The following is a 71,743-nucleotide window of genomic DNA, read 5'->3' on the forward strand; positions in this document are numbered from 1 at the left end:
ACATAACTAAAAAAAACACAATCATTTCCAACAGCTGTGATGAAGAAGCGTAATATCTCAGTCAACCAACAGGAGCCTCTGTGCTCCACTTAACTCAGGTGTGTTCACCTACCTGGCTGTCAGATAATGATTTGTCAGTGAAAAGGGGAGGCTCCTTTTGCAGCAAAGTGAGCATGAGGGATAAAAGAAAGGCTGCTTATGATTGCTATGATAGTTTCAAGATAGGTGCCCTGAGGCCCTATGAGACCAGAGTGTTGTAGTGTGTCTGATTGAGTTTCCTGTTGAATCTCAGTGAAATAGTCACACAAAAGTACAAATGTCCTGTGCCTCTGACACACTGTAATTCAGTTTAAAGTTGTGCATGGCCTACATTGCAACATGCAAATATTGTAAGCAGGCTCCTGCTACACTAATCCATATGTCTTGGACCTTCTCTGTACTAAACCTATGTGACACAACAACAGACTGTTGTTGCTGTCATTCTTACTGTATGCTTTCTGTTACCATATTTGAAAAAAAACAAAAAAGACTCTGATTAAAAAACAGTGCCAATGTCCCGTGAAAGTTGTTGCTTTTTTTAACTCAAGCACCAAGCCACATCATCAGGTTGTGCGCTTTGTTCCTAAATTTGCAAATGAAGGGAGGGTGAAGGATGAGAAGAAGATGGACCGGTTCAAAGGAATGCCTGGTATGGGGACATGGACAGGCAGACAGAAGCAATGAAGGAAGACGTGAGAGGACTCCGGTTTGATTCTTCACCCTCCAGACAAACTCTTTCATTCTTTTAAAGATTGATTTAAAGTCAAGGAAGAAAGTGACAGAGCTGAACATCAAGAGAAGAAGAGGAGACGGATCAGAGATTACTCGGGTCATCCTGGCGAGTCAATTATGGGGAATGGTGGTAAGAGTCTTTCAGCACACAGTGTTTTGATTGAGTTTACTGTAACAGCGATGCGCACAACTGGAAAATTTCTCTGTGTAGTTATTTATAGTCATTTATTTACCCACTTGTACTTGTTATTTTACAACTTTACTGCTCTTTGCTGCTTTGAATCTAGAGACTGTAAGTGTTTTGTGTTTTTATTTGTTGTACAGGTCGTACAGACATGTCCTAGTGTCTATAAATAGTTATTTTTCTTTGGAAGCTGGTAACCTAGAACACAAAAATCCATATCCATTTTTTGATTAATGTATCAACGTAGGACTCAGTAAAACGTAGAGGTTTAGCAGAAAAGTGTTTTCTATCTGCTGCTGATTCATACAGAGATAAAAGAAAAAAATGAAAGGACAATCTGATATGAATCTCGGCTGTTTGCATCATTCGTTGGCTGTGTTTCCATCCCTTGAACTACACACTTATCAGTCCAGTGTCTCTGTGAAGACTGTTAATAGAAGCAAAGCCAGAATCTCTCAGGAAGATTGATTTCCAAATCGCATTTCATCAGAGTGAATATTCATTCATAATGAAGAGATAGAGTACATATTGATCCAATTAGGCCCAGGCAGACCAGACAGATGACTTTTTCAGTCAGCAATCATTTCTCTCAGGGTAACATGCACTGAAATATTCACGGAGAATCAGTCTGTCTTTCAGTACGTTTCTTTGTTGTAATTCAGATGTTTCTAGGGTGCTTTAAACTGTGAAGCTGGAGCTACAGTCTAATTTTCTCTGTGTGTTTGTATTTTTGCAGAGAGCAGGGTAAACTCAACAGCAGTCGGGATCGCTGTCGGTTTTGGGATCCTGGCAATCCTCTTCACCATTGCTATTGTGCAATTCTGCTTCAAGTACAAATGCAAAAACTGCAAGAAGTGCTGCAAGAAGAAAAGTAAGTGTTGCTCACATGAGTCACATCAGCCAAATTTCAAAGAAGATAACTTCTTTTTGACCTTGTCCATTGAGTCAGATCAAAAGGTTTAATTTTACCTGCCCAGGTTTCATATATACATATCTCTACCTCCCAAATACACGAGATCAATGGTATTAGTCTTGATATGGCTATGAAAATATTACATAAAAGTCAACCAGCAAATAGTGTGTTTAATACAGTAGGAACAAGTTGTTCCCACGAGGGTAGAGTTGCTGTTACTGAATTTGTTAAATGTTATTTTTCAAGCCATGTGCACTACAACTGTGTTAATCTTCTTCCCAAATAAATCTAGCCTGCACGAATAAATCAAAGCTATCTGAATGCTTTTGTTATTTTTGGCTAGACAACCCTATAAAAAAAAATGGGTGCACACTTGTAAACATGCTTGTTGGCCATCATTTATAGTTATACATCATAAACCTGTCTTGATATTGACATATAAATATCTCTTATTCCTCTGTAGAGCCTTCAATGAAAGACAAAGTGCTCACGTAAGTAGATATTCCCTTAAAGACTTTAAAATATAAAGTTTTAGTTCCCTGTGAAATAATGCTTCATGTGGTGTTTGATTCTCTTTCCACAGCAAAGTCGGCTTTAAGAAGTCTCCTCCTCCCTTCTCTATTAGCAACACCGTAAAATGATGGATGTCACATGGCAGCTCATTCTTGCAAACTACCAAACAGAAAACACTACCTTCGTCTGTCACTTCCAACGCACTGTATCTTGTTTTCGGCATGTGTTGTTTCTGTTTCTGTTCTTGCCGCAATAGGTCATGATGGAGTATTAACCTGGTCACTGGGCAGGGAATTCACTGTGTTATTTTCACATAACTTTCTGTGATGTCTTTGATTTAAATCACTGGCTCTTGGACCATCAATCTTTTTAATATTTATCTTTAAAACAATCAGTAGAACCCAAGTGGTACTTTTGTTTATTTACTTTTTATTGTACAATTGCATTCAAATTTTTGAGTATACTCCAAAATATATATTCTACTTGCAATTTTACCTTGTCAGTTCTTGCTTTCTGTAATGTTCACTTTGATCGTTTTGGGACTCTTGTAGTACTAACTTGAGATTTCACACCACAAATAAATTCTCATGTTCTGCTGCAGATTAGAAGCAATGTGAAGGTTGAGGCAGAATATCAACACCTTAACCACAGAAACCTAGCAGATCATTTTTCTTGTAAACTGCACAAGACTTCCTCCCAAACTCTCATATCCCCACACTTTCAATGGTTGATGTCTCATTGTTTTTTCTTTTATGAAACTGAAAAAACACATTTCTCCGTATATGATGTTTTTCTGATATAACCTACTCACAAAATGGTCTATAAAGGTCACGCTCTCGATTCAGTCAGAAACTTGATAGTACATTTGATAGGCATGAGACTAAAACATTATTAGACAGGATTCTACAGAATTTTGGACTACTTCTTTTTCCCCTCTGTGTGTTGATACTATTCACTACAGAATGATAAGTGTAGCAGTAAATGGTGATACGTTGTCCCCAATTCCAAGAAGTTAAGTAAATTGCTAAGAAAAAAATGAATTTTAGGGTTTGCAAATCGGCAAGACTAGGGATGTTCCAAAGCAACTAATTTGCTAGTAGTTTAAACAGAAATGAAACCTGTAGTACAGCATTAACGGTTATTTTAAAGATGTGTAAGCTACCCTTGCCATGGCTACTTGTGCACCCCCATATTATCACAAATACTGGCTTTCAAACTGTGCGCTGACAACAAGCAGGGTGGTCCCTCTTCTCTTTAGAGCAGAGGGTCCATGATTTCCAAAAAGTATCTCAAATTTTAGTTGTTAGCCCAGAGAAGTTGCAGATGCCCCTGGATCGTGATTCTACATGCTATTTGCATGTTGCAGTTTTAACATACATTTTGAGCCCATGCAATGATTTCCATTACAGAGTCATGTCTATTCTGAATGCAGTGCCACCTGAGGGCCACAAGATTACAGCCATCCAGTATTGGTTTTGGGCCTTGTCCCTTTTGTACAGAGATTGTTCCAGATTCTCTGAAGTAATTAGTAATATTATGTACTGTAGATGATTAAATCTCCAAATTATTTGCAATTTTCCACCTTGGAGCATTATTCTGATATTGATTAACTATTTGCTCTCATGGTCTCACAGTGTGTGTGAGCCTTGTCTCATCTTTTCTCCTGAACAGCTCAGCCTCTCTGTGATGTCCTTTTTATACCCAGTCATGTTGCTAGCCTGTTTCAAATTAACCTAAATAGTGGGTAGATGTTCCTTCAAGGTTTTTAACACAACTTTTTCAGTGTTTTGCTGTTCCTTTCCCATTTTTTTTTTAAATGTGTTGCTGGCATAACATTTGAAATGAGCATATATTTATCACAATATTTTTTTTCTTTTTCAACATTAAATCTGCATCTTTGCAGTGTTTCGTATTAAATATAGGGTTTAAATGATTGTCTAATCATCAAAATCTGTTTATAGAGATTGAACACAGTGGTCCTACCTTTTTGGACTTTGGGCTGTAATACTCATAGAGGTTGTGAAGATTACAAAAGTCTCACTGTAAATCTTTATGTAGTTCTACCAACTTAAACTTACACTTAGAATGCCACTGAAAATTACAGTTGTAGTGACAGACTCTTTGTCATATGAAGGTAAGTTCAAGCAGCCAGTCAAAGGTAAGTATAAAATCTTCTAAATTCATGTGAACAAGGTAAACGTTACTATTTAGGTGTTTTGTGCAGTAAAGCTACACAAAACTTTTATCAACTTTTCTTCATCAGTTCGATACGCTTCTGTCTTTATTCTAAAATAAGTGCAGTAAGCTCTTAGTTCTCTGGTAGAATATTGATGGAATGTTTACTATGCTAGATAAACATTTACTAAACTGTCTACAGTTGTGCTGAATTGCGCTTCCAAACATACACCTGTGCTTAATCTGCATGGACACTGAGAAACTGTCTGTTACAGACCATTGGATATGCATGAATTACAGCAGTGTGCCATAGACCAGATTATAGACATAGCTTCACAGTTTTAAACTAAAGAAATAAGCACAGATGTCAGGTGAAAAAGAAAAAAAACAACTCCATGCTTTACGTATTATTTAGTATGGCGCAATGGACAGACTCATCTATGGTCAGTTAGTGTAGTTTTTAACCAAGTAGTCCTGTTCAAAGACAAACTGTGACAGACTTTTATTGTTGAGGGTAACCAGAAGACCCCTATGAGTCCTGTTCCTACCATTTTCTGTTACATTTGTGAACCCTGTAAGCTTCAATATCCAGGCTGTACCCTGCTACTTCCTGCATTCAGTAGTGTCCCTGAAATTACCTGCCCAGTGGGTCTACTGGAGTCCTTTTTTGCTAACCTACTGTGTACCATTATATTTATAGTTCATGCTTTTACACTTATGCGGGCTGAGAACATTGCCATGTAGTCATTATTTTATCTATTTATCTATTTTTAAAGCTATAATTTGGGACATTTTTTCCTTTAATGGATAGAACAGTTGAAGAGAGACAGGAAGTGAGGGGAGTGGAGAGTGGGGGAAGACGTAGCAAATGGTCAAGGCCGGGAGTCAAATACGTGACTGCTATGACGAGGACCATAGCCTCCTCTCATGGGGCATACGCTTAGCTCACTTGGCCGATGATGCCCCCATTATTCTTTTTTTAATGAACTTATGATTTTTGTATAACAGCATTTTTATTATTTTATTTTTATGAATCAAGCATTGTTATCTCAAAATGCTGAGCGATGCAAAAAAATGTTTACATGACAGAACAAAAGGTAATTTCTTCCTATCACTGTTGATGTTGCTGGCTAAAGCAGAGGTGCTATAACCTCAGCAGCTATTAAACTACTTCTACTGAAGCTACTGCAAAGAAATCTGCGGATTGATTCCATGATTTACGGTTTGGTTGGAAATCCTCTATGACAGTCACAATGGTGATCTTGAAGGCTGAAATAGTGTTTTTAAATTCACTTAAGGGACCAATTTTTCAGTTGTTGAGCGAAGGATTTAGGTCATGTTCTGGTGATAATTTATTAACTATCCTGTGTTGACAAGAAAAGCAGGCTGATATATCAATATAACAATGAATTAAGCGTAATATTAAGTTTAACTCCTTCAACTACAACATCCCTTTTTTTTTTTTTTTGTTTTGTTCATACTATTACTTCTCTGATTTAATCTTTCATGCTCTCCTATCTGCTTTCCATCCCCTCTCTTCATCTTTAGGACATAACCGCACCCCATCACCTTCATCATTAAAACATAAATATACAAACACACAGACACACAGACACACAAACACACAAACACACAAACACACATACATACACAAACATAAAAGGACTCACTGATCACTGCATAAAACTGGGACCTCCTCTGCCACCCTACCCGTCTTAAATAACAGCTGTGTCATCACCCTCAATCAGTGCATCATCATTGCGTGCATCACATGAGGGGGGGCTTCCTCCCTTGGGTCTGGTGGCCCCCCTAAAATGTATGCACCTGAAACTGGCCTGGCTCTGCAATTCGCAAGTCCCCTCCCAAGGGTCTGGGGGCTGCCTTTGCAGAGCCGGGCCTGGCCGATACCAGTATGCTGGTACCTACAGCTCCTCCCTCCACCATGCCCTCTCATCATCCGCAGTGGCACACTACAAGCTTTCTAGAGTCCACTTATAAATACCCTGTAAATACCCATCAAACTACAACATGCACATAAACATCAACACCCATATAACTGCACACACACATTCATAATCCCCCTTCTAAAACCTCTCTTGTCCTTCTCAAAAGCAAGCATTTTTTCTCTTCTAGTCTTTATCTTCTCTTTCTATTGTGTTTTTTCTCTTTTCTCTTTCTTGACAATCCCCTCCATACCAGTCTACTCTCGTCTTGTTTGTTCTGTTTTGTTTTTTTGTTTTTTTTTGTTGTTTTTTTTCTCTGTGTGTGTTTTGTTTTGTGATCGTCACCTATAGTCCAACTCTTCTTTTCTAACTGTTTTTTTTATTTTATTTTTTTATTTTTTATTTTTTTGTTTGTTTGTTTTTTGTTTGTTTTGTTTTGTTTTTCTTCTAGTCTCTTTGTTTGTTTTGTTTTTTTTTGTACTTTGTTCTATACTTGATGGCTTTGTTTGGTTGTTGCTCTCAAGTTCTATGGTTTGTTTTTCTTTTGTGTTCTGTTTGATGTCTAGCACTTTTGTGTCTGTTGCATATATTATATAAAAAAAAAAAAAAAAAAAAAAAAAAAGCGTAATATTAAGTTAAAGATGTTTAAAAAATTATTTTAAGCGTGGGTGATCTTAAAGGTTCTCCGCAAATGGTGGAAATAAAACAGAACAAAATATCTTCAAGCCAAACATGGAGTTTAAATAAGATTATCTTTGGTGTACACGTCTTAATGACCAATGGACACACACTACTAAACCAGTGACATGTGATTCAACATCTAGTGTCAGCCAAATGTTTTCTCACTTCCCCTGAACGTTGAGCTACACACAGTAAAGAGAGTCGCATGATTATCCGATCTACTTCACCCTCTTAAAGGATGTTTGTTACACAACAATTGAGGGGAAGATATTTCACTAAGTTTATAATTAAGTGTCTGACGATTCTGTTTACAATTTGCTCTCGGTGCTCTCGGTGCTCTCGGTCTGAAGCGGGGCTTTTTTGAACCAAGATAGCACCTAAAAAAGGAAGTGTTTGTTGTCTTAGATTAGAAGCCTCGAATAGAACGCTGTTTCCTGTACAGAATTTGCATATGGGGATCCCAAAGTGCAAAATGACCTTGACTGATTATTTTCCATGGTGTGTATCGCTTTGTTTTCTCAGGGTTTTCCACTTGCTTGTTTCATTGAGTCATGGTTTCTACATCATGTCAAATGTTTGTTTTTTTGTAAATCAGTACAACTTCCAGAACATTCCAGTGACACAGTTTCTTTTAATCACATGTAGAGAAGCAGTCACATAAATGTACAGCTATACATGATAATTACTTTTTTTCACCTTATATGTAATAAATAACCTTTATATGACAGTAGTTAAAAGACATGTCTGACATCAGACATGAGTGTGTCAGAGAGCTTTAAAAAAATATGTGTGTAAATGTTCTGAATGTAATTGAAATTTTGGGAAAGAAACCTACTCCATAAGTCTGCCAGTTTATGACACTGGGAAACATTTGAAATGATGACATATTTTGAAGTGTTAAGACAATATTGACAAATGACAATTTAGAAATCATCCACTTTAAAGTTGCTCAGCACTATTTCACTTTGGCTACTATGTTAACTGGGGCAAAAACCAAAAAACTTTCCTGAAACTTATTTCAGAAACTACTGTAGGTGTGATTATTGACATTGGATATCATTGTTAACAAAGACAAGGAAGTATTGCAAAATGTCCAAAAGTATGTAACCGTCAAACTGTTTCTCTGCAGTGCTCCCGAGGCCAGTTTCACTTCCGGCATGCTATACTTCAGTCAGATGTAAATATACCCAGAGAGACAGGGTTGAATGAGATCTCTGGTGTTAAATTCATCATCTCTTAAAGCTCCCGAGACTTCAGCCAACCAACATCTGCTGCTCAGCAGCTGTGCAGTCTAACCTCTTTTTCCTTCCTTTGCAACATCTTGCTGCTTGCTCACAGTTTTCCCCATTTCCTGTCAGGTTTTTGAACTATTTCTTCAAATAATGCATCTACTTTTGACATGGTGTGTCATGGGAAAAGAGCTGTGTATTGCTCCAGTCTTTCACTCACACATGTATAAACAGTATTGTTTCACTCCACAGCGTACTAGTAAGTTATCAGCTGTAAATCAGAGAGAGAGAGCGACACATTGTTCATATTGAAGTCCTGTCTACTCTCCACAAGGGGCAGCGGTGTCAGAGCTTTAAGCAGAGGGAAGGTGTCTGTCAGTTGTGTAAAAGTTGGTTCTAAGTCATCAATTATGACTGTGTCTATTTGTGATTCATTTGGATAACTTAAAAATGTTATGCCTTTTTTGTAAGAGTCCACAAAATCACATTTGCTGCTCGGAAGTCCATTTTCAATACACACAGGTCTGTATTGTTTGATAACTTCATGTCCAAAATGGCCTTGTTGGTGGCACCAAGTGCACTGACCTGCTCCTGAGCAGAAACAAGACTGAGGCGCAGCTCTGTAGCCTGTGACCACTTCAGCCAGGTCAGGAAGTGTCTGTTTAAACTCTTCTGTATCGTCACAGACTTGTATTTGAACACGAGAATGGCTCTGGCTGCGGTAACCACCTCCAGATACTACCTCCTGTAGAGATCCACTGTCCTGCCCATCCAGATCCAAAGAAGAGGAATCAAGCTGGCAGCCAAGACCAACCCCACTGTCCTCCCTTTTTGTCTCAGTGTCTGTGTTAGTCCTTTCCTCCTTCAGGGAGAAATCTGACTGACTGCTACTGGAGCTCTCTGATCCCCCCATGCTCCCACAGCCACTGTCCTCTTGTCTTAATGGAGGACTTCCCTCGCTGTTTGAGGCAGAGTTGGACTCCATGCTGACCCCACTGTCCATGCTTGTCCTTCTGTCCTCCTCTTCACTGTCCTCTGTTAAATTCACATGTGTCTCTGGAACTTTGCCACAGATTTTTGTTTCAGTTCTGTAATTAGACAGGAACCATCCTTTGTCTGTAACAACCTCCATCGTTCCTTCCCCAGCAGAGAGTGGAAGCCACCCACTAACAGGGGATTTCTATGATGAGAAAAAAGATGACAGTTTTAAGTCATTTTCATTGTTCTATAACATCTCAATCAGAGACAGAGTAAGTCTCTGCAGCTCATCCAATCTCAGCAGCTGTGATAAAGTACCAGTGTTCTGTTATTGAACAAACTTACCAATGCAACAGGTGTTTTCTCTGGACGTCTAAGGTAACAGTGGAGTATGGCGGCCATAATGGCAACAACCACCAGCCCGCCCATTATAGAAAGGGATGACGCAGCAATAATGAACCATTCTGGAGGAAATAAAAACAAGAAAAGAAGTTAGCATTGGCAAGGCAACTTCAGGCAAAAAGGCTAGAATTAAACCTTATTATACTAGTCTACATCTTTTCTTATTAACTTAGAATTAGAGGAATAGTTTTCTCAGTTCAGAAAAACATGCAAAGCTTTTGGGTTATGAGCTGAAAGTAAGCTAGGGGGACTGAGCTACTGCAGCTAGCTAGCTTCATAACATATTAAATAAAAAACAGTATTGTAATTTTACTAGCATACTAGCAAGCAGTTGTTGCTAGCTGTTAGCAGACCAGGCTAACTGTTGCCAAAACTTTTCTGTCTTTATGCTTAGCTAAACTAATTAGCTGCTGGCTGTAGCCTAATAGCTAGCTTGAAAACATGACAGAAATATCAGTCTTCTCAAACACTGTTGGTCTGAGAACAACAGAAGAACATGCCAACAGAAAGAAACTAAGAGACAAAAGGAGCAAATTTGCTTAACAATATAACATTTGTGAGCTTTAGAGGTTTTAGCTGGCATGTTTTCCAGCCCTTGGTATGTAGGGCTACATCTTTTGAACTGTTTCCAGTGCTTGTCCAGCTAAGACAACCAGCTGCCTTACATTTAGCTGACAGACATGATGGTAGATTTTTTTTTCATTTAATTGGAAAAGTCTTGATTTTATTTTAAACCTGAAATGTAAACTACTTGAATATTTAAGTTGTGATGGAACTTTCTGTCTGTACTTTCCAGACTAATTTCAGTGGCTTCTGTTTTAGACTTATTAACCTGCTTGTTTATAAAAGCTCATTTGAATTTGACAGTCTGTAATTGCTGTTCTGTGCTATGTGTCCATCATTTCATTGGCTTTCTTACCTTGTTCTGGTAGCTGCAGACACTGTTTACGGGACACAGTGCTGGTGGACTCAGCTCCCCTAGCCTCAACCTTGATGCTGACACAGTACTCCTTCCCCCAGTGCAGAGAGGTAAAAGTTGTACTCCTCTCTTCCTCATCCACATCATCTTGCAGGTATGCTGTTGTAGTCTGTGGGATAAAAATCAAAATGCAAGTTAAATTCAGTTTCAACCATTTGACAGAATAGATTACAATATAAAATATAAACTTAAATGATTAGGGTTTAGGTGTTAATTCTGGCAGGTAAGAATGACATTATCTTGAAATCTGTTTAATTGGGTCATTCACCTAACTTGAGTCAAAACAGTGTTTGGTTAAAATACATATCAAAGTTACTACCACACATATACAGAGTTTGACTTATAAATGACACATAAGCTATGTTCCTGTTCCTTTGGTGGATGTAATTTGTTGTTAGGCATGTTGGTATCCTTTTAAAAAGTCCTGCCAATTATTGAAGAGTTCTCCAATAAGTCCCAATCTGTGTTTACCCTTAGTCTGATGCCCACCTTATTATCTCTGGTGTCCTCCAGGTATATGGTGTAGATGACGCCATAAGGGAAGAGCTTTCTCAGAATGGGTTTCGGGTGAATATTGAGTTTTAGAGTGCTAGAGGTAGCTGTCATTGTGAAGGAGGGAGAACTCAGATTACCTATGGGAGAAAAAAAAAAGATAAGAAAAAAATGCTATGATGAACCTTAATTCGTACCAGATTAGCCAAAGTCAAACATTTGTTTCTAAGTGATAACAACTGAACTTACTTTTGTTTGGGAGAAATTTGGTCTTGGCCGTCCAAGTGGACACTCCATCTCCAGTGGCTAGCTCAACTCGGACCTTATAGCCAGCGGTGTAATCTTTTACAAGGCTACTGAGGTCACAGTAGTTTCTTGTGATCCCTCTGCAGCTTTCCACCATGACCCAATTAAGACCATATCTGAGGACAGAAAACACACTTGTCACCAACTAGAAGACACACAATGGTTTCATGATAAAAATGTAACTAAATTAAGCATGTCAGCAAAATTTAGGCCTCTCCAGTGAGGTTTTTTTTTTTCATATGCAGAAATGTAGAGATTTAATCTAATACAGGATGCTGGAAAAGCAAAGTGAAAGATGCCAACAGGGTACTACTATATTGTTATCACTGATATTTTGAAGTTAAACGTACTTGAGCATTTCAACATTGTACTTGGTGTTTGAGGGCCGGTCCACAGGTTCATTCCAAAAGACTATAACCTCCCCATCCATAATATTCACCACCGGCTTGTGAGGGATTTCCAGTCCTGCCACACACACAAAAAAGGAAAAATGATTCACATTTTCAAAAAAATAAGTTGATGAAAAGACAGAGAAATCTCTCTTATCATCCCTGATCTTAATGACATAGTGGGTTTTTCAAAGACATGTAAATTCACCTCTTTCCACTTAAATGTCTGGAACTGATTTACTTTGTGATAAACACTTAGGAAAATAGTGTTTTTACGCTCCTGCCTCCACGACAGAAACCATATTTTGGTTAAAAAAAAACATGTTTCTTCATAATGGAACCATCTTTCCCAGAATTGTATGACCATCGTTTTCTCATAAGTAGGTGAGCGTATCAAATCCTAAGTGATTTACATAGTCACTTCCTGGGTAACTATTCATATTGATTTTACTTCAAAACAAGATAAACTCAGTCAATCACAAATTATAAAGTGTGTTAGAATCTATCATTACCTGACACATAGCTTATGTAGATCACCAGGAAGACAAGAGGTGGTATCTTCTTGCTTATATCCATTTATGGAGTCTGGAGGGATGTGATCAGGTTGTCATAATCCACTCTGCCGCTGTCCAAAAAGTCCCCAGTTACGACCATCAGTGAGGCAAAATCAGACTCTAAAAAACATATTTTTTTCTAAACACCCCTGTGTAAGGCTTCAAACCAACAAGGAAGTATTGATAAATGTTTGCAGGTGTTAAGCGGCTGTTCTCTCGCTGATGTGCTGACTCTTCATCTGTGGGAGAAGAAATAAGAAGAGGCAGCTTGTTATTCCCCTTATGATTGAATTTACACAGCTCTCCCTTACCGCTCTCTTCACTCACTCAGCCGCCCTCCCTCCCTCACATGACGCGCTTCCTGTTATAACCAAATGTGTGACGTGCTGGTGGTTTTGTGTTGCTCACCAAAACGTTTTCTTCCTCTTTTGCCTTTTCTTTTCCTCTTTCAACACTCCACTGTCCAGGGTCCTTATGATCTGTGAACTGCTGCTGCAAAAGGAAAGAGGAAGCCTTCAGGGATTCCCCAGTGTTTTTACTTTCATTGTCAGCTGCAGGAAGATAAAAAAGGGACTTAAGAGGAAAGCCGTGTCTTTGCATCAGATTTTGATGCAAGATTTTGTGCCAGAAAAACCTCATTTGGGGTTGACTGCCAGTAGTTAATGCAAAGATCACATGTCAAGATGGCAACGTGAGGGATACAGGCAGGAGGTTGAGAGTTTAAATAGCAAAAAAAAACAGAAATCAACGGTGAAAAGAAAGATAACTTGTTTGATAACACACGGGAACTTCTGGTTTGTGTTGAATTTGGTGCCCCCTGTGGGCAAAATGATGCTTTTAATCTCTTTGCTGATTTGTCCTATGCATGGCAAGTCATGTTTTCTGACAAAAAGACTCATCCTGCCATCTTTTATTACTCAAATGTATCTTTGATGGTTCATTTTGCTGTGGTAATGATAAAAAAAGGCTATTTCAGTAGTTTTCAGTGTGTTTCAGAACCAGGTAAAAGCTCCCCAGAGGATCTTGAGCTGCATCAGAGACAAAAGATTGTATGACTATGTATGAGTAATACAGAATTAAGATATATTTTTGTGCATTAAAATGTCTAACAAATATGTTGTACTCTTATGTTGACTTAGGTTGCGTTACCATAGCAGTGACCTTTTCAAAAAGTCAGTTGGGGGGATCATCAGTCTCTATCTGTGGCCTTTTGAAACCACAGTGACCATGGAGCCATATCAAACCACTTCATCTCAGTCATGTACACACCACATCATCACTTGCTAACCTATCGCTTTCCTGATGAAGTTTCAAAAGAAATGTGTTTTTTTTTTTATTTGGATGGCAACATAAGACAAAAGTCGTTTTGTTATGTGGGTTTGAATTAGTTGGTAAATCAGTCAAAATAGAATAAAAAAACAAACAAAGAATATTTAGATGGAAATAGAAAACTAGAAATAAATATAAGAATAATGATAATAATAGTATTAAATAAAATGAATATATATATATATATATATATATATATATATATATATATATATATATTTAAATGAATTAAAAAATAAAGATATGTTTTTTTGGGATGGCAACTTAAGACAAAAGAAGTTAAGTCTTTAGTTTGAAGTAGCTGGTAAAATCAGTCAAAAAATAAAATAATAGATACATCAGATTTAAAATATATGGAAATTAATATAATAATGTTAATACATATACATAGATAAAATAAATATCTTATTTTTGAGGGATGTTTAGATGGCAACCTAAGACGAAAAAGGTCAATTTCTTAAGTTTGAAGTAGTTGATAGATCAGTCAAAAAATTAGTTAATACAATTTTAAATATATAATTTAATGTAATCATTATAATAATAATTAATAACAATTAATAAATACACATAAATGAATATTAAATTAAATATGTTATTTTTTGGGATGTTTGGATGGTAACATAAGACTGTTTTTCTATTAGTTTGAAGTAGTGTGTGAATCAGTCAAAATAATTTCTAGTAGAGAGACATTAATATACAGAGAAGTGTTCTCCTAGAAAGGCTCTTTTCCTTTACATTCTGTAAATGTCATGTGCAAACCTTTAAACCTTGCCAATTTAAAGCTCCACACATAATGTCCATCCGTATCTTCCATCTGTCTTCACTGGATGTAGCTGTACAATAAAAAAGAAGATGGATTTGAAACTGATTGTCTTAAAACTGAAGGGATATATATTGTTCCATCACCAGACTAACTCACTATCTCTCCTATTTACAGGAAACCTGTACCAGCTTCCATTCAGGTTGCTCTCATACCCCTGTTTGGTCACTGAATACAATGTTTAAATCCTTCAGGATATTTGTCTCATTATCTGAAGCCAAAACTCTGACTGTTTGCTTGCTAACCTGATGTTTGTAGCTCTTACATCTGAAACCGTTTTAGGTTAGTCTACTCATGACACAGCCTAAAATGCCACCAGAGTAGGCCTACCGTAAAAGACTATGTTCAGTTCATTATGTTTTATTAATTTAAACTCTCAAAAAAGAGCTCCCTGCTTGAATGATTAAAATGTAACTCTCATTTCTTAGAAACACTTTTCTCCTCATTCATCTCTACAAAATTGTGACCTCTGTGACCTGATCAGTTTCTCACCTCCTCTTCACATGTGACTGTTCAAGTTTTGGTTCCTGGTAAATGAAAACAAAGTAAACCACCGAACTATGTGTCAGTGATACCTTTTTGATGTTAGTCTTTATGGCGGATAGCTGATTAAGTCAGAGCTGTTGTGTCATCTGCTGTTGTATCGGAAAGGGGACTTTTCCTCTTTGAATATCTTGGGCAGCTTCTTAGAAATAAAGTATCGCTTAATATTGATGTATTCAAGATAAACTTACAGAGTTTGTCTAAACCCCGAAAGCCTTGTAATCTAGACCCTGAAAACCACCATGTCAGACTATATGTTTTGGTGTTTCTTGTGCTTTTTTATTGAGCTGTATCACATTGTGAAAAAGAGGAAACATGCAGAAAGAGTGGAGTGCTAACATGCCACATGAGATCCTCAACCGCTTTACATCTGGGGCACTGCGGTTATGTGGTGTGCAGCTCAGACCTCAGGGCCAATACGTTGCCCTATATTTGCTATACTTCTTGTTCAATCTGCTGCTAATGGACAAGACGTACAGGGACAACCGCTCAGACATCATTCCAGCTCTGAAATAAACATCTTACCTTAGAAAGGGACACACAGATAAGGGATCAGCCGTTTTGGATCCCCCCACCCAGACAAACAGCAGTCATTATGCAAATGGACTGTTAGCAGAAGGCGACCAAGGATGTGATGGGTTTCTGTAAAATAAAAGTAAAAAAAATATGGGGGAGGGTTGTGCAAATTTGGAGAAGCATTGCTTGCTGTGAAAGGAGCTGGGGAACGTGGGAAGAAAACTTTAAACCGATGTGTGACAAGAAGAAAAGCAGGTCATCAGCTCCAAAAGTTTCCTTCAAATTCCCCTACAGATGTTGATTAACAATTAAGCAGCAACACCCTGAGTGAGTGACAAAGAGTTTAAAAATAGTACCCACGAATGAGCACACTGGTTGATAATTAGCTTTCCTGCAACCAGCGACAGAGCTATTTTTTTTAACTGTTTTTCCTTGTACTGTCTACATCCTTACCTCAAGATGATGAATCTTTTATTAAACTGTAGAAACATAGCATTTAAGTTCATGCTTTAGTTTTTAATGTGTGCTTTATTTTGGCAGGGAGGGCCCATAGAGGCGCCAATCTGTTTTCCTGGCATGCTCTGCAACAACACAAGTTAATACAGGGTAACATACAACTATCAACACAGTTAAAATCAATCACCAGTACTTAAACATACTTTTAAACACATACCTCTGCTTTTATGTATATACTGGAAACACTTGAATGGATAATCCTTAATCAGTGCAGCCACTAGCTCTTTAAAAATGGCATCTTTCCAGGGAGAGAAGCTGAGCATTTGAAATTTAAAATGTTACACCATTCTTCTACAGCTTTATACAAACTGTTGTTTTTGTGAAGAAGGGGACATTTTAATTCATGTCCCTGTTATCCTAGCTGGTGTCATATGAACCTCCAAGGAGCTTCTTTCCCCCTAGAAACAAGCTCTGGCTTCCACCAAACCTGTCCAGCAGGTGGGAAAGTAGTGCACTGGGCGCGTCCGTCTCTGTGAGAAGAATAAAGGATTGAGAGAGTGATTGAGGCTGGAGGCTGGAGGTGGGAGGTGTTACACAGGGAGGTGGAAGGCAGACTTACCTGTGACTGTTTAGATGAAGGTCAGTGATAAACACACAGTAGAGTAGAAAGGATCAGAGAAGGAAAGAGAGAAGAGAGAGAGTGTTAATTGTGGCAACATCATGCCCATGACCATTGCTCCATGACTGCGTGAAGAAGTTGGATGTGAAAAATCTCCACCCACCTGCTCTGACTTCTACCTGCAACTCTCTGCTGACCTGACTCCAATGGCTAAGACTGACTCGGTAGGTTCTCCTTTTGTCCTCCTCTTCCCTGTAACATAAACTCATTTTTCTACTCTCCCCTCTAACTTCAGCCTCCCTCCTGCATATGTTCTCTGCAGACAATGCTTACCTGTCACTCAGGCTCCGAATGGTGGTCTTTGTTATTTATCTGTGTCTCTGTTTGAGTTTCAGTATCTTGATTTGCTCTTAAAGCTGCTTGGCCTCAATTAACTCATAGAGTACTGATCGTGGCAGAGATTACTAGGTGATATCAGATGTTGCATTTGTTTATCAGTTTACCTGACAAACATCAGGAAAGAAAGAGTGTGTTTCTGTTGTTACTTTCTACAAGGCAACACATTAACTTAAAGTAACACTTTTATTTACTTTACATTCTTACTCAGACATTTTAAACCTTGTTTTTAGCTTTTCAACAATCCTTTTTTCAGGTTAAACTAATTGATTTTGAAATTCTTACATTTGGTTACAATGTTGGATAATTTAAGGAACTCATGATTCTTCAGGTTTGTTTCTAAAATAATGACTTTTGGTTGTCCTCTGAAAATTACAGATTTTGGGAAGCAAACTCACACGAGAAAACGCTCCCAGGACATGTATCTTATTTGTGTCCTATAATCTGAACAACCAAATAGAAAAGGACTCTTACATTTACAATGTTCTTTGTTATAGACTATTCATTGTTTATAAATACTGACCTTTTAAATGTCATGTGAACTCATCATCTGAAAAATGTTCAGTAATTTTCCACGATAATTGCCAACAGGCAAACAATGCAAGGTGATCCAAGTGTATGCTGCTGGGAAACACAATGAACCGGCTCCTCCCATTATTTCAGCTTGGCCTTTTTCCTTCAATTAAGAGAATTGTATGTTGCCTGTAGGCATATTCTGAAACTTAATCCACGTGCAGTAGGAAAGGTCTTATGAAACACCTTTGGTCCATCTCTACCATCGTCAATAAATAGATACATTTTTGGGGGGCTTTTTTGCCTTTTTTTGACAGGACAGCTGAAGAGAGACAGGAAATGTGGGGAGTAGAGAAGGGGGGTAGTAGACATGCAGCAAATGGTTGCTGCCCAGAGTCAAACCGGCTACCTCTGCAACGAGGACTGTAACCTCTGTATGCTTAGACCGCTAGGCCACCAGCGCCCCACTGTAAAATTGATTCATGATTGGTTGTTTCTAACAAAATCTTGACTGCTGCATTTCAAGGGTCATACACTGAGATGAGCTGTGATCAGGACCAATTTGAGATAAATATCACTAAGTCAGCATAAATGCTTTGAATGTGTAAAGTTCTGAACATTTTGATAAGCTTGGTAATTCATATTCATTATTTTATAACCTTGTTCCATTTCTCTTCACACATGTAACAACAACAAAGAGACGTGAACAACGTGACCTAACGCGTTTGCTCACGTTGATTTCCGTAAACGCTCAGGTGACAGCAGGAACAAGCGAACTGCGCACAAACACGTTTAGTCACATTCTCTGAACTTTGATTTCCCTGAATGAGCAACACCAAACTTTACACGAATCACAACATGGCACAGTGGAAAGTACATGTTGCAACTCTACATGAAGGTTGCATGTTCATGAAACAGAAAATTCAAGAAAGTAACAGTTCCAGCTATTTGGAGATGGATGCTAATGTGCTGTCTTGCCAAGAGCTAAATAAAAGGAAAAACTTCATCTGTATGGAGTATAACACCTCAGCAGATGATTAGTTCAACATAACAAAGTGGAAACAGGAAACAGCCTCCCTGGTTTTGTTTTTACGAAACAAAACAGCATTATCTCTCAAAACAGCATGTTATTGGAGGTAGCTCATAGTGGTTAGAATGGTATCAGTCAGAGTAACGCACTGATGCGTCTCTACGCCTTTTTGCTTTTCAACTTGAACTTATTCCTGAAAAAAATAAACTCTGATTAAACCTTTGTTTGAAAAACTTGACATGACTACTGAGAACAGCAACTACTGTGAGTCAATAAGGGCTGAAATGAAAGCATCACCAGACAAACAAGGAAACTCTAAACACCTGAGGTTTAGTCACTGTTGCCAGGAAATGTGTGTTTTTGTATGGAGAGTGGTAACCCAATTGTGGACTTTGGCATTGGCCTGATAATAGTGCCAGGATTGTACTGAGGACAATGGGCTAAGTGCTTGGCCATGGCAACCACAAACATGCAAGAGAGTGGCCTCCCAATTTATTTTTTGTTTCTAATTTTATATTTTTCTTCCTTAAAAAATCTAATGTGGTGACTGTCCATCATATTATGTGTTATAGAACAATAACTGAATTTATCGTTATGATGATTGATTACTTACTTTCTCTGTGGATTTCTTTCTGTCTCATCCTCACAGAACGATCCCCCTCCTCCCTACTACCCCACCTCCATGCATACCCTGCCTCCCCTCAAGTCCTATGAGGAGGTGGTGTACGGCGTGGGTCCAGGCCTGACACCCCTCAGCCACCCGCGCTACATCCCCCGATATTCAACACAAGTGGTTGTTCCCCAAGTCACAGTGCAAAGTACACGTGAGTGTTGTACCAGCTCCCTCATTTTCCTGCATTTAATTGTATGAGCTCAACAAACAGAGATGCATGCAGGAATACTAATGTGTATTTTTGTGTGTATGTTTGTGTGCTTTTGATTTCCAGCCCCCTGTAAAAAGAGGAGGGGGTGCTGCAACAATAAGTGTTACGGAGGGTCAGGGGGAACCTTGCTGCTGCTCGGCCTGCTGGCTCTGGCCATCTGGCTTGGAGGTAAACTATGTTTATTCACACAGATCACTGGTCATTTATATTCATTTGCTGCCATCATGTATTCAAGGATATTGTTTCTGCACCCAAAGTTTATAACATCCCTGTGGTTCAAATGACAGCTACTTTTTTTTAATCTGAGATGGTTAAAAGCATTATTTTCAAAAGGGCTGTATGTTGGAACATCATGAATTCATACATTATAATATAACGCTTTTGTTTTTCCTGCATGTTGCCAGAATTCACTCTAGGTTAGCTAACTAAATTAAGTATAGGGATTTAAATCACCACATTTCTGATGATAAAATATCATATCCATTCTCTGGACAATGATACAATATTTACCAAAATCACAAAGTATGCCACGATTTCAGTTTCCTTTCAGGGGCCTGCGATTGATTTCACATATTATTTATTACCCATTTAACACAGTCAGTTACATTGCTCTCAAAGAAATAAAAAGCATTTTGATGACATAATTAATCTGTGGTGAAAGCAACTCGTTCTGCATTTATCAGCTCATGCTTATCTCACTACCATCCTTATAGTACAGCCCCAGTCTTTTACTGCTATGCTAACCTGATGGGATTAAATATTTCAGCTCTTTAGTATAGAGTAGCCCCATATTTTGTAAGACCTCATGTCGTAACAGATGAAATATCAAATGCCAGAGGTTATTCTCATCGCTTGTTTGGAGTTGTGGTTCAGCTTGTGTTGAACAAAAATTGGTCAGAGGTGTTGAATGAGCAGTAATGCTGACATTAGCATGGGGGTCCCCTCTGCATTCTTTTTTCAGGTGCCAAGCTAGGTATGTTGTGTTTCCTGTGTGTTTTATCTCGTAACAACGTTGTTTGCCTACAACATGTGTTTTGTCTGTTCATTAATTTTTTTTATTCGAAATTCAAAGAATTTCCACACGTCTGATTTATGACTGAGGAGGGAGTGAATATCTCCTTTATCCTCTTTACTTCTGCTACTTGTCATTGCTTGCTTTTTGCTACCACTGTTTGACAACTCAGGATGACACGCAGGCACACCTAAGTGGAAACTGTGAAATAGGGGGGTGGTGAGAATTCCAAAAATAAAAGCGTATCCTAGAGATGAGGATGTAGATCGATGTTTAGACTTTCCATCAATTTCATTTTCAAATCAATCGATGAATCAATCGATGGATTGTTACACCTCTAATTAAGATTTTTGTTTTCTCTTAATTTGTCATGGTTAGTTTGTTATATATGTTCAGTGACAGGATACATGACACCCCATTCCAATTTCCACCTTCTAGTCTCACCTTCTATTGGTATTTGTTTGAAAACATTGACGCTGGAGTAAAATCAGGTGCTAAAAAGTCAAGTTTTGTTTTTAAAACTAAATTAGTGAGTAGACATACATACGTAGAAAGGAAGACAAGAAGTTAAAGGAAAGTAAAGTATTGAGATTGTATGATTTATATTTATAAACCAAGACATGATTGACAGAGAGTGCTTCCTAAATTTGACTGGAATTTAGCTGAGGTAAACTTTGACAGTAATGCTCCTTCTCTGCTTACCCACTCTCACTGCTATCCACTCTACCCCACAGTACGTTACGGCACCCGTTTGGCTACACTTGCAATCCTCCACAACAATATCAAAAACTCCACCTTTGTGCAACAATTCCAGTCAAGTATCGACTCCTGTCCAAATACTACAGTGAAATGTGACGGGATAAGAGACTGTGAATTGGGCTCTGATGAAGCAAACTGTGGTGAGCGGCACACACACACACACACACACACACACACACACACACACACACACACACACACACACACACACAAATGTCTCCAAAACTTAGTCCAAGACTTAGTTTTCACACAGAGGAACCATAAGAAATAGGGATAATATTCTATAGCATTTAAGCTTTCACATTAGATCAAATGTAAATGCGCATCAGTATTCATATCAATTAAATCCTGACCCAAGTAGTACAACTTGCATTTTAGGAGGCACATCAGCTTCTTTGAAATGTGAAAATTTTAGACTGCAGTATGTCATGTAATATAAAAAAGAGAGCATAAAACTGCATACAGCAGAATAATCACATTGCTCAAGTCTAGCCGAGCAAAGCTAGTTTCTGTTTTGCCTTCACTGTGGTCACTACAGCAGCAGCACACAGGTTAAAGACTCCACATTACTGTCACATTGTGTCAAGCATAAACTGCTGAAGAGCCATCATCTAAGTTGTCTGCTCTCCTCTGTCTCCCTCTCCATCTTCCCCTAGTGAGGTTTGACCGTGATGGAAGTCTGCAGGTCAAGACGTCTATGGATAACCGCTTCCTACCCGTGTGCTACAAAGGCTGGAACCAGAGCCATGCTAACCAGACCTGCACCCAGCTAGGGTTCAGAAAGTAAAGAACCCTGACTTTCAGTGATAACCATTTCACATCAAAATATTCAGAAGCATCCTCTATTATCATTCAGAGCTAGCGAGGAGCGATTTAGCGAGCCATTTTGTCAGACCCTATTTCAACAGCAGCTACTAACGTGCAGGTTTTCATCTCCAACCTGTAATTTACCCATTGAGCTCTATCTCAATTTCTCCCCACCTGCTGCTGTGTGTTTAGGGTTGAATTGATTCTCCACAGTTCTCTCGGGGGGTGTCTCAGTGTGGCAGACCAAGAATGAGTTTTCAGACCCAATCAGGCCTTGTTTCGACAAAACTGCCTCTATATGTGCAGGTCTATTTTGTTCATTCTTCTGACTGGCATTTCTCTCCATTTCCAGCTCCTTTTCCACCAAAGCAGCAACAGCCCCTGAGTCCACCAGTCTAACAGTGACCAACAATTCATCTGTGCCTATCCAGGGTCGGGTAAATGTCAGGTACGCAATCAGGTTTCATTCATAGTTCACACTTCATCTCTGATCCTGACAATTTTATTTTATTAAAATCTTTCAAGATCTCTAAAGGAAGTATAAAAATAAGACATCAGGGGCTTGTTTTCTTATTTTTTGGGTGTTATTACACACAAAACTCTGCAGTTCATTGCACATTGGTTTCCTGTATGTACCCATGTTAATTGACCTGTTTTTCTCATTGTGGCATTACGCAGTCCTTCCTGTCCAAACCAGGAGATTGTCTCCCTGCAGTGCATTGGTAAGCAGCCTCCATCTGTTCATCGAGTCATATTTTTAACGCAGAGACACACTTTCTCCCTCTCTCTTTCTCTGTCTTTATTTAATGCAGAACAACAGTCTCTTCTATCTAGCAATATCACTCTATTTTTGTAAAACACAACCTTAAATCTTTACTCTTGACATAGTCAAAAGTCCATTTCCTCCGATTGTATGAGTCGATGGCTGGAGCTAATCCATTTCCATAACTGAAATGAAGAACGTTTTTTACTCATGCAATGAATACATCATTTATTTATTGTGTGATTTCCTATAGCAATAGCACAAACTGGTCTTTCACGCTTAAAAAAAAACACATTTTAGAGCAGTATATTTTTATTTTCTTATTCAGCCTTTAACAACTGAATTTCCCCCCTGGGATAAATAAAGTATTTCTGCATCTGATTCTGATTATCTAAGTAAGGATAATGTGTAGTGAACGGGTGGTTATGCAGAATAGAATCACGACAAGGTGAAGCAGAGGGGTCTTGTTTCACACTGAAGGGACCAGCAACTTACGACATAAATGAATTGGCACAAATATTGATTGAAAGATGATTTTATTGATTTAACAATGATTAATTTACACAGTTAAAAAAGTAGTCCCTCTGATTCCACAGTTTGCATTGCTGTTTAAAGATGATTTTAGTACCTCACATTGACTTTTGTTCCCAGAATGCGGAAAGCAGCAGTCCACAGCCCGGATCATTGGTGGCAGTGCTGCTAAGTCTGGTCAGTGGCCCTGGCAGTTGTCACTTCACTACAGAGGATCTCACATCTGTGGAGCAGTCCTGATCTCTAATGACTTTGCTCTAACAGCCGCTCACTGCTTCCCGAGGTAACTGACACAGAAAAAGAAGCCTGGTTATTTTTTGAAATGCACAGAAATCCTGTTTAATTATACACTACATATGTGTAAAATCAAACATTTTCCAGTGTATGGACCTGTGAACTGAAAACATAAAAGCTCATGTGGGTTAGAAAACGATTTCTTACCACTGAACCATCTTTCCGCGTAACAGAGACAGTAACACAACAGAGAAGTGGGAGCTCTACGGTGGAGTGGTGAATCTAGACTCCCTGCCTCAGCCGTACCAGGTGGAGAAGATCATCCTCAACGAGAACTACAACAGCAAGACTAATGACCAAGACATTGCTCTGCTCAAACTCTCATCACCTGTTGCTTTTAATGGTCAGTCACATCTTTATGTATCTAAAGTAATATTCATCTACATCATACATGAGGCTAGGGTCAGAATTTAGTTGTTACATACATAGATGCTTTTATAAATATTTAAACATTTGTTTATGAGTCACAATCTAAAAACTCATCAAAGTGTCAAAATACAAAATTAATACACAGGATATCTTCTTCTCTTGTTGTTCATTCTGAGCTTTTAGAGTTTGTGCTGACTTCACAGTCATGCTGGTAATCTGATTTGACCCTCCCCTGTGCCATCTAGTGTGTGTATGTATGTGTATCTGCATCCCGTCTTCAGCTGTCTATAATTTTATCATCATTCATCTCTTGTGTTGTCCAGATAAAGTACAGCCTGCTTGCCTCCCAACATATGACATGACATTACCCCATGGAACCAAGTGCTGGACCTCAGGTTTTGGCACAACTGATGAGGAAGCAGGTGAGCTGTGATGTAGATCTGTATTCAAAATGTAGTCAAAAATGTAACAAAAGACACAAAGTAGTCGGGTTTCTAGTTTAATATTGTATTTTTAATTAGCTCACACTAAAGCAGGGAGATGTGCATACTTATTCCTATGCTCTGCTTTCTGTATATGTGCCTTTATTCTATTAAACTCTTGTTTCCTATGTTACGATATGATTTTTTTCCCCCATGCACTTTTATTTAATGAGACACCAACTGTTAAATCTAAAGTTATGAAGTTTATGCCTCAATAAACCTAAAAATTATCATACTAAACCTTGTGACATGCATGCATTTACAATAAGGAAGAGTACAGTTACGCCTATTGGGTGCACACATTCATGTTCAGTGCTCTGGCCTGTCTGCGTACACAAGGACATTGTTCATTAGGCATCCCCAGTCTAACTTGTTGGACAACATGATATAATTATGCTTAAAAACCTGCTTAAATTTTGGGTCACAGATATCACGCCCAATTCTTCCCTTGGTCAAAAAGCAGGCAACAGAAAATCAAGAATGCAGCCTGACCAGGCTGACAACTCCTGAGAGCAAGGGCAGTCAGGGAGTAGTTAAAAAAAAGGCAGCTAGTCATCACATAGGCCGGACACAGCTGAATACCGTCAATGTCTCAACAATCAGAGAGAAACAAAACTAAAGGAGAATAAGAAGTATTATGAACTTGAACTCAATAGCAGAAGGGCATGTGCAGAATGAATGTGTCTTTAAGTCCTGTATTAGTTCAGTCATTATTTAGAGCCTTGTTTGCAAAAATTAACAAGAATATTGTTTTTATCCCAATATAGTCGGTGTCTCCAAGGATCTTATGGAGGTCGCTGTGGGCATCATTAGTCCATCAGTGTGTAAACTCCCCCATGTGTATGGTAATGCTTTGACCAGGAACATGATCTGTGCTGGGAACCTGCAGGGAGGAAAAGACTCCTGTCAGGTGAGCAGCTTTCCACACATGTACCCCTGACATTTTTAAGATCATTTTAGGACTTCCAGGCCTTCAGGAAGTTGCTGTTCACTCGTGTAACTCCTCTCAACAGGAGTGTCATCACTCTATATCAACTCACTCACGCTATTATTTCCCCCCCTTCTGCATTCACACATCGGCTCAGCCTTACTTCTTGCAGAAATTTTAACAGTAGGGTAGGAAAAAGAAGTCTGGATAATGTGTAGGTGAAAAATGTGGGCGTTTTCGTCACACGTGCTGCCCACACAGATTAAGTCAGAGTAGACTTTTTCAGGATTTTGGTGCATGTGTGAAAGGGGCTAAAGACATGTGGTTATTTTAATAAGGTATTTATACATGTGATTTTAATGTATTAAAAACTATAGAATAAGTTTAAAGTTGGATATTTTTTCCAGGGTGACAGTGGTGGACCTCTTGTGTGTAAACATGGGAATCAATGGTACCTGCTTGGGATCACCAGCTGGGGACATGGCTGTGGTAGAGAAAACAAGCCGGGAGTTTACACCAAAGTCAGCAGTCTTGTGCCCTGGGTCTACAGCACGATGCACGTAAGAATCCAGAAAAAAATACACATTGTTGAAGAGCAGGAGATTGTTGGAATTGTTAACCTCTAGTACACGTCAATTAGGAATTTTTTCTACACAAGATAACTCGCAGTTAAACAAAGACAATAAAAAAAAATCACAAGCAAAAACACAATAGATCAATGAGTACAAAGATGTATTTATACAATTTGAAAAACATGGATAAGATAACTTTGCAAGAGTCCATATATCACACACACACACACACACACACACACACACACACACACACACACACACACACACACACACACACACACACACACACACACACACACACACACACACACACACACACACAGTTTAAATACAGGTACACAGAGCAAACTTCAAAGATTACTTTTCAAAGAATGCAAAGTTCAAGCAGATCTCAGGTCAGTTGGATGTTTGTTCCACAGAGGATCACCTCAGTGGCTTCATACACCTTTACCTGATTCAGTTTGGACTCTAATCTTAACTCTCCCTGTGCCTCCTACAGCAAGAGAAACCGTGACGGCTCAGGCTGCTGGTGGTCTAACTCCTGTCTTCATGAATGAACCTGCACTATGAAGCTGCCTCAGAGAGGCAGGTGGATTTACACTTACAGAGTAAAGGGATGCGTAAAAGTAGCTTAATAGTTTAGGGGAGCAAAAGCATGACAAGTGCACAACTTTAACACAACCTCTGTCTCTATGTTCTACATCATATAATATATTCATCCTCTTTTATGTGGCTGTTAAATGTATTACCTGAAACACATTAATCAATGCACTAACTTCACTTAGTGACATACTTCTTCTGTCCCTTTATATCTCACTCACAGTTTACTCATGTTTACCTATTACCCCTTAAAGATGGCTGGCCCTTCTCCCATGTCTTCTGTGCCAATGAAATAGTCAACTCTGTCGTGATCTTCCAATGCTTAGATAATGATTGTGGATGTGTTTTATCACAGGTACACATCTCAGGTTTTTTTAAATACACTGTTGTTTACCATATTCATGTAAAAGGACACTTTATGCATTCACTTTGCGATGAAGGAAAGCAGTGGCACTATGTGCACCTAAACCTCTTTTATGCACACTGTGAATTTTTCTTACATTGTATATCAATGTGTGTGTGTGTGTGTGTGTGTGTGTGTGTGTGTGTGTGTGTGTGTCTGTGTCTGTGTGTGAGTGTGTGTGCGTGTGTGTCTGTGTGTGTGTGTGTGTGTGTGTGTGTGTGTGTGAGAGAAAGAGAGAGAGAGAGAGAGAGAGAGAGAGAGAGAGAGAGAGAGAGAGAGAGAGAGTTATGTCTGTGGGTCATGTGTAGTGGCCATGTTGTCTAATCGAATGTTATATCTATGTAATGTGTGGGATCACTGAGCATACATGAAATAAAGATGAAGGAAACCCTTAATGTGGAGTTGATCAGTAAAAGAATAGAAGATCACAAGCTGTCAGTCATGCACGATGCTGGCACACTGCTTGGGGGTCTATGATGTGAGTGTGTGCATGTGTGACTGAGAGTGAGAAAGAGAGAGAGGGAGCAACATAGGGTGTTGAACACACTGAAGAAGCAGTCACTCCAGGAGTCACATTGTTACCCATCACATCTATTTTTCCAGGACAAGTGGATGTGAGAGCAGTGAGCAAATATTGACAAATGAGAATATTTGGATCCAAAGCCTTGTGAGACCAGCTGATTGATTTTTTTCAGGAAGGAGATCCGTTTGTTGGCCGATAGTCCGCTGAGGAAACAAGAGGTAAGTTGATATTTCATGAATTGGTTTATGTTTCTGTTGTTTTTCTAGAAAATGAGAATCAAAAAGGGTCATGAATGGCATTGGAGGTGTATTTGAACGTCTCAGGATATTAACATTTCGTATTTCCAGAGGCTTATTTGAGTGAATAGCTCGTTGATGATGAACCGTTAAATTAGGAGGATTATAATTGAATAGAAAAAAAAAACATACAATGATTTAATATGAACGTGGGTGGTGTTAGAGATACTCACACACGGATGGAAATGCTGTCATTAATTTGCAGGGAATATATTTACAGCGCTACTTGTTTATCATCGCTATACCATGAGGGTGTGTCTACTGGCACTGATCCCTGTAACCTTCACCGGCTGCGCGGCAAAAACATGTAAATAGCTCCTGGATCAGAGCCCTAACACGCGCGTGACTAGATTACTGACCATAATGGAAGAGATAAGGGGAAAACCAGACGTCAGATCTCGTGTGTGATGGAAAGAAAATACAAAGCGGGTGATGTCTCGTTCCTTTGCTCAGCATCAGACGATCCACAGGTTGATGAACACAACTGATGGACGCGCATACGTCACGTGTTTGATGTTGAAATATATGCTCCATTGTTTATTTTGAGTAGGCTGTGTGTCATTGAAACATGGCAGTACCAACCTTTTTCTGAAACGCAAGAGAGGCGTTATTTGTGCGTAATTGCGCGCAACTTTCATGTGACGCTGAAATTACCACCAACTGACCCCTGATGTTGTCTTGTTTTCTGGTCGTGCGGATTTACCAGAGAAACGGCATTCATCTCGAACGAGTCACGATGACTTCTAGGCTGCCTGCCGCGCCCTCCTCCCTGTTTATACAAGCACTAATGCTGTCCTTGTTTTTCATGTGATTTACCATCTTAACCCATTTTACTTCGGCGCCAGAATTTCAGTCGGATACTGTTGCTATGGAGATATCTGGACACTGAACGACGCAAATAGTTGTCATGGCGATATAACATCATTATGATGGCAGATATAAGTGTGTAGTTCACCGTTTAAGCTGCCCTACATCTCTAAATGTATTTTGAAATAATAGGAAACAAATCAAATGCCACTTGGCCTTTTTGAGGAGCTCCTCTGGGTCACCTATTTACCAAACAGGATGCTCCTTTATAAACTTGCACATTTATAATAACAGAGAAACTGAGGGCTGGTTAGTGGGGCTGGTTAGGTGTCCCTGTCATGTGAAACTCCACAACGCACTGTGGACACACTACATCTTTGGAATACTTTGTGTCCCATGACCACAAATGTATTTTTCTAAAAGTTTTGGAGATGATTGTGTAGCAAAATGTTGTGTCACACTGATCTCAAACTAGCCTAAAACTCAAACCTTTGCTACAACTTTAGTAAGAGGTTAAAAAGGTTTCTTGAATTCTTCATTTAATAGGCCTAACTAGGTGCACTGGTTCAGCCTCGTGGTGAAATCGCATGCCCCATGTGCAGCAGTTGGTGATTCAGTTTTGAGTCCAACCTGTGGCCATGCCCTAAGTGACTAATCAGGAGAACCAGGAAACTTCCCAGAGGGCCAGGTTGGTTGTACAAATGTGTGGCGTTATGTAGCCTAATGTGCCCGATACACAAATAAGTTATTTGCAGGTAGTAAGTCACAACAAGACCTAAATACTGAACACTGCTGTGTAGCCCCTTGGCAGCAGCTGCAGCCCCTCTACCAGTCTGCTGTTGACAGTGAGAGTGAGGAAGAGCAACAGTGTATATATTTTGATTATTATTTTAAAACTTATGTGATGTTAAGGAGAACAGTGCAATGCTAATTATGTTTGATTGTTGGACATGTGCACTTATATCTGATTCTCATAATGCAGAAAAATTGTGATGTCCTCATTTTTGTTAAAATAGATGATAGTTGTGAACTTTGCATCACAAAAGAAGTTATATTTTAATAAAATACACATAAATAACAGGTTTGTAGAGACTGGTGCTCTTTCTCAGACTTGTGTGTATGGCTAAGATTATGTTTCTGCAGTAAAAGGTTGTGAATCAAAGTGGGCTGGTTGGTGCCATGAAACTCCCGGTCTGAGAATGAATCACACTCCAACCCTGCCTGCAGCCTTTTACCACATGTCATTACCCACTCTCACCCAGTTTCCTGCTCTATCCACTGTCCTATCCTCTTAGTAAAGGCACACAAAGCTAAAAAAATGAATGAAAAAATACAGCTTATTCTTGACTACTCTCTGAGCTTTGGGTTATGTTGTACCTTTGATCACTCTCTTCCTCATCATTGTTTCCTCTGCCACACCGCTTTCCCTGACCTTTCTTTTCAACGCCCTTTGTCTTTCACACTAGAAATGCCCTTCGCCTGTTGCGCCCTGCCAAATCCTGTCTGTCTCTTACTGCTTATCTCCCATTCTCCCTGTGTTTCAGCCCACCCTTCCTTTGTCTTCACATTACAGAAAACTGCCTCTGTCTCCTGTTATTTCCTTGTCCTCGCCATGCAGATAGAGTCATCCTGTCTGTCCTTTTTCTTGTCCTCTCTTGTCAGACAAAGGGGAACCTGGCACTGGAACTAGATATTGTTCAACAATAGTACAGATACGTGTTAAGGACAGATGGAGAGACAGCCCCTCAGGTGCTGTGTTTCATACCCTGAGAGAGAAAGGCTGGCTAAACAGGACAAAAAGCAACATGATTTATCACACAGGACAATGCAGGTCTGCAAAACTCTTGAGGATTCTGTCTGGATAAACATGTGACACTGACCAAGTAAAAGTTAAAAATACTCTCTTTTTTATAAGATTTTGATGACATTGAACATAACTAGAAGGATAAATTGGGCTTTATAGTTCAGCATTGTCAAAGACATGTCTTAATGTCAGTATTATCTACCAGAGACCACCAAAAACATTTTTCTTCCACTGTGAATCGCCCAAAAATGGTTACATTCCTCAGAAAATAAGTTATCTCACCATTTTCTCATCAGGAAAATTAGGTATGTTCTACGCAAAATCATTTCTACCACCTTACTCAAGAGGACCAGACTGGTAAAGGACAAATACCATTTCATGAGTGGGCTTACAAATCTGACATTTCTCTTGGTATTGCATAATTTCCAGGTAGCCAGACAGCAAGTTTAGGAATGCAACTTGTTGATGTATTTTGTTGTGAAGAAGGATGAAAGTCTAAAATTTAATATGTTTTAATTGCTGTAAATATCATACACATGCAGTCATATATTGTACTTAATGAACAGCAGGTCTGCTTTATTTTCCTTCAAAGTAGGAAAGGTGTTGTGGTGTGAATGGACTTGTAGTATTTTTTAATGGCACTGATTGCTCAACCTTTGACATCAGGCTGTCTTTGTTATCTCCAGAGTCAGTGGAAGTTGTCCAACGGACCACTTAACCCTGAGCACTTACTGTCATATCTGCACCATTAACAGGTCTCTCAGTGAGGAAAATCACAATCAGCCTTTGCATTATTCTCAGGCAGACCTTTCTCTGCTTTCACTGCTGAACACGCACAGGAGGGCTGGAAAATGCTTCGCTAATAGCAATGTAGCCACCTTACGCACAGTTTATTTATGATTGATCTCAAATTTTGGATCTTCTGTGATTAGAACTTTTTTTTTCTTTTGCTGGGAGCCTGATGTTTTTCATTTCAACCAGGGTTAGATAACAGAATGAGATAGCGGTACACAGTTTACATTTTGAACTGTCTATTCACATTTCCCTGTTATTTAATAGCTTCTTAGATATATAGCAGTTTTCACATCAGTGCAGATATAAAAGAAGGATATGGAAAAAGGATCAAGAGAGGCTGCTGAGGTGTTTTAAGAGGGAGGATAAGGTGTCTCATGGCCAAATGTACTTAGCAAAATCTTAGCATGGTAGTATGACTAACACACCACTTGGGCTATGTAGGATTTTTTCCAGAGAGAAGCATCTAAAAAGTAGAAAATGTGTGACTCAAGGAGTTCAAATGGATGCAAAGCATGAGTAATCTTTGATTCTATTAGTTAAGAACAATAAGATATTAACCCCCCTGTTATGTTCATTTATCAGGAACAGCAATAATGTTCCTGGGTCAACTTGAACTGGGGCATATTTAGTTATCCAAAAGTGTCAGAACTCAAAGAAAATCCCAATTAACATTTTTTTTAATTTTATTATTAACTCCATAACTAACCATTTAAATATGGTTTGACTGCCGGTTCAAATTGACCTCGAACAGTATGTATGTAATATAAACATGCAGGGAGTTTGCAAATATGTTAATTTTACAATTTTTTGAATAAGTTGATTACGCTAATTAAGCCAAGCAAAAGAAGTTTCATACCAAAAAAATACTTAACAATTTTTTTTTTTTTTTTTAAATTTTGAAATGTCAGTCTGACCTGGAACATAACTGGAGGGTTAATGGTGTTGTGCTTCAAGCTAATATCACAGCAATGTCAAAGTTTAAGTGTTATTTGTGAAAGCAGGAAACCAGACAGTCAAAGGGAAGTTGCTCTAGAGAGGTTCTTATAACTCAAAAGCAGAAAAAATAAAAGATCTTTGTATTAAAGTTTTAAAGTTTTTGACAGACGAAACTAACAAGAGCTGCTTATTTGTTCAGAGTACTGTCGCCACCATGACAAAATCAACAGTCCTTGTAATGGCAAGATATAATATATCACAAAACATTCTTCTAAATTCACAAAATGAAGATATTTCAACATTCATATCAACTTATTAGGTCAGTATGACAACAAGAAGCTTCTTAATGGTATTAAACGATGAGATTTCGAAATTATAGCCTTCAAAAAGCTGGAAATTAAGTGGTACCATTAGGAGCACTCTCTATCCATTACAGTGTAGTACCATTTTTAATTTGGGTAGATTCATTGGTGTGCTGGAGCCTGTGCCAAGATGAAAGGGGAGCACACAAAAATTATCAGGACTGATGGAGACAGATATCATAGTTACACTTAAATTAAACACCAAAGACAGATTTACAAGTTTTTAATATTAGTTGGATTTTGTGGACAATATAACTACATTTGAGTCACTCTGAAGGAATTCAATAATTAGATTTATACCAATTATATTGCAAAGTCTTGAAGATTAAGAGTGCATTTATTCTAGGATTGATACCAGTCATATGCTGTCACGTAAAGGTCATCCCTCCATTATAGTGAATTATCTTCCACCTGCTGTTGAACCTGATCTGAATCAGTGTTTATGAATTTGTCAGAACTGAATATGAGTGATGTAGAGTTGGGGGTCAGCCATCAATCATTACCTCTACTGCAGAAAAAAAAGATGTCTCTTTCAAGATGTGCAGATGTGACAGACATGCCCCCGGAGACCTACCATATCTCATTTTTCATATCAGAGTTTGATTTCAATATGCTGTGAAAGTGCCTCTCTTAATGCACTGCATTCCTCTCACTTTGTAAAGCCTGGTGATTAAAAAGACCTCGAAGGAAGACTTCAAAGCTTTTAGTCTTAACAACTGAAATGAAAACCTTCACAAGGAGAAGACATTTTCAGTGTTTTATAAAAAAAAAAAAACATCATAATGACATCAGTATGCTGGAATTTATACTAATGTAGAAGGTGATGCAACCCTTGAAAAACAAGTGGCTTATCCAAATTCTTTTAGAAGTGACAGTTCTACTTTTTGAAGAGCAAAAAAAGTCCCCACCACATTCATCTAAAAATTATTTTTCCCTCTTGTTTATTTTTTTTTTTATCTTGTGGCCATGTGTTCTTCAGTTGTCATATTGTGTCTCATTATTTCATAAATGTCATGGAAACATTGCTGAGTCTGTACGCAGGCTCAAAAATCAGATATGAGATGTACAAATATACAAACATCAGCTGTGCAGGAATGCTGCAGCCGCTACCTCTGCTAATGACTATAATGGACTCTGTTCATTTAAGTGCATCATGCCCACTTCCACACATGCAGCTGAAGAAGACAGTCACACAGCCTGATGGGCAAATGGACACAAATGGATCCACTGAATGGGGTGGATAGAAAGATATCAATGTATGAAAGCAGAAAGGTCAACTGGAGAGACAGCATACAATGTCAAACATCTGAGGTAAAGCCTAGCAGATCTATAAAAACAGCCCCTATAGTTTGTGTCTAGTTTGTACTCTGCACTGCTGACTTGTCTCTTTCTATGATATGTGATGGTGAGGGTTTTTTTCTGGGAATATTCGACCAACCTTCAAGCACTTTTGCTGGCCTATATAGTTTGTTTGATGGCTTATGGATGTTGATGTATAATCCATTTTGTTTGCACTGGAGAATATGATAGGAAATTAAACCACAAATAGATATTGATTGACATTTTGCTGCATCAGATCTGCATATGTACAATTGTAAATGTGATGGCCATTATCCAACCGCAGTATCCTAATGAGAGTGCAGTAGACTCAATATTTATCAGCAACACTTGGGTCCCAATTTTAGTACTTCCAATCATGACTTTGGACCTTCACCTTCTTTTCTTTAAGAATTAAGCATATACATATGTTGCCACTCAGCATTGTATGATATTTGAATATTGGTACATGACACTCACCTCCGGTACACTTTGCCTACAAAAATAGTTTTGTTGAACATGTCTACAGGAGTGGGTGTGCATTGAATAATTTAAATGAAATTAGGCCAAGGTTGCATGATGTCTGCAGGGAGTAGGGCTTAATCTCTGCCAGGAAAAGAGAACATGTATGTGGGCTCTGATCATGGATCATTATGCAAGACAGAAATTATATCTGCAGGCCGATTACATCAGTGAAACTCCAGGGGTTACGACAGAGACAGCGCTCTGTGGTGTGGTTCCTTATACGGTCATACTCTTTGTCGTGTTAACTGCATAAGTCATTGTTTTTGTTTGTGCATTTAATATGCTGCGGCAGAGTAGGTTACTATAACATACCTCTTTTTGTCTTTTCTTTCATTCCCTCTCTCTCTCATCCTCCCTCATTCTTATTCTGTGTCAACAGTTGCCATGGAAACTATTTTGCTCTTCCTCTCTTCTCTCCTGGTGTGTGTGGCTGGTAAGTGTCCCCCTCTACTCACGAAACACGCACGCACGCACGCACGCACGCACGCGCGCGCACACACACACACACACACACACACACACACACACACACATACACACACACACACACACACACACACACACACACACACACACACACACACACACACACACACACACACACGCCAACAACACTTGTCCACAGGAGGGCAGTGTTGGGGCTGGCAGTGATGTCACATGAGGAGGCTTTCACTGGGTGTGGGCTTGTAGCAAAACAGCAATTTCACCACTTTAGAGCTTTCTGTGTGGGCTTCATAGACTGGATAGTCACAGTGTGTCTGAGAGATCTGTTTATAGCGTGATTAAATGTTAGACACATGCTCACACAGACGCTCTATGAATAGATGATGTGATGTTGTGCTGTGAATGTATTTGTGACACTTATAGGTTGTGTGAGGTAAAACAGAAAGATGGCCAGATTGACACATATATTAATTTGTTTTCTCCCTTTCTCTTTTCTCTTCTGTGTTTCGATCTTTTCCCCTTTTCATTCATTCTCTGAATGAAACCACCGTCCCTCTGCGCTACCTCTCAGCTGTGTCAGACCCTAGTGTACGGGGTGAGTACCCTGGATGTTTTCTCTAATGGGGTCACAACTCCGTTCCTTGCAGCCTCACAGATGGCTCTGATGGTTTCCCGATCAAAGCAGACTTGTATGGATTGGCTTATAACAGCTCAAATTGTCCAAAAAGGACCAGAGTCAACCGTGCATTGAGTTGAAATAGATCTGGAGTGTAATCAATGCTGAAGAGATGAGACTGACTGTTTTATAGAAAAGAGATAAAATAAAGTATATCAATAAATATACTCCCAAGTGTGGATGACTCTAATATAAAGAGTTCACCAATAATACTGCTTCTCTAACCTTATTCAAACTTAAACATGAGTACTGGGTTATTACAGCTCCTGTGAGGAGTTTTTAACTGCTAAAGCAACACACTGAAATTAATATGAATGCATCCCTAAGACCTACAAAAGCAAACCACAACAACACCAAGGAGACAGATTATTTGTTTGTCAATAATATCAATGTCTATAACCACTGCTACCAGCAGAGGTGGCCACGGTTAATCAGAAATTGTACTCTGTTAACCATTAAACTGTTAACATAGACGTTAACTTCGATAACAGTCTAGGTCAAACTGGGATTTAAAGGTCACCTCAGAAATATGTCTGTTTAGGTTTTCTGCGTAAAACATTCATAGTGAGTGATATATTTGACTGTTAGGATGAGATGTTCTATAGAAAACCCTCCTTACACATAACGGGACTAAATCAACAAAAAGAGAAGGTGTACCACTTGTCCACAGGGGTGCCAAACTCAACACAAAGTGAAAATTCCCCACTGGAGGTTTGGAAAGTCCAATATGAAGATAAAAAAAAATACCTGTTACAATATGTAAACATGGAAAAGTGAAGTTATGGTAATTTCTATGGCTGAGGTATGATTACGATTAGGCATAAAAAAACAAAAACAACTTAAGTTTAGTCTGGCCAATTTTTTTTACTGTCAGAGAAACAGAACATTTGTCACAGGTGTTATTTAATTAAATGCTTCAGGTGTGAGTAACCGCTCAAAAGTGATAAATCCAACCCTATACACAACTGTTGAGAGATGATGCTCCAAAATTATATAAAAATCTACAATAAGAAGAAAGGGATTGAGCTACAAATACATGCAAAAATAACCCAAATATTGTCAGTCTTACACCTTTTTTTTCTAAATGTGTGCTTCTTTCATATTTTTATAGACAACAGGACAGAAGTTGGAGACCCATTTATATATGGTAAGTGTTGTTCAATTGGCGGATGTTCTGCAGCAGACAGTTGAGATGGGGTGACAGTGGCCTCAAGTATTTTCCAATTGGTTGAATGTTTGAATAAACGTTTTAGTTTGTCTTTCTGTTTTAATTTCTTCTGCAGACTATGAGAGCCTGAGGATCGGGGGTTTGGCATTTGCTGTGGTGCTGTTTACACTGGGTATTCTCCTCATCCTTAGTAAGTCCTGCTTTCTCTCTTCGTTATTTGATGTTATAATATGTACATACTCAGTTAAATGTTCAAACCATATTAAAATATTATGAATATAATAATAATATATTAAAATAAGGAATGATTGATTTATGCATTATTCACACTTTGTTGACCACAGCACCATGTCATCATTGGGTATCTGTGAACAAAGATGATTTTGATTTTAGGTCGAAGATGCCGCTGCAGCATCAACCAGAAGCCCAGGTATGTCACTGTTCTCGGCTTATATATATATAAAATGACTTGTTTATTAAACGGGTTTTGTTGTCATCCCATTACAACATTCCCCCATGGATTCTCTCCTCAGTGCCCCTGGAGACGAGGAACAACAGGAGGAGAACTTGATTGTCTCAAAGGGTAAGACACACATCTCACTTCCCCGTCAGCTGCTCTCACCTCCGGCTTACCCTCTGACGTATACATCCAGGATGGGTCTACCTGTAGGAGGACAGGGAAGGAGGACATTTGTGTTCACAGAGAAAGAGAGAACATACAAGTTTCAGCGTTCACTTTAAAGTCCTTTTTTTTATGGCATGCCACATATGCAGAGTTAGTCAGTTCACTTAACAACAGCATAGAAACTAAGGTTCATTGAAGTGTTGTGTAATTTATCACAGGGCACAAAACAAGGAGACATGTTTATTACAGAGTAAGTTGAAGCACAATTTCTAAAGCCATCAGCAAATGTGAAATCTGATGAGGATATTCAGGGCTTTCAGTGTAACAGACAGTTTTGCTTAAAGTAATAAAGAACATCAGAATGCTTTTGACACCCAAAATCTCATCCCTTGTCTACAGATTGTAAAGTCATATGCAGAACATTTAGAGAGATTAGTTGTTGTTGAATTCATTCCTGGCTGAAGAAACATCCACAATTTAACAAAGTCTAACCTTTTGAATTAAAGAAAGAAAAATCAATTTCTTTGTTTGCCCTCCATGTTTGATTCCTGGGGTTGGATCCTCTGGCAGGAAAGTAACTATACTGCCATTTATTATTTCACATAAGAGATAATGTTAAGTGTTGCATGAACAAAGGGACTTGTGTAACAAAGTGTTATAATATAATAGAATTGGAGAAGAATAGAGTAGGAGAATATAAGCCCATGACCCTATGGTATTTTGTGAGTTAGGTAATAAAGCCTTCACATAGTCAAGAGATTTCTTAAAGGAAGTAAGAAAGGACACATATTTTTGGCAGTGTCATTTCAGGGTGTATCTGTCCCCAGCATAGTGGACTAAAGTGCTGTATTGTGGTGTGAAGTTTATGTAATCAGTGTCTTCACAGAATATGATACGTATACTGCTATAACTGTGTTCGTTCCTCTTTGGTGTCTTTCAGCTGCAGCGGCTGCCAAAGAGACCCCAGCAGAGAACTGAGGCAACTACAATACCCACTGGAGTGATTTCCAGTTTTATTTGATATAAAGCCACTCTAATATTAAATAAATGGATTATTAATATAAGGGTCATGTCAGGAAGAAGTATACATTTAGAGGTTTGGTATGTAAAATACATTTTGCCTGTTGTGCTCTGTTGTGGCCGTGCCAGTCCCTCAGTGCTCTTGTTTGTTCCTGTGCCTTTGTGTGACAGTCCCACTCCTGTTCCTTGTCTTAGTTGTTAGCACCTTTGACACAAGATTGTCTTTGAAGCAGGTTGAAGAGTTTTTGATGTTATGTGGTCTGCTGGTCGACGTTTCTACTTATTGTCTTTAGGTTTTAGGATTTGTCTGTTTGTTGTTTCATTTGTCATTTCATCATTGCTTACACAGTGGTCATTTTCCTCTGAAATCCCACTCAGAGTGGTAAACTCAAATTGTTATGTAACACTGAAGCATTTACACATTTCCATGATTTATAAAGAATGAAAAAGACGATGGGTCGTGAAAATCCAGAGGGACATTTTTCAAGACAAAATAGAATATTTAATAACCTGTTAGCTACCACCTGCCAGCAGCTAATGGTAACACTTAACCACTTCCTAGCTAGTACAGCAGCTCACTAAGAGGTAGCTAAATGCTAAGGTTACCTTTAAATTGTGTTTACAAAAATAAAGGCTTGACTTCAACTTCAATGTTAGCATTGGAGTTGATAGTTTATAAAACTAGCATCTGTTTGATGCTAGTATGTGCAATTATAACAAATCCATTATTTACAATGTGAAGCTTGTCAATGCCTTTTTCACTCAGTCTTTTGACACTTTATACAGCTTTCAGCCACTCTCTTGCTAACCGTAATGTTAGCTAGCTGAGCGCTAACAAAAGTTGTTGTCCTAAATTTGCTAAAAGTTATCAAATATGTTGTCTTAACTTAAAAAAATGACCTGATGTCCCTCCATGTTTTACTGTAAATGTCTTCCTGGCATCAAAATTATATTAATCTGTCAGACTGCCTACCTTTACGATAAACAACCAATGAAGCAGTTTGACATTAAACCGCAGCAGCTTTCCACTCTAAATGTGATGTTTGTAGAAAATGTATGTTGTGCGAGTATGGTCAACTCTTAGGAATAAAGTTTGTTATTGAATTCTAAAATATATGCATATATACTGTACACATATTTATACCAATCGTTCACTGAAATTATACAGTTGAGGTCTATGTTTGAATTATTACGTGTGTTTTTGTGTGCACATGTAGGTATATACAGTATGTGTGTGCATATATCACAAGTGCACGTGTATCTCTTTGTTAATGTGATCAGCCTTATATAAGACAATCTGAACTGCTACAGCTTTCTGACTGAGCAATGGAATTAGCCCCTCCACAGCAGTCTTTTACCCTTTATAGTGGAGGGAGCTCTTGTATCAGCTGTCTCACTGCCTTTTTCTCTGCACACCCAATCCACTGCTCGGTCACCGGCTCCGCCTGGATTAACTAGTCTCCTGCAGACTATGATTACTTTCCCCATACACACTCAAGTAGGTCTGAAAGTATGAAACCTGGGTCTTTTTCTTTTCTTCTTATGCCCCTTTTATTTGATTACTTTTGTCATGATGCTTTGAATGTTTATAGTTGTAATACATAAAAAAGCAAACCGATTTCAAGTGATTAATTTGAGAGCGCAAGTGTAACTTAAGGTGATATTGTTTATGTGTAAGACTACATTAGCCCTGTGTAAGCCAAACAAAGCAAGAGTGAACAAAAGAACAGTCATTGTTGTGTCAGGAACCTCCAACTCAGAGTCTGAGTTTACCTGTTGTTACGATGGCTGCTGTACAAGTAAAAGCAATGTCCATTCTTTGCATGAGGCCACATTGTGTAGCAACTTGTTGCATAAATAAAGTATGTCTGACCACATGTGAAAAGAGTTTATGTGATGATTTAATTGAAAGCCAAAATGTCTCTTCAAGGTCAGGAAAGGTCACTTCCAACCATCCCACAGTATTTTAAATCAATGCAACAATCTCTGTGTCAGTCAGGTTTACAAGCTGCTGCTGCTGCTACTTGTAGCTATAAGTCATCTCCCTTACCAGCAGAGCTTAAAATACGCCGCTCATTCTTCAATGACTCCAAAGGTTGGCCGATATACTCTTTATTGGCTTGAGAGTACAAACTTTTATTATCCTGTAAATATGTAACTGTGCGACGAAACGGAAATATGGCTGCCGTAGTCGAAGGGAAGTGTGTGTGCGCGCGTGTGTGTGTGAGACAGTGGGTGGATCTAAGGGGTGGGTGATTTGTCGGCACCTGCCTCTAAAGCAGACAAGGCCACACACACGCATACACTCACACCTGGATAGAGGTTATACAGAGCCTTCAGCAGCTTTGGTGAGTAGTAACTTGCTTACAATTTTTCAACCAAATATGAAGCTCCTGAAAAAAAGACATACTTTAAATGCCTAAAATTTGAAAAAACTGTTACTCATATGATTACAGTTCATATTAGAATAGTGAAAATCAGCGATTCTAATGGTTACTAGTTATTTAGGATGTGCATTTTTGTGTTAAACTGTAGCAATATGCACTAAAATGTAATTCTTTACAATCCACATGCTCCAGTTATGATGTGCTGTAAAACTGGGTTTAGAGGACAGACAGTAATCTGTTTTCAGTGCTCTTTTAATTACCCCCCTCCGAAGAAACTTAATAAATGCATTGATTTAGGGGTGGGTCTGCCAAGTGATTGAGTATTAAATCTACATTATTAGCCAAGTGTCACCACATCTACTCAATTTACCCCTTCTCTAACCTCTATCAGACGGTGCAAGGTTCAAGGTTAATGAATATTGGAGCTATAATATATTAATGAGTAACTGTCCGGTATGTCCTCATGCTCAGTGGTGCAGTGAAAAGGCCCAGACACATAACGAATGAAAGCAGCGAAGTCCACAATTCACAGCAGCACGCCTGAACAAAAATGGAGACAGGGAGGGAAATTTTTAGTCTGTTAATCTGTGTAAGTTAATAATTAGAGGTCAGGAGATGGAGATCAAACCAGAAGCTTGTATTTGTGTGTGTTTGGGTGTGTGTGAGTGTGTAAAGGATGGAGAGAGAAAGCATGGGGGAAAGAGGATCAATAACGCCATTAGCCTCTTAAAGTTCTCAGTGAAGATCAAGGCAATCGTTTTGCTCTAAGTCTGTCGTGGAGAAGCCGATAAGGCAATTTGTCAGGACATATAGAGTTTCCGAGCCTTTCAACCACCTCTCATCTAGAGTGAATAAGCCGATTTAAATGAGCCTTTACACGTCTCTAACCTAATTAAAATGGACGGGCTATCGAAACAAAATCCACAGACCCTTCCTCCCTGCAAACAGAGGTTTTCAGTCACCTGATTCTGAATACTTTATAAAAATGAGATATCACTGAATTATGCATTAAATACAGCAGACATGCATGGATCGCCAGCTGTTCGGCTTGTGTTGACTGTTTGCTTTATGTCCCTCCAGTTTTGTCAGCTGAACAAACACACAAACAGACCAGACATCATGTCCTCTAAAGGTGAGTTACTCAGCAGCTGATCTGATGATTATCACACACAGAGGTGTCTGAGAGTGCCACTTTAACATGACACCATCTTGTCATAACATATGGAAGGACGCAGATCTTGTTTTTGGATATTAAGTCAGAACCACTTACTACATCACGTAAATGGTGTACCTGTGTCATTCAAGGATGACTTATTAACAGATTGTTTGGAAGAGCCTTAAGTATACTGAGCAATGGTAAACAACTTTGGGGAAGAAGTCAGACTCCATGGAAAATTATTAAGAAGTTTGAATTAAAGACCTTGACTCCAAAGCCTTTCTAGACAAAGTTTGTAAGTGCAAGTAAAGCTTATACTTTAAGCTCCTGTGAGGAGATTGAAAATGATAGTGCTGTCTTTTCATGACCTTCAAAAGGAAATGGGACTGTCAGCAACACAATTGAAATTTCCTTATTGTAATTTTTGATGCCTGGTACTGCTGCCAGGGTGTAGGTGTCAGACCAGATGATTGACAGCTCACTGGAGAAACTGCTTTTTTTTCACATTTTCACAAGCAAATATTTACAACAAGTGGTACATTTGACTGTTAAAAGAACGCAGGATGCAATTTTTAGACAGTAAATATGACCAAGAAATGGAAAGAGCAGCATCAGCAAGAGGTCAGATACCATATTATCCACAGGTGATGTAAAAAGCACCAAAAACCAAAAAAGTTTCTCATAGGAGCTTTAACTATCTCAAGTGATACTTATGCAATGATGGAACTCTTGGTGTTTTTGGATTGTCATATTAAGATGCTTTTTTTTGTTCCATTTTTAGACTGAATGATTAATGTTATGCTAAACTTGATCACTGTATATTGGGGAAGTTTTATCTGCATTTAGCATCATATTCTATAAGATTATCATATGTTTGTAGCACTGCTGTCCTGTAAGGGAAACAAATCTCCACCATCCATGAGTTTGGGAAACAGTCCTGGTGGCAGCTTTTCTAAACTGCATTTTGCAAGTTTTTAAAATATTTACTTTAATAAGCACAACCTTTTTCTAAACTAATGCAGGAAAACTCAATATCAAATTGGAGATAGATGGTTTTCAGTGAAAGTTGTGGAATGAGAGTATAAAGTTAGATACAATTAACATACTTAATGTAGAAGTACCTTACATTTTTTATTAGATGAAAAGAGGTAATCTTTTTAGATTTAAGCAGTGTGACACAGCTAATCAAGTTCACATTATCAGTATGACTATTTCCTGTGATTGTAAAAGTAGCAGTTTGGTTTTATTAGGTACAATGCTGGGAGCTAATGAATGACTTAGCATGTAGCCAGGTTGAAACTGCAGCACATTTGTTTCAGTTGAATTGTTGTGTTTTTATACTGAATTTCTGTTACCTGTCTGTCCCCAGGTGCAGAATTTGTTGACCCTGATGCAGACTTTGTGTATGGTAAGTAACTACAAATATATTTGGTTGAACAAGTTGAAATGTCAAACCTCTGACCTGAAAGAGAGGAGAATATAGAAAGCATTCATGAGATAAAGGGAGTTTCTTCCCACACAAAGATGTAGGATAGGCAAATGAAGTGAACACGAGTAGAGATAGAGGAATTAATAAGAGGAATAGAAAGAGTTTTGTTGTTCTGAGAAATGGAACATAGGGAAACCTGACCACAAAGGTTAAAGATTTTTACATTTAAATATGGGGAAAACTGAGAGGGAAATATTACAGTGATAGTTGACATAGATTACGATCATGGTACACTGACATTGTACTTTGTGTACTTTTAGACTACTACACACTTCGTGTTGGAGGTCTGGTTTTTGCTGGAGTCATTGTGTTCCTCTCATTCTTTCTGTTGGCAGGTAAGTCAGCAGCTATAATCACATGAGTCTGTGTGAGTGTTGGTGTGTGTGTGTGATTGGTGTTTAGAATCTGTCATACTGATGTTATTGAACAGACTGGCTGAATTCTAACATAAGTGCCTCGTGAAGTGTTTCCTTTGAGTAAAAAAAGAATGAAATTGATATCTTGCTGCCATCTCACTGCTCTGTTTCCATCAGGGCTGTAATCAGACCAGCTTTGTCAGAAGAAAAGCCCAGTTGTTCTGACCTAATCACTAAATCTCATTTTTTTTAAGGCAACAAGCTCGTCAACTGTGGCAAAACCAAGGTAAGAGAGACATATCCACCAGTTGAAATGGCCTTAAAGTGACATCTGCTGGTCATACAAGCTACTTTAAAGTTTCACTAGTTTGAAGATTCAGCTTCTGCATTCATAAAGTTTAAATGCCACAGGTTCATTCTAAGAAAGCTGATGTTACATTGAGACAAAATTAAAGTGTATTCACAAGCATGACGACATGATAAAACAATTAAACTACTGTTAAATTCTCCACAGCCCAAACATGTTGAAGAGGATTAAAATGAATGAAAACCAGCCAGGAACCATGAGAGTGCTGCAATGTGCAACAATGCTATGAACTGTTATGTGTGTAAGAATGTAAGGCTTTTATATTAATAAAGTATAACCTCTGCCAAAAAGAAACTGGAGTGCTGGGGCATTTGCCATCCTACAACACAAAGTTGTTGTGCTATAGAATGTCAACAACTTTGTGTTGCCAATGTTGCATAGTAGGAGCATTGCTTTTATTATGATTCAGGTTAAGAGAGGTTATGTGACACTGATGACTAAGTGACAGTTTTAGCCAATTGACAGTCAATTGCCAAGCCATTAAGCCACATTTCAATTACTGTATGAAGAAAATAAGAATCAAAATACCAAAAACACTTGAAACAGTTATCCTATGGAAATAGCCTATTGCAAGACAGTCGTGTTTTTACAACCTCAGAAGCATCTCTTAAAGTCGGTCCGTTTTAACTTTTAAAGACACTGAGACGATTTTACATGCTTTTATCTCATCACGCCTGGACTACTGTAACAGTCTTTTTAGCAGCCTGCACAACAAATCCCTTGATCGTCTCCAGACTGTACAGAACTCAGCTGCCAGGGTTTTAACCAGAACCAGAAAATTCGACCACATCTCTCCGGTTTTAGCTTCCTTGCACTGGCTCCCTGTATGTTTTAGAATTGATTTTAAGATTTTACTGATTACTTTTAAAGCCCTGCATGGTCTTGCTCCGAGCTATATAGCAGACCTTTTAATGCCCTATGAGCCGACACGTACATTGAGATCCTCGGGCAGAGGTTTACTGTTCATTCCGAACACTAAAATGAAAACAAAAGGGGACAGAGTGTTTGCAGTAAGGGGTACGACACTCTGGAACCTTCTGCCAGAGGAGATCAGGTCTGCTGAGTCAGTGAGCTCTTTTAAATCCCTTCTTAAAACATACTTTTATCGCAGAGCCTTCCCAGATTTCATCTGAATTTTATTTTACTTTATTATATTTTAACCATCTTAAAGGCACTATGAGGAGTTTTTAACTGGCTGAGAAACGGACTGAAACTGATGCCTCTTTCTTACCCTCAAAAGCAAACAAGACCATCCACAACAACACCGATACCTCCTCTGTTGTCATTTTTAATACCTGAAACTGTTCTGAGGGGGTAGGTGTCAGAACAGATGATTCACATCTCACTTTAGAGACAATCCTTTTTTTGGCTGATTTCACATTGTGTGATGAATATCAATGTTAAAAGACAACAGGATGAGGTTATTGTCTGAAGACACTAATTTTGCATTTGCAGGAGAAGAGATATGAGGTATCATTTTGTCCACAAGGGGGCGCCAGAATCAATACACACCAGAAGTTCCTCACAGCAGCTTTAAGAAATATATTTTAAAATAATTGTATACCTTTAGAGTTATTTTAGGGGAATTTTATGTCTTTTAGAATATTTTTTATTTCTTTATCTTGACTTGTGTGTTTTTATGATCTGCCTGTTTTATGTTGCTGCCCATGTAAAGCACTTTGTAACCTGGTTTTGAAAGGTGCTCTACAAATTAAAAAAAATATTATTATTAAGATATCAAACGAGAGAGAGAGTTCAACTGAAAAGGGGATAGTCTAAATATATACAAATTGATACAAATACCAATCAAGTCAACATCAAATGATCAGCTGATTACATCTGGGACTACAAATGAATAAAACAAGCGCTCCTGTCTGGTAAGGACACGCCCCTCTAAGGTTTAAAGGTATTTCCTCCTTCCTTGTGCGCGCTAATTTGACTATGGTCAGTGTATTTTGCTTCCTGTTTGAGGGCAGCAGGAGTAACATTTGTGAAACTCAATAACAGCCTTTATATTCGACATTTGTTTAAGTTGAGCTACTCGAGTTTCTCTTGAGGATAGTCAAATTTGAGAACATTTATCGACAACAAGAAAATACAAGCACTGTAAATTGAAAGCGTCTCCCCTCACATACCTCGGCCTACTAGAGGTTTTAGTACCCATAGCATTTATTCCTCCCATCCTTATCCTAACTACTTTAACATATTTCATACTTTTTATTCAGACGATTCCAGCAGGTTTTCCTGTAAGTCCATTTGCGGCTGTGTAGAAGTTTAGTTGAGTTGTGCACGTTTTTTTGAGAAAGGGATTTTTGTTTATGATGCGCCCTGTATTAACCAAAATGTCCACGAGGTGGCGCCATAAGGCCGTCATCACTATCTATCAGCACAATCTGAGGAAGACGGACTTCAGCAGCCTCAACTTTCCTCCAGAGACTTGAAAGAAGTGAAACCTACTGCCCGAAAGGATGGAATGGTGATGCTGCCAAACAATGTAAGATCAATCAATGTTGTAAAAAAGAAAATAACTTTGATGATTTTAAATTTTGTAAGGAAATTCAAATAACAGTCATGATTGCGGGATATTTATTACCCACAACTATAAGTGAGACGTTACAATGTTACAATGTTACAATGTCATTTAGCAGACGCTTTTGTCCAAAGCGACGTACATACGAGAACAAGAACAACACAAGCAAAGATCTAGACAAGAGGAAACAAGATCAGTAAGAGTAACAAAGTGCTTCAAGTCCATTTGGGTGCAGGTGCTGCCAAGCAGTGTAAAGGCAATGATAAGATAAGATAAGATAAGATAAGATATTACTTTATTGATCCCCGGGGGGGAAATTTGTTACAGCAACCCAGACATAAGTATAATCAAGAAAGAAGTTTCAATAAGTACAAAATAAGTAAAGAATAAAAATAAAACAAAAATAAAACAAAATAAAATAACATAAAAAAAATAAATAAATAAAAAAAAATAAGTAAAATAAAATAGATAAATAAAGCTAGAGTACAATTTAGATATATACAATGTTACAAATGGAATTAAATTAAATAGAAGTAATTACAGGCAGTATTAAACAATGTTTCAGTAGTGACAGGTTGACATGGTGTGATTATGGTTGGTAATGACAAATTAAGCAATAAATAGAAAGAATATTTGTATGTAATATGACCATGGGTTGTAGTTAGAATAGTAATGTAATATAACAAAATATAATATAGCAAGATAATTATATAATACAGTATATTATACATTATAATGCCAGCAGCAGTCAAGAGAGAGTTCGGGATGGGATGATGGAGTGTGACAGACAGAGCAGGGATGTTATGGATCTGTTCATGGGGGGGGGGGGGGGGGGGGGGGGGGGGGGTGTGTCAGTGGTCAGCATGGTGCAGTCTGTGGCCTCCATTACTGTTCAACAGTCTGATGGCAGTGGGCACAAAGGAGCGCCTGAAGCGTTCAGTCTTGCACCGTGGTGGCATGATGCACAAAAGTAAGTAAGGAATTATTATTTATTTATTTATTTTTTAATTTTATAATTATAAAATAAGGAACATCTACAATGAAGCAACCAAACCATTAAAGACCTTCCATTATCATCATCAACAATTAACATCACCACAATAATGACCAAAGTACCAAGTGCTGGGTCACTCCAGAGCTGAACACAGATTCCCAGAGTAGAGCAGGACAGTGCGAGTCAACTGTAGCTGGAAGACATGATCTTCCAGCTACAGTTGACTCGCACTGTCCTAAAAGACGTAAGAAGATAATGCCAACACTGTAAATTATTTATGGTGTCAAACATAGCAATGAGGTAGAAGTTGTAGTTTTCTTTTAGTTTTCTTTTGCACAAGGGAACCTCCTTCATGCGTCACTGAGTTATACTGCTCATCACTTCTCGAAACAGCACTTTCTGTTTCGCAGTTGCATCAGAGAGATGCAGCCGTGCAGTGGCATCATAGACTGCTGTGTTTTCATCGCTGCAGCAGAGATGACAAAGCGCATTAATCATACCGCCAGAAAAACTGCGCCTGATTAATTATCCCTGAATAAATAAGTCGTTACAGGCAGAGACAGGAGCTGTCAACTGGGTGAGTCCCAAGGACCCCCTGCTCTCCCTCTCTCTCTCTGTCTATCTCTCACCCTCCCTCTCTTTGTCTCTTTCCCTCACATCCACTTGAATTTGTGGAAAAAAGGAGAGCCAAGCTAAAGCAGGTGAAAACAGGCAGTTTTACCGTTTGGATCCCTCAGGGCTCGAGTCAGGTCAGCTGCTTTCCATGGGGGCTCCAGTTGAGGTAAGCATGAGAAGTCATGTATCACACAGTTCACTAGAGCTGATAACATCATACACACAAACACACACACACACACACACACACACACACACACACACACACACACACACACACACACACACACACACACACACACACACACACTTAAATGCACCCTGTGCTCGACAGGTATGAGAGGGATGAGCTGTTACTGTTCCCATAAGCATTTTAGGTTGGCTACTTACTGCTGCTAAAAAGAAAGTATCATGGTGACCTGGAAAAAACAAACAGGTGTAAAGTTGATAAAATAATGATGCTCTAGTGTGAAACTGTTTGACTCAACATCTTTTAGGGCAAGAAGTAGAGACAGAAACTGCGATGGACTTCAGCAACAAACTGGAGACTGGACACGGAAGACTCAGGAGACTCTGATGACTTACGTTGAAATAGTTTATGTAGAACTTGATCAAGGAGAAATAACATAACAGTACACAGGCAGGAGAGTGCAGCGCAATGCCAGTCAGTTCTGGCAGACAAAACCCTTGGCATGGTATTTATTCCCCCCGAAGACAACACTAAAGTTAGATAGCCATGTTTGGACAATAGGAACACAACAAGTGGAAAGACCTGTGCTCTGGTTCTGGAGACAGTAAGTCGGCCACAACACATAGATAAAGACAGGAGCAGGGGGAGAGACCTTGATTACTACACTGACACTATCTCGCCCATCACAGATGACATAGGAATGAAGTTACTCTAAACATGACACTTAGACTGAAAGAATACAATAGATAAACATTCTTACATACATATATATAAGATTATGAAAATTTCACGACCTAAACCTGAGCAATTCAAGCAAACTGACATTAACAAAGCTGTAGGTTGTTTTTTAATGTTTTTTTTTTAGATGTTGCAGTTGTTTCTCCTCCAGTTTGTGGAGTGTTTAGCGCTTATGAGCTACCCGAATAAAGGAATTATGCGATTTTGAAACTGCTCATCCTCATCTCTCTGTTATCACTGATCCCCCTGAAGTTGTCAGTTAATTGATAAATCAATTTGTCACAACAAAAGTTAACTAATGACACTACAGAAAGAAAAGGCCAATATTATGCTTTGTTATATTATAATACATAAATCTAATATGAGCAAACACCAACAAGGAATATCTTCCTTCTAACAGGCAGATCCAAAACCACTGGTGAGTAGCCGTCTCTCAATGCTTGATTGGCAGAGAAAGTGTGATAGAGGAAAAGACAGTTAAAAAAGGGAGACAGACAGACAGACAGACAGACAGACAGACAGACAGACAGACAGACAGACAGACAGACAGACAGACAGACAGACAGACAGACAGACAGACAGACAGACGGGGAGAAACAAAAACAAAGATTACAGCAGATAACACTGACATAAAATAGCAAATAGGAAAATAGCAATACCGATAACAAAAGTAGAAATACTCTATAATTAGTCTTAGGTTAAAGCTCCTGTGGGGGACTTTTCAGTCTTGGTCCCCCCTTTTCGACAAAACAGTACCTCCTATCTTATTCCTAATATGTCCTGGATGTGTTTAAGTGGTGTTTATGAACAAAAAATCTCATCCTGCGTTTATTTGATTTTTTTTAAGTTATATTTTTGGGCTTTTTGCCTTTATTGATAGTTCAGCTGAAGACAGACAGGAAATGTGAGGAGTAGAGAGCGGGGGAAGACATGCAGCAAATCATCCCAGCCGGGAGTTGAACCGGCGACCTCTGCAACCAGGACTATAACCTCTGTATGTGGGGCGCTTAGACCACTAGGCCACCAGCACCCCATCCTGCGTTTTTTTTAAGTCAAGTGTATCACTCATGGAGAATCATTGCTGTGGAAAATGTAAAACAAATGTAAAACTATTTTGGCATCTTGCAGTTAACCCCTTCGCCCGACACCTCCCCTGCTGCAGGGGTTATTGGACATTGCAACCAAACTATGAATCAACAGCCAATCTCGTCACTTATGGTCTGGTTGGCTGTTTTAGCTGATTGAGGGTCACCAATATTAATTTCAGTCTGTTCCCTAACTAGTTAAAACTCCTCATAGACTTTTTAAAGCAGGTATTAAACCACATCCTGTCTATATTGTGTATATCTTTATATATGTGTTCCATATATATCTCATGAGATTCTCAGACCTCTCATTAAGACCAACTGAGCTCAAGTCCTCCTATTGATACTTCTTAGCTGCCCTTATCTGTCTATGGCTGACGCTTGAAGCCCAGTGGTTCCTGCACATCTTAATGTATGGGTCAGGAGAGCAAGTATAAAGATTACTATCTTTTTTTTAATAAACAACCATGCATAGTATTTTTTAGATACAATATTCGTAATGGAACAAAATTATGTTTTTAAGAGTCTCTGTGAACTTGAAAGTATGGTTCACTTTGTCCTGGATTCAGTTGATCTCAGTAGTGTAGCTCATTGATGTGTTGTGTTTATAGGAACAGGCCTTTGCTGCAGGTGGTCCTTGTTAGAACATGATTAATTGACAGGCAGCCTTTTTTACGAGGTTTGTTTACACTAAAAGCATACAGATGGAGATACGTTTTTCCTTTCTATAGCATGTCAGAGGTCCCCTTTAAGTTGGCTTGGCCACTGCACTGTAAACAATAGTTGTTGTAGTCAGCAGACCAACTTATCACTGTGTTTCTAAAGATTTGAGTACAGTGAGACTTTCTATGTGTTCATTTTGAAGGTGTAAATAATATTTTCTCTGCTGTGCAACTACAGCGAAAGCATTTTCGGATTGAAATATTATTTTATGTGTTCAGTTTCAGAGGTAAGACAGCGTTACACGAGTGTTAAAGCGTGGGAAAGTGATAAGATCAAAGCACAGAGGGTCAAGATGGAAAGTCTGCCCTCGGCTCCACGCTGCAACACCTGCCAACTCTCTCTCTCTCTCTCTCTCTCTCTCTCTCTCTCTCTCTCTCTCTCACTCTCTTAGTCTCTTTCTCTCTTTCATCAGTTTGTTGTTGACTTGATGTGATGTAACAGACCAGAACTGCAAAGATTTGAGTGTAAACAGTCATTTTTTATTATGTTTGTTCATCCCTTATTTATACATGTGAGCCTTTTCAACACCCTGGAGGTTTCTGCAGTTTGGTGAATGAGTTTAACTGCCTTGTATTTCTTTGGGACTTTAAACGACCAGATGAAGCTTCAGCAGCTCAGCATATGTGATAACCATTTAGTTAGACCGATTGTGCAACTGATATGTTGAATGTTTCCGTATCAGACAGTTCTGACCCATTGAATTTCTAGGAATGTGACAAGTTAAAGATAAATTGTTTACAGTGAAGTGGCCGATAGTGTATTTTTGTCTCAAGAACATTATGGTTTTCTTGTTTAAAATCAAAATGTAAGTGATTCAAACACTGGTTCCCAAAAATGTCCAAAGAAAAGAGAGAAGGTCAGCACGCCAAACTTTTTGCTTTGTCGTTTGTTGGACTTCGCATCATGAATTTGGTCCTACTGAAAACTTAGCAAAGACCAGCCGATGCAGGGAAATCAGCTGTGTAACATCTTCTTATGATAACATCTTTATTGTGACCACTGGGTGTCACTAGATATCTCTGATCAATATCTCTAAACAAGCCACCATGATCATCTGACTCAGTCCTTATATTCAAATTTAGATGATAACTGCAGATCCTTCACTCAGCTTTTCACGTTCAGTTCTCCTCGTTATGTTTGAGGAGCACAGTAGAAACCAGAAAGTGTGTTTGTGTGTCACCCATAGTGGAGCGAGCGCATCGGGTCTCTGGGTTGGTCCCACGGAGGACGCCTCCAGCGGCAGCCATCTTGGATGTGGTGGTATCGCCCTGGCACAGTGTGTTTTTTGTCTGGGGGCGTTCTGTCTGCCTCCGAATCGCCATCTCAAATTCTGCTTTTGACTTCTCACTGTCTCTCACTTTGCTCCCTGCTTCTCATTCATGCAAATAGTCTCATTTGCAAAAAAAAAGGAGAAGGGGGAGAGAGAGAGAGAGAGATCGAGAGATGAACCTCTAGCTGAAGAAGGTGCCCCCCTACACACACACACACACTGCTCTGCCCCTCACCCCTTCCTCTCGTTATCCTCCCCAGCTCATTTGAATAAATTAACACCCCTTGATGTCTCACGTGCACGCGCACGTACTCTCCTGCAAAAACACACATTTACGTAAGCACGTACACACTCAAACACACATACACACACTACACCCAAATACGTGCTTCGTCTGTAGGATAGGGGAGCAGCCAGAAATGTATATCCTGCACTTTGCTTTGCTGCTACGTAGACGCATGCTCTCTGATGTGCTGATACACTCACACACACATCTGCCACAACAATCACGCATGCCCTGGTAGAGGCAAACACACTCCAATGGTTGGCGGCTTCCTGTTAATGCACTGCAGCACCGCAATGTGTGATTCATATTAGCCTAATGCAGAGTCTTGCTCAAACACAGCGCCTTGCAGAGCTAGCTAGGTGGACACAGAGGAGTCCTGCAGCTCATTAAATTAAGTTTTGGGGGATTTTAAAGGGACACAACTCCTCCAAACAAGCCTTGGTCATGTGATCATCTTTTTTTTTTTCCCAACCACAATCTACCTGTATCATCCCCTTTCCACATCTGGCCCCTCATTCTCATTTGGATTCCTGTGACCTTGCGCAGAACTGAGCAGCAGCACATTTGCCCTCTTCCTCGCCTAATTCCGACCTTGCTGCAGCTCCATTGGGCTTGGGGCTGTGCATTAATACTGGATACATTAGCGCCAATATGATCCTTGCATGTAGTCAGGGCCTGAGGCGAGCTTTGATTGTCTGAGCATTAACATTAACATCCACATTAACTTATCCGCCTCATCACTCTCTTTCTCTCTCTCTCTATCTATCTATCTATCTCTCACTGTCTGCACACTCCCTTCCTCAGTCAACACACTCACCCTCTCCCTCTCCTTGTTCCCTATCTCCTTCCCTATCTCCAGGCAACGACCGAGCTGAGTGATGGAGATGAGTCACATGATGCTGTGTGTGTGTTTTTTTTGCGATTATAAAGTGGCGTGGTGGCAGCCTGTCCTGGGTGTCCCCCCCACCTCCCTGTCCTCAGTGACAGTAGTGCAGTCGAGCTGTCTGGGAGCTGCTGCTGCCTTTTCTCCGGCGGCCTGGCTGGCCCCGCCTCAGCCCCCTGTCAGCACCCATGATGATCACTGGCTGACATACAGTCCAACCTGCTTGGTGCTGTCAGGCCCACTCACATCAGACCCTTAACCAGCCCGCCATGTTGCCTTTTGATGTCCTGATGGAAACTTCATGGGCTCCTGTGTGGGGCTGCTTAATGGTTGTAGCTACATTCTAGTGTCTAGATGTTAGATACTGTTTTATGACCAATATCAATACCCAATTCCGACACCCAATTCAGATACCGATACCAGATACAGATTCCGATACTGATACCCATTGTTTTGTGAAAGTTTTTCTTACTTGAATCCAATGCTGATACCTAGACTTGATTATCCACCAATACCAATACCTCTTGATACCTGCAGGATTAAAATCCAAGTTGGTGGATTACTGAGATTGCTAGCCCTGACAAGCAGTATACTCCTGTTAGCGACACAGTGCTGTTGTCTGTTCCATCACATGATGATTTACCTGAATAAACCCTATTGATTTTTTTTTTTTAAAAGATGCATATTTGGGCCATTTTTGCATTTATTTAGGACAGCTGAAGAGAGACAGGAATCATGGGGGAGCAGAGAGTGGGGAAAGACATGCAGCAAATGGTTGTGGCCGTGAGTCAAACCAGCGACCTCTGTGAAGAGGGCTTTAGCCTCTGTATATGGGTTGCGCTTAGACTGCTATAGGCCACTGGCGCCCCAGATCTATTTATCTTTGTGGTGCTAATTAAGCAAGGCAATGACTTAAATTTTTGCCAATAACGCTCTGTAATTTTGGAGGCCAATACCGATACTGGTATTGATATCACTTTTGGTGTTAGAGCCCTTCTAGTCATTCTAAAAGGAAGAAAAGTTCTTGAGATGCAGATTACATGATGCTGAGACTGATTATATCACAGACTGATTATGCCATTCTAGCTCAAAAATCTTCCTCACTTCAAGCTTAAATGTTCTACACCCTGCCTGTTTTGTTTTTCTTTCAGGGAAGTGTACAAATTGAAGTGTGTTCAAAGTACATATCCGGATGTACAGAATGTGTCCCTGTCCTCTCAATGGTGTTTGTAGGTCTGTTTGAGAGACAGGGAGTGTGCGTGGGTGTGTGTGTGTGTGTTTCCACCTGTTACATAATAAGAGAGTGGAGGCTGAGTGTGCTGCCTGGCCTGCCACACTACAGCGGCTCTTCAGTGGGAGGGAGAGAGGCCACAGCTTGCCTCAGCGCCGTTCCACAAAAACCAGGACTACTTTTTGTTACGACACTCCAAACAGGACACAGTGTAACAGTGGCACAGAAGAAGAGAAAAGATATAGACAGGTGAAGCAAGATAGTGGACAACAAGTTAAGTTGGTGTGAAATGGATGAATGATGATCAGCTGATGTTTTTATTTAGAGGGTTTTCATTATTTAGGCTTCAAAGTGAATGATTGATAAAGGTTAGTAAAAAATGTGAGTGAAACTTCTTTGGGAGGTAAATTATACATTAAACAGTTACCTTTACTGGATGAAATAACATATGCAGTACATACCAGGGGATCAGCTGGTAAAGAAGGACTGACACATCAGGTGTGGCCTCAAACCTCAAGGTCAGGTGCTGTGCTGCAATGCAAACACGTGCTAAACTGGATTATGTGACCTGGCAACTTGCAGGCTGTTAAACAAACACTACCTGGTTTGTGTTCTTATCACCAGGATATGTAAATTTATAGATATATCGTAGTATTTTTCAATATATTAGTCAGAAAAGATGACAGTACATAAAGTGTTGGTTGCTTCTCGATTTACAAAACGACAAAGACGATTCTGATCACTGCCTCCATGAGCGCAGGATGTCTACTGTCAGTGTGAAGGAGAGAGTGAGTGACAGATCGAATGTATTGATAGTATCGATTACATTGTTAGTCTGATACACCTTCTTTTAATTAAAGTTGATTGGTGATAATTCCCTGGTGCTTTCCCCCACATCTAATGTACTTAATCTGCTCGAATGTGAGGTGGTTTCAGCGGCATGAGGGTACACAAGGTGCGCAGCGTATAGAGCACATCCCCACTCTCCTCTTGAATGAAACAGAGGCTGCAGCCCCCCTCCCACGCACACACACACACACACACACACACACACACACACACACACACACACACACACACACACACACACACACACACACACCTGGCGCGCACCTTCGCGCTCCAAAACGCCCACGTTCTTTTCAAACTTAACAAAAGACTCCTTCTGACTACTTTCGCTTCCTGTGCGCATCAATGCTCTGACAATGTAAACTGATTTATGGAAAACCATGAGGTAATTTGCATGGGAGACGCGCGCTGGTATTTCCCTGCAGGAGCTGTTTTTTAAACTTCCTCGCGTAAAAACAAATGTAAAATGACTATAGAGGCAAGAAGGAGCGATCCAGTGCGCGAAAAACTGAGGTCCTAGTTGTTTCCGCGTGGTCCCCCCCATTAGCGCGTGCAGCTCACCTCTCCATCACGGCGCATCATTAAGGATACCGGGGGTGGGGCGACGACAGCCTGTCCCGGTAAGGGGAGGAGAGAAGAGGGAGCAGAGGCGGTACTTTCTCCGCGGCTCGTTTCTCGGCGCCGGAGAGTGTGGGACCAGGGCTGGAGAGAGACCGCCGGGGAGCATCAGCAGAACCAGTCCAGCACGGAGCCTCGCCTGGCCGACCGCTGCGCCGTGCACTCTTCTCTGGGGGACTGCACAACATTCCTGTGAAATATTACTGCTTTTAATGGCATGTGGCTTGTAACTTTACTTCTGCTGTATTCTTTGCAAGAAGGTAGGTTGGAAATGTCTCTTCACTTATCTGCATGCTGTATCTTGTCCAGTGTGATGCTGAAGTTGTCTGTGCGTAATAATCCCATTACCAGGTTGATAAATATTGTTGGACTGATTTGATGGAATTGTCATCGGAGGGACAGAGATGTCAAATGAAACTCTAAATCACCTCTAGAGGAACTTTTTCTGAATGTTTTGAAATGATGCTTTTCTGATCAGTGTGCATTTTCCTCCTGCACGAGCGCTCGGATCCCTCTCAACGTCCTGTGTCTCAATGATTGGCTGATAATGTGATTAAAAATCATCAGATACAGCAGCTTATAATCATTAATCAGTGTAAATCTTAGTGAAATAAGGAGTTAGAAACACACATGCATCCTAAAAGTGCAAAATGAGAAAAGGGCATTTGCATTTTTGCATAATGAATAAATGGAGGTGTCGTGAATATGGAGGCTGTTGAATAGAAGGAGAGGCTGATAAGGATCTGCAGGCGCGCGCACGGATAGAGGGGCGACCTCGAGCGCTGATGCTGCCAGCTGTAAGCTGTTTACTCGCAAAAAGTCCAAGAGGGCAAAGGAGTTTAATGTATTTGCTGACTTTTTCTGCCGTGTCCCAACACAAATAAGCTAAATGTGCGCGCGTGGCGAGGAAGAGGAAGGGGGGTCCTTAGGGGTCAAAGCATTCCTTTTTAACAGTTTTTTCTTTTGGACGAGCACTTAATTACTGCATAAAAGCCAGTTTGTGTGTGCTGAAGAGTGCGTGCTTCTGCGTGGCAACCAGGGTCAATACATTTTATGAGAGACGTGTGAACTGATGCTGGGGGTATTGAGCGCTGGCCTTTAATTTGTAGATAATGTGCCCCAGTTGGATGTTTAAAAGACTAGGCAATATATTAGAGTTTATTTTCCTTCTTTGGTCAAATGAAGGAGTGTCAGTGTATGTGTGTGTGCAGACTCAGTTGTTACCCCTGGTCTAATTATTCATCCACCATTTTCTGTGGCACCAGATTCCACTGATTGGCTTCGCTCTAAACACTGCAGATGGGAGAGAATGATTCAATTTCAACCCTTTTAAATATAAAATCATCCGTTTTACTGTTGTGTGAAATTGTTTTTAACTGTGATACAGTCATACAAAGCAAAAAAAAAAAGAAACAACATGTTGTTTTCACTTCATTTGCATTAATTTGCTTTACGCAAGGGCGTATTACAGAAGACGTCTGAGCATGTACCTTATTATTTATAACAAATATATGATTTAAACTTGACATTGTGTTTATAACTGTGGGCATTGCTTGTGCTTCATGCTCCTGGTCGCCATCATTGGCCTTGGCAGTGCCCTCTGCCAGGCTGCAGCTGCGCCGAGGACTTGTGTGCTGTTTTTGTTGTATGTAATTGGATTACAGGGTCTATTTCGATTATACACACTGTACATCGCCCTGTCCCGTGACTGAACGAGATGTGCCGTGTGTGTGTGTGTGTGTGTGAGTGCCTGTTTGTGTGTGTGTTTATTAGCGTGTGTGGAGAGGGGAGGAGGGTTAGGGGCTGCAAACAGCCACTGGAGCGGAAAGAGTGCTTGAGATGGGAGAGATGTAGATAACGCAGTGGAAAACAAACTTCCATTTTCCGTTGTTTTTCAACGCCATGTTCCACTCATTCTGCACGAATCGACTGCGATTTATCGTCTCATGCTGCTGCTGTGTATTTTTGATGTATATAGTTTTTAATAAAGTTTATTTAAAGGGGGGAAGGTAGGTCTATTATCATACATGCATATGCATTAGTACTGCGTATTTTTTCCTGGCTTGGCCGCGCCTCCCAGAATGGCACACAATTCTCTGCATATATATTTTTTAATTTTTACTTCAGTGTGAAATTACATCTCAGATCAAACTTGTGCTTCTTTTAACAGAATTAAATCTCAATGTTTAATTTGACATTAACTCGACATTCATTATGTTATGACTGACCGTTTGTTGCTTTGGTTTGGCTGCATATCAGCACACCTGCACCCATGAGCGCGACGAGGAGGAGGATGAGGAGGGGGAGCAGGGGGATGGATAGATGGATAGATAGGGACTGGAGGGGGGAGAGGATACACTCATTCTTCTTTGTCATGATTTGGGAGGCTGCTTGTCATTTTATGGAAATAAAATTGAGACACTCAGCTGTAGGCTGCGTGGGAAATCTGCTCTCAGGCCTGTCAGGCCAGAGCAGGGCCTGAGAATTTTTGAAAGGCTGAAACAATTATTACAACTAATATATTTTCAAATCTGTTAGAAAGACGACAGACGTTTTTGTGACGTTAAAGGAGGTGCAATCAGTACGTGTAGAGATGTCATATAAAATGGCATGCACTGATCGAGATGGAGTGAGAGCTCTTGCTATAATTATTTCATCAATTAATGTGATTCTGGTTTTATCCAGTTTCTGTCGACAGGCCCCCTGCAACACATACTCGACATTAAACAGAATATTGACCGTGTTACAGTTTTGATTCTGCAGATTTCAAACACTCTGACTTCTGTGTTATACCTCCACTTCCTTTTTATTTGTGCAGATGTCACTTAATAACATTTTCTTTAATTTCAGTATTTTATATATTTCACAGAATTTCGCGTCCATTTGTGTACACCTCCACAGTAAGTTTCTCCTCCTGAATGCAGTAGTTTATTCTAATTCCTTCCTACAAAAGAAGCTCCTGTATGATGTTGAGAGCGGCCTGAGCCGCTGACCTGCGGTGTTGCAGACCCCAGGTTGTGCGTAAATTTGGAATCAAAATAGATCCGGACTGGAGGAGAACTGCTTGGAGGGTGAGCCCAGGAATTGCGATATGAGTCAGACTCTGGTGGCTACTAGACTACACCCGCACGATGCTCCCAGAGATGTTGCGTCTGGTGTGGACACTGTAGGAAGAAGTGAGACAACAACTCTGGAGTTTTGGCTCGCACTCTCATGAGATAAAATTCCAGCTTAGTTTGTTCTCATTTGGGAACATGGAGGTTTTCAATGTGACATAAAGTTCATGATGCACTATTTTTGTTTACCTACTGGAATGTGAAATAGATTTTTGAAGGAGAATGGCATCAAATGTGCAAAACTTGGAGACAACGTATATGCACAAGCGTTTGTTTTTCTTACACGTCACACCCAATTACGTGTAATTGCGTAATTTCACCACGGAATCCGTCTAATCAACTTGAAAGATTAGTTACAGTGGTCCTCAATATAGCGTTTAAATTGTGTGCCTTTAAAGATTGGTCTCTGTTCAGTTCAAACAGCCACTGCGCATGTGTCTAATTACGCACGATCATTTCCAAATAGTGAATCAGATCAAGGCATGTAAGAGCCTCTAAATGTCTCAATTCTCTGCTCCTGAGTCCCACTGTGCGGCTCAAACTGTCACTTTTCTCGGGGAGACACTTCCCCTCGGTGTAATAGCTACATGTCACTCTCAGGTTAACTCACCACCCTCGTTGTGCTCCGGCGAGCAAAGCCTGTTTTCGTTGTCAGTTGTTGGCGCTCTGTGTTTGGCATTTGAACTGTAACAGCTGAAACACACGCCTATCTGAACGAGACAGTGAGCATTTTGTTTTTCTCCTGACACGCGAACACGTCAGTCAGTTGGTGTGAGATTATGATTCTGAGTTTCGGGTTTGTCTTGAAAGCGCATTAGAGCAGATTTCTGAACTGTTCTCAAAATTGAAAATTACTTTTATAAATCGATTTTTCATTTCTTTTAAGAGAAAGACAAGTGCGCCGAAAGACTTGTTAAGAAGATAATCCCTCAATGAGCGTTTGCATTTGTCACTCGCCACTCAAGAAAAACAACAACAACAAAAAAACCTAAATCCCAACTGTTCCCAACTTTCTGACGGTTTATCAGTACACAGCCATAAATCTTCCACAGCAGCAACCTCGTTATTTCACTCAGCTGTCACGCAGATACGTGTCGTTTGACTGCGCACTCAACAGGTTTTACGCACGACAGTGTCCGGTAACCCAGCGCTGCCCTCTCCATTACGCACGGAGGAAGATTAATGACCTCGTCCTACATTTCACAATCTAATCTGTCTTTCCCTCCACTTCTCTTTCTCCTGTTCTGCTCACTATCAAACAATTTATGGCCCTGTCTCTGAGGGAGAATAGAGAGGGAAAACACACATCTACAAATCTGACACTCACTCCAACAGCAGAAATCATCTTTTTGAAGTGGGAGGAGTGAATTTTTAGATGCTGAAATGGCTGCTTCATATTTTACTGACACTGCATTAAACAGTGTATAGGGGCTGTTTACTCCCCCCCCCCCTTCCTTGCATACTCAGATCCATGACACCATGCCATGCACTTTTTTCCCTCAGTGTAATGGTACTATGCTAGAAATGATTTCCTCTCTGACGGCACACAAAAGCACATAGCCACATTGTAATACACCCCCTAATGCATATCTCAATCTGGACCCTTTGTATACTAAATGAGCAGCAGCCTCTATCAAACCCGATTGTATCTTTTGCCTTTTATGTTCAGCCATTTTTCTGTAGCATCACTGGAAACATTGGATTGCGGTAGACTTCAGTGCCTCAGCTGTTATTTGGCCTGAATGTGTATATTTGTGTGTGTGTGTGCTGTTATCTGTAGTGCTACATGGTTCAGCACATAGGAAATATCAGCTCACTATTATGGACGTCTGTGCAATCTAAGATGTATTTGTGTGACTGTGTGTGTTTGAAGGAGAGAGAGAACGAATGGGATTTATCGTCCTGTTTTTCTATGCACGTGATGGTATGAATCTGTGTGAGTGTGTGTGTGTGTGTGTGTCTGAATGAATGTAGATGAGACAAAAAAAGCTGCATTATGCATAGCGGTTCACCATAGGCAATATCCTTGCTTCTCCAGCATACATATTCATACCCCATTTTCGTATCCACTGCAAGAACAGTGGCAAAAAAGTGGAAATGTAAAATTTGAGTGTACAGCAAAGAAAGATCTGAATCAAAAGAAAAGCAGGGAAAGGAATCGGGCCAAATGAAAATGTGAAGCTTAAAAAACGAAGAGTGGAAAGAAGGACCGATGTAGCAGATAGAAGATTGTGAAAGATGTTTCTGTGTGTTTCACCTAAATCACTTTCACCTTCTTCATTGTAATCAATGCACCCAGGCTTGAAATCAAAATACAGTTCATGATCAAATGAGTGCTGCTCCTTTGCTCTGTTTTTCTCTGCTGGGTAAAGGTTGGAAAAAGCAGCCTGGGGGCTAAGGAAGGACTCTGGTAACCATCTGAGGTTTGATGTTGCCCAAATAAACAAGAAAAATTGGGTTATTGTGCCTCATGTTGTTGACGTGAAATGTTTACACTTGAATGAAAAAGCTGTGGTGTCTTCAGTTTTTAATGTTATTTTAGCTTGTAACGAAACTTACTAAGACTACATCATTGTCCTGAAACTATTGGCAGCATTCCAATGACCAACAGCTACAATTAAGCCAAGTGGCAAAATTAGACAGTTGTGTCACCTAATTTCACACTCACAACCTTCCATAACCCCTGATAATGATCTGACGTCAACATTTAAACCTCTATTCAGAAAAGCACAAGGCTACCAGCGTCAAAATGCTATTTCCCCTGCAGGTCGTAATCCTTGCTCTGTAGAGCAGTGTTTATTTTTCGTGTTGTACTTGTGTCTTTGTGTGCTTGGGTGTGTTTGTGAACTCAGTGACCTGAATATACACCAAGGGACAAAGTGATTCTACAGAGCATTATAAGCTGCTGCTCTATAGAGGATTTGTCCCTTAGTTTATATTGTGGCATCCGACCGGTTTTTCATTTAGTTCTCAGATATTTCAAATGATATCATATTACAGTTAAAGGTTTGTATAATATTGAACAGATTATCTAGTTTTAGTGCATTGTGGGAATAAGCAGGGGTCTCCAACTGGAGGAGGGGGGGTCATGTCCTCTGCTGGGGACCAAATGAGACGGGTGTAATAAGATTTACTTTGAAAGGAAGAAAGATTATTCCTGCCACAAAAATCACTGTATATGTATTCACATAGACTGTCCTTTAACTTATCCCTGTTTGAAATTAAACTGGTAATTAATTATTTCATTTGAAGTTTAAAGTTTGGTTGCACTAGCAGTGTCCTCCCACAGGTGTAGGATCCTTCTGGGGTTTCCATGGAGGGAAAATTTCAGGTAGCTCAAAAAACCTTGAAAAAATACCCCCAAAAAGATTAAGATATAATGAGTGATATACAGTACATAGATATATTGATGCAATACTGTAAACATAGGGCACCTGTTTCGGCCTAGTGTTTAATTTGTGTGCCCCATGTACAGAAGCTATGGTCCTATCCAGAGTCAGTACCTCATTTTTTTTACTACTCAAGACATACTTTTTTCTTAAAGCTTTTATTTTGTGAATTTATTTTAATCTTAAACATTTTACCTCTCTGATTTTACTGTCAGTTTGCTTTGATTGCTTCTTAGCTTTTATTGTGTTTTTATTGTTCTTATGAATCACTTTGTTACTTGTATCCAAAAGTGCTATACAAATAAAGGTATTATTATTATTATTATTATTAATATTATTTTTATTATTATTTTTATTATTTTTATTATTATTATTATTATTATTATTATTATTATTATTATTTATTATTATTATTATTATTATTATTATTATTTTTTTTATATTATTATTATTATTATTATTATTTATTATTATTATTATTATTATTATTATTATTATTATTATTATTATAAATATTATTATTATCCAAACCCTAACCCTTGAAACCAGCAGCCCGGGCTTGATTTCAACCAATAGCAGTTTACAGCATAACATTCCCCACTCTCTTTTTTTAGTGTCCCATTCTACACACTGCTCTATTCTCTCAATAAATGTGTTAAAAGTCCAAAAATAAACAATAAAAAAAGATACAGTAGACACCCCAAAGTCTGACCAATGTATCAACCAGCTGATACAATGGGCTTACCAGAAACATGGCATTGGTGTAAATGATCTCTGATGTGTCCGTATGAATTAGCTGCTCTCATTGTGGAACGGCAGCTGACATAAGTCTGCCCTATAGAAATTATGTAGAAGATTTTTCAAAAATGTTGTTGTCTAAGATTGCAAAGTTTGTGTACCTTTGCAGAGTAATAACAGCATAAAACTTGCAGTGATTTTGAAAAGCTCTTTTAATGCCAGCCAAAAAATATTGCCATCTCTACCAAAACTGGTTTTGGTATCCGTCTAAAAAAAAAACCTTATTAATCAAGCTTGAATTCACATATTTGTTTCTAGAAGGCATGTCAACACACAAAATGGATTGCAAATTGATTTGATGCTGATTGTTGATAAGTAACCATCAAGCTACAACAAGCTGACTGCTTGCTTCAACATTACGTTTTTGTTTATTTATAGTTTTCAGATGTCAAAATAGATTCAGTCAAAGCCGAAATGACAAAAACGCAACATCAGGCTCATTAGGTCAGACGTGACATCACATGTTTAGCCATAAATCCTTTACTCTGTGGTTAATACGAGTGAACAGTCCCATGATGGCCATCCCATCTATCGAATAGGTATGATGAAGGGGTACATGTGTCCTGTTGGTCTTTTGGGTTACATTTGTCAAAAAAGGATCAGAACAGGTACTTGGTTTGGCAAATGGATATACAGTATATGAAAGTACAGAGCACAAATTCTCTCAAAGTGATTTTGTTTTTTCTGTGAGAGCTTTACAGCCAGAATAAATAGTTCTTTCCACGGAAATATTCTGCATCTAAAAATAGCATCATCAGAAAAAAGCAGGTCACTGTCACTGTTATCGTCTGCTAATAGTTTCCTCCTTATTGCTCGACATGGAAACACTTCCGTGTGTGTTCCTCACCCAGCCCCCTTACACTGCGTCGCTCTCCGTGGTGCTGAAAGTGCAGATCAGTCAGCCTGTGTAGCAGCCTGAGAGAGTGATTGACATGGATTCCACCGGTAGGATGGATTGAACTTGACCTGAATTCAGATTTGTGAACACAGAGGATCTGCTCCAATTTTTTCTCCGGTAGGCAGGAGAACAATGACTCTACCTCCTCAGCGATCACATCTTTCTCTGCTGCTGCCTGAGTTTGACACCAAGAACTGAGGCAGTCATTTAACATTAACCCCTCTATCCCTTTGACCTTACCACACAAACACTCACTCACTCACTCACTCACCTGTCTCACACCTCTGCACATCTGCACCTTTCCCCCAACCAGTCACCTGTGTCCTGTCTACAATCTCCCGCCCTGCTCTCGGATCTCTCCTTTCCGCTCTACACCCACGCACACATGAGAACCATGCCGGGAAGTCGGGCATCGGCCTCCCACAGCAGCGCGATTACAGAGTGGATAGACTTTGTGTGTGTTAAATGTGAAAGGAGATTATGTGGGTTTAACTCCTCTGCGTCTGGCATACAAATTCCTATCGCACAATATTGCCTGTCTGTGGCGTGGCAGGGAAAGACGGGGGGAAGTGTTTGTGTGTTAGAAGGGGTATCTGTTTTTGAGTTAAACTACTAAGAAAAAGACAGGTAAGTCAGAAAGACAAGAAAGGGGCCGATAATGGAGGAGAAATGGAAGATCATCTTATGTCAGTTTAATCCTTGCATGTTTCCCATGTGATGTATTCAATTCATGTCATGCTGTCAATGCCATTAAGCCTGACACTTTTTAAAGTAGACAACAGATATAAAAATGGTCCTTTGTATCAACCATTCATCCGTTTGCCTAGTATTAAGATCTTAAAAAGACAGCAACTGGGCTCCTGTCTCTCTATTCTCTAACTACTTAGTAATGGTGTCCATTGATGTCGAGGATCTGTACAAATTAGAGCCTAAATGACATCTGATAGCTTCTTCATATCTCTAAGCCAGCACCCTATTTTCTCCCCGCACAGAGAGAATTTCAGAGATAGGGCTAATCCAGCCATTGTTGACACAATCCGGGAAAAGGGATTAATTAAGTATCATTGTCTGAGGAGAAACTTCTCTGGCTTCGGGGCGCAGCGTCTTCCCCTGGCCTGTAGCCAAGCTGAGCTCAGCACTTCTTTACACTCCTCTACAACCCCCACCCCTCACGGCACACACACACACGCACACGCACACGCGCGCACACACACACACACACACACACACACACACACAGAAACACACAGATCTTAAAAGATGATGCCTCGCTCTAAACTGGAAGAGGGCGTTTGAGAGAGAGGATATATGGTGGTCTATCTCCCTCAGGACAACTTATCTGGCAGCAGCTCTTCATCTGTGCAACAATACTGTTGTTTTACAGCAAGCATCTGTCTTATCCAGCTCCTCGGGCTCCTACAGACAGAAAACTACCAACAATAGATATTACAGACTGGAACAGGACTATGAAGTGCAGCAGTTTGCTATCGTGCCCGTGTGAATACTTAGTTTTCTTGAATTATGGAGCATATAAACAGATAAGGAGAGTTTTGTGACCCATATTCCCTCCTATTAAGAGGCAGGTTTTACAAAAGAGCTTTTTGGACATGTATATTAAATTATAGATATTAGGATCATTCATTTGAGAAGAGACGGATGGCAGCAGTTTGGGTAACACAGAGAAACTTGTCTGGGTTAAAGTGACCTGAATGTCTATGGATCCAGTTTATACAGTCTTGATGGGTGTTTGTATAAGTTTGTGTTATATTCGGTGGTATTTTTAGCATTTTTGGAGCTTATTGTGTTTGGTCTGATGATGATTCAGCAAGGTCAGACAATAACCTCTCTGCTCAGTCTAAATATTGAAACGTACAAACTGAAACCAGAACATTTTTGGTAACAAAATCTTTTCATGTTTTCACAAATTATGTTTAGTGTGTTTCAAAGTGAGTCATGTTTACTTTCAGATGGATAGTTTTGAAACAGTTTGTATTGTTTACTCAAAATTCTGTGCCAAGCAAATAATAACAATTTAGGCAAAATGATAAATCATTTATACAGAATGAGAAATTGTATATTTTGATTTATCATCTATTGATATTGTCATGATGCTTGATACTGCATGGTAGAGGTGAGACAAAACATCGATACAGCAATTCATCATTATCCTGACTCATACGATACAACTATTGTATCAGAGGCGCTGAATACCAATATCTAGTTTATAAATGATACTACTTCCTAAACATGAACCACATCACAACTTCATGACTCTTTATCATAAAGGTGTATTTAGTATTCTTCGGATAATCAGATATTGTGATGTATCATCATGTAATTGGTATAATTGTCTTGCAATGTATTGATTTCTGCAGGATTGCTGTTTCATAATTTTATTTTTACCATGGATCCCGTATCGTGTCATGTCATATCTGTTGTGTTGTTTTGTGTTGTGCTGTGTCGTGCTTTATGAGTCGCCCTATTATTCCCACCCTGACTACATGGTACACAACTTTAAAAGACACTTCTTTAAAGATCATTAAGTAGTAGAACCAAAATTTAAACTGGTGTTTCTCTAATTCAGCAATTTTCATTTCGTGAAGTCAACACTTGTACTTCTCTAATGTAAATACTGTCATAGTTTTTTGGGTTGCAGTTTTGCTTTTATTTGATGGGATAGCTGAACAGAGCTAGGGAATGTACAGAGTAGAGAGTGTGGGAAGGCTGCCACAAAGGGTTGTGGGAATCAAACCAGCGACCACTGCTATGAGGACCATAGCCTTTATACATGGGGCGCATGCTTCATCCACCAGGTTAACAGCCTAGGCCCAACTCCGTTATTGTTAAAACCTCTTGAATCAGTTAGTCAGTAGGTCTTTTCAACTCATGACTTTTTTACATTATTTACTTATGTGAAAATGTGATTATGCTAGTTCTAGAGATTATAAAACATAAAAATCATTTGGTTGGATGATAAGAGATTGTGTTTAAGTGTAATCAAAGCAAAGGACAAATACATAACAATCAAGATGCAAAAAACTTCCTGGAGGACTGACGCTTCTGTACATGGGGCGCACGATTCAACTACCAAGCCAAACTGGCATCCCATGGGTCATGTACCTTTATGGCATTTGGAAATGTTTGCTTGAACGTATGTGTGTGTTGTAGTGTGGTGAATTTGTGAAGGAGCTGGATGGGGTTTGGACTGGAGCTTTAGCGATAATCTTGTCCTGTATTTCATAATTGAAGTCAGTAGTCTCATTTCTTTAAAATGATGAGTAACTCTGTTCTTCCACAGCATTGCACTTCTGTGTCAGTATGCTCCCTCTCCTCATTTCTGTCTGATTTATGAAAGTTGATTGTCTGTCTAACACTGCTCTGTCTCCCTTCCTCTCGTCCTACCAGTCAACAGTGAGGATGTTGTCTCTACGCGGCTGTACTTTGTGAACGCCTCCCTGCAGCGGGTGACCTTCTCCAGCTCGGTGGGGGTGTCCCTGCCCTGCCCCGCGGGCGGCGCCCCCCATGCCGTCCTGCGCTGGTACCTGGCTGCCGGAGACGACATTTACGACGTGCCCCACATCCGCCACGTGCATGCCAACGGCACCCTCCAGCTCTACCCCTTCTCTCCCTCCGCCTATAACAGCATCATCCACGACAACGAGTACTTCTGCACTGCTGAAAACCAGGCAGGCAAGATTCGAAGCCCCAGCATCCACATCAAAGCAGGTGAGGACTGGACACACTACACTGAAACTTAATGTCCTTACTTACCTTGTCATCTTACCTTGCTATTTTAAATGGTACCATTACTCCAAATACGTAAGCTTAGTTTTTGGATGTAGCACAGATCAAGTCCACAAGTCATCAGACTTTAAATGAAACATTAGACTCTCGGACTTACCCTGACCCTACCCGTATTCAGTGGCATGACTATATGCTATGCTAGTTCAGTAGCATCTCCATTTGGTTTGCTAGCATTATTTAAAGTGACAGGATTAGCCTCCATAAGTTGGGGTTGTAAACAGTCCACCTCTGTCTGTCCTCCATGAAATCTTAAGTGTGTCATCATTAAATCTGTTTGAGTCAGCTTGTATCAGCAGCTCGATCTTAATGTAGTAAGTCTAAAAAGAAACTGTTGAAAAGTGGATAGCATTTATACTATTGTTGGCTAAGTTGATGTCCCTTGCCAAACACAGACCTCAAGACAATGTGGTTAACAGCTGCTGCCGTACTACCCTTGGCCAACAACATGTTGAGTTCATCATATAAAATGTTTTTAAAGCTCCTGTGAGGAACTTTCAGTTTACTTCCATTTTGAAGACTCCTGAGGACAAAGCAGTACTTGATCTGTTTGCCACTGAAGGCTACTACAGCAAATTTAGCATAGGACCGTCCTTATAATGTGGGGCCAATTTACAGTACAAAAATTACAATAACAGTTGTCATGCTTTAAGCACACAAGGCTGAGATTATTCTGACTTTTATTCAAATGTATTCCTCAGGCACCAAAACAATAGGTCAAACCATTCTCTGTAAGTCTTGCCCACAGAAAAAGACATTTCAGATCTCACCAGTGGGCCGGAAAATATGACAAAATTATCTGAAGTAAGCATTTTGACACAATCTTAACTAAATTTTGAATTATTTCAGCTCAAATTTGTTTAAAAAGAGTATGTTACCATTTCAGTGTGTGATTATTTCTGTAAACGGAATGAGACTCTGTCTTTGCGTTTACTATCTTTGCAGTGCACCTTGTGTGTAATTTGACAGCGTGAGAGACAGGTTCTGCTAATGAAATGAAACACCAGGAAACAGAAATCTTTGAAAATCCCAGGAAAACGTATGAAACGTAGTGGTGTTATAATCAGCGTATGCAGCTCAATAATGCATGGGATTCACTCAGTTTGGCGGGTGTGCTGTTTGTTTAGCCCATGGCCATACGTGACTTGCCCCCTGTTATCTTGTAGTTTGTATCCCATTTAATGCAACTCAATGATGTCCTTCAAGAGACATTAAACACCAACATCCCTCTCCACATCTTCAGTTTGTAACAGACTGTGTGTTGAATAAGATAACCCTAATGACATTGTTCGTTTTGGTTTTACAAGCAAGGCGGACAATGGGATGGTTGTCTTGCTAAATGCTGCGAGCTGCTTACCTACTTGATACACCCATTCCAGTAGACATTTCTCTTCAACTCCTCTCCCTTGGGACTTTGCCAATTTACTGGACATGTTGTATAAACACTTGTGTTATTGCTACAAGTCCATTTCTGATATCCATCTAACTTTATGCTCCTGGTTATATTACTACTGTCACCACGGTGGGGTCCCCTCACACAACAGTATATATCATACGAAATGGTAAACGTTGATATTTGGGATTTCAAATTGGTGTGGCCAAAATCTTCTTCCAGTCAGTTGGATAAAGTGAAATCACTCTTAAAATACAGCACACCACGGGGAAAATCTAGTAAGGTAAACTTCAGAACCATCAAAAATCTGTAATTTGCTGACTTTTGTCTGATGGGGGATCTGACCCCAAATTGCCCCTGTTATCTTGTAGTTTGTATCCCATTTAATGCAACTCAATGATGTCATTCAAGAGACATTAAACACCAACATCTCTCTCCACATCTTCAGTTTCTAACAGACTGTGTGTTGAACAAGATAACCCTAATGACATTGTTCGTGTTGGTTTTTCAAATTTTAAAAATATCATTTAGACTCACAGTCACAAAAGACTTAGTACACAGTTAAGTAGATCTAAAAGTATGTTAAGTGCATCTTACTGCATATTTAACCGTGCCACCTTTATATTTAATTAATGTCTTAATACCTAGCAATGAGCAGTTTGCTTTGTCACTTATTGAACAACAACAATAACAGCATCATCCAACGTCAGCCCAGCATCTGTAAATATGTCGACACAAACAGCCATCATATTGACATCCTACAACAACAACAACTCCTTTCAGCGGGGGTGAAGTTTCTCAGAGCACAGAGTCGTGACCCTGTGTATTAAAAATATCACACACACATGCACACACATACACACAACGACCCAGAGACAGACAGTTGGTGTGCTGACCTGTCCGCACTCCCTGCCAAGGTCAAAGCTGGAGAGAGCTGCCGAACACACCCAGGGAAGGTGTTACTGCTCTTTCTCACATTCACACACACACACACACACACACGCACACGCACACGCACACGCACACGCACACGCACACGCACGCACGCATGCACACGCACAAAATAATACACACCTCAACATTAAAAACACATGCCTGTGACCTAATGTGACACACACTCAATACATGTGTATACAACAGACTTAAACTTGTGTGTGTGCACATGCATTTCACGTGGACGCACCCACCCAGTCACTCACACTTGCATGCATGCACACCAGCCTGTGTGTAGCTCATGCCAGCAAGCCTCCTGTCTCCCAGTCTCTCCATCTGTCCATGGACTGGAGAGTCCCCGAACTACACACACATAAACACACACACACTTACACACATAAACACACACTGAGCCATTTTCATCAAGCTGGCTCTTGGTGTTTAGTTGCCAGCTCTTTGTCAGGGTGTTTGGCAGGGAAGATTTTGGAGAGTCAGCTTCAGACATAGAAAGATGTGAAAAAAAAGTAGATTTTCAGGTCAAGGTAATAGGCAGGCAGACATTTTTGACTGTGCTGATCAATCCTGCATGGAGAGACCGTCACACATAGAAACCAACAAAATAATCTTCAAAAACAGTGCTGGATCTGTTCCTCACACACACACACACACACACACACACACACACACACACACACACACACACACACACACACACACACACACATATAAACACACCCATATGGCCTGTGTGGTCCCCAGAGGAGGACAGTCCCTGCAGCGTGAGACTGACCTTCCAGCCAGCCTCAGTGTTGGGATGACCTTCCCGCCCAAATAATTACAACAATTAATCAATTAAATGCTGAGGCAACCACAACTCCGCAGCTCCATAAGCGGGGCCTCGCATGCATGTGTGTGCACCTCATTACCTCCAGAGTCCCAAACACACACACATACTCACGCTCGAGCTCAAGCACGAGCTCAAGCACATACACGTCCCTGCTGTTGCCATGGGCGACTGAGGCGTGAGCGCCAGGGTGTGGCATGCCCTGTCTCAGGTGGCGCAGGAGAATGATGACAGCTGACAGCTCGCAGTGTGACGCCACCCTTTCCAAAAAACCTGCCCCATCCCCCCATTCTCTCCCTCTCTCTCTCTCTCTCTTCACCTCCTCTTATCTCTCTCTATCTCTCTCCCTCTTTCTCACCCTCTCCCAT

General features: G+C 39.7%; 4 protein-coding genes and 2 long non-coding RNA genes across 9 annotated transcripts in view; 4 read left to right on the forward strand and 2 right to left on the reverse strand.

Moving 5' to 3' along the window:
• Positions 1-7,791: 7,791 nt before the first annotated feature.
• On the reverse strand, positions 7,792-12,803 carry il10ra (interleukin 10 receptor, alpha). Its single transcript, XM_034700300.1, has 7 exons — positions 12,468-12,803; positions 11,917-12,031; positions 11,510-11,682; positions 11,258-11,400; positions 10,709-10,877; positions 9,733-9,851; positions 7,792-9,589 (listed from the first exon to the last, which is right to left on the reverse strand). Exons 1-7 carry the CDS (start codon positions 12,529-12,531, stop codon positions 8,666-8,668), a joined length of 1,707 nt encoding a protein of 568 aa, XP_034556191.1. The 5' UTR covers positions 12,532-12,803; the 3' UTR covers positions 7,792-8,665.
• Positions 9,918-13,847, forward strand: LOC117824828. The gene is made up of 3 exons (XR_004633723.1): positions 9,918-10,475; positions 10,722-10,862; positions 12,977-13,847. It is a non-coding gene; the product is annotated as an uncharacterized LOC117824828 (long non-coding RNA).
• A 3,131-nt stretch (positions 13,848-16,978) lies between these two features.
• tmprss13a (transmembrane serine protease 13a) lies at positions 16,979-27,311 on the forward strand. The gene is made up of 13 exons (XM_034700482.1): positions 16,979-17,016; positions 19,381-19,555; positions 19,679-19,783; positions 21,362-21,526; positions 22,043-22,169; positions 22,546-22,641; positions 22,872-22,915; positions 23,608-23,770; positions 23,955-24,124; positions 24,474-24,572; positions 25,400-25,542; positions 25,968-26,120; positions 26,635-27,311. The coding sequence occupies exons 1-13, from the start codon at positions 16,999-17,001 to the stop codon at positions 26,647-26,649; spliced, it is 1,473 nt and encodes a 490-aa protein (XP_034556373.1). The 5' UTR covers positions 16,979-16,998; the 3' UTR covers positions 26,650-27,311.
• Positions 25,346-28,417, reverse strand: LOC117824963. 2 transcript variants are annotated; one of them, XR_004633754.1, is made up of 3 exons: positions 28,317-28,417; positions 26,016-26,104; positions 25,346-25,515 (listed from the first exon to the last, which is right to left on the reverse strand). It is a non-coding gene; the product is annotated as an uncharacterized LOC117824963 (long non-coding RNA). The 2 variants fall into 2 exon arrangements; XR_004633753.1 differs by lacking the exon at positions 28,317-28,417 and adding an exon at positions 28,131-28,307.
• fxyd6 (FXYD domain containing ion transport regulator 6) lies at positions 27,389-38,480 on the forward strand. Of its 3 annotated transcripts, none has more exons than XM_034700485.1 (8): positions 27,389-27,879; positions 34,883-34,936; positions 35,519-35,542; positions 36,735-36,770; positions 36,907-36,981; positions 37,185-37,221; positions 37,325-37,374; positions 38,357-38,480. In XM_034700485.1, exons 2-8 carry the CDS (start codon positions 34,888-34,890, stop codon positions 38,392-38,394), a joined length of 309 nt encoding a protein of 102 aa, XP_034556376.1. In that variant the 5' UTR covers positions 27,389-27,879; positions 34,883-34,887; the 3' UTR covers positions 38,395-38,480. The 3 variants fall into 3 exon arrangements, with proteins under 3 accessions (XP_034556376.1, XP_034556375.1, XP_034556374.1); XM_034700484.1 differs by lacking the exon at positions 27,389-27,879 and adding an exon at positions 28,245-28,386; XM_034700483.1 differs by lacking the exon at positions 27,389-27,879 and adding an exon at positions 33,888-33,972 and having other exon boundaries at positions 37,136-37,221.
• Positions 38,481-56,396: 17,916 nt separating this feature from the next.
• LOC117824830 (Down syndrome cell adhesion molecule-like protein 1 homolog) overlaps positions 56,397-71,743 on the forward strand; it is a 115,093-nt gene continuing 99,746 nt past the window's right edge. The window contains exons 1-2 of the mRNA XM_034700302.1: positions 56,397-56,463; positions 67,810-68,130. Coding sequence (XP_034556193.1) covers positions 56,421-56,463; positions 67,810-68,130 — 364 coding nt within the window. The 5' untranslated portion in view covers positions 56,397-56,420. The remainder of the gene's footprint in view (positions 56,464-67,809; positions 68,131-71,743) is intronic.

The sequence above is a fragment of the Notolabrus celidotus genome, chromosome 14 (genome assembly GCF_009762535.1).
Source record: "Notolabrus celidotus isolate fNotCel1 chromosome 14, fNotCel1.pri, whole genome shotgun sequence".
In the NCBI taxonomy this organism is placed as follows: Eukaryota; Metazoa; Chordata; class Actinopteri; order Labriformes; family Labridae; genus Notolabrus; species Notolabrus celidotus.

What these genes read in the sequence shown, in the direction of transcription:
- tmprss13a (XM_034700482.1), top strand. An exon ending in AGTCACAGTGCAAAGTACAC is followed by an intron (nt 19,556 to 19,678) that starts GTGAGTGTTGTA and finishes TTTGATTTCCAG; the next exon opens with CCCCCTGTAAAAAGAGGAGG. An exon ending in CACAACTGATGAGGAAGCAG is followed by an intron (nt 24,573 to 25,399) that starts GTGAGCTGTGAT and finishes ATCCCAATATAG; the next exon opens with TCGGTGTCTCCAAGGATCTT.
- il10ra (XM_034700300.1), bottom strand. Translation starts at nt 12,531, where the DNA reads ATGGATATAAGCAAGAAGATACCACCTCTTGTCTTCCTGGTGATCTAC. An exon ending in TACAATGTTGAAATGCTCAA is followed by an intron (nt 11,683 to 11,916) that starts GTACGTTTAACT and finishes TTCTGTCCTCAG; the next exon opens with ATATGGTCTTAATTGGGTCA. An exon ending in TCTGCAGCTACCAGAACAAG is followed by an intron (nt 9,852 to 10,708) that starts GTAAGAAAGCCA and finishes TATTTCCTCCAG; the next exon opens with AATGGTTCATTATTGCTGCG.
- fxyd6 (XM_034700483.1), top strand. Translation starts at nt 34,888, where the DNA reads ATGGAAACTATTTTGCTCTTCCTCTCTTCTCTCCTGGTGTGTGTGGCT. An exon ending in TCTCCTGGTGTGTGTGGCTG is followed by an intron (nt 34,937 to 35,518) that starts GTAAGTGTCCCC and finishes GCTACCTCTCAG; the next exon opens with CTGTGTCAGACCCTAGTGTA. An exon ending in TGGAGACCCATTTATATATG is followed by an intron (nt 36,771 to 36,906) that starts GTAAGTGTTGTT and finishes TTTCTTCTGCAG; the next exon opens with ACTATGAGAGCCTGAGGATC.